Raw genomic sequence first — 72,089 nt, forward strand, 5'->3', positions numbered from 1 at the left:
TAAAGAGCAACAGGGCTCACCCTGATGTCATCATGTCCTTATAAGCATCACCTTCTACAATGAAAATGTGCTCCCTCCATTTTGAGATAGCACATTTCCATGAAGAAGAAAGAGTGTTTCAGAAGACCACACTGGCTTGTAAAGGCGTTTTGTTAGACTGCACCAAAACAAGTGCTCACCCAGACTCAGGTCACAGGGAGAACACTCAGGAGGAGTGGGGCTCCCTGGCATCTCCAGCAGTGCTGTGATTGTACCAGTTGTAGCAGCTGTCAGCTAGCTATTGCATCCTCCCTCACTGATAACTTTGTCTAACCAACAACATAAGGGCATGGAGTCTGGAAACAGATGTCTGGGAATCATGCTGGGAAATGGCTTTCAGCCATTCAGAACACAGCACTCAGCTGGCACCTGAAATCTGATGAGCAGCAAGGGAGCAGGGAAGGAGCTATACCCCCAGCTTTGCAGATCCAGACACCAGAAATGAACCAATAAATTCTCTGGCTGAAGAGCTTCAAAATGTTTGAAAGAAATTAGCAGCCTTATCTGTTAAAAGGGTTTAAGCAAAGTGAGACCAAGGCAGCTCTTCAAGAACACTCAAAAAAACAATCAAACAGGAAGTAAATCTTTGTCTGCTTCCCCAAACTACCACTCAAGGCAATTTGAAGGAATTTAGAAGCACCTGATGTATTTTGATAGGGTCTGAAGACACTGGCAGGGAGAAGTAATGTAGAGAGAGAAGCCCTTGAGAAGTGATGAGACCTCCCTCAGACCATGTGTTTGAGGCAAAGGAAGAAACGAAAGCTGTAATTACTCAAAGGAAACATTTCCAGAGCCAAGAATTTTCCAATTAAAATAAAGGCAGATAAATACAGGACAAGCCTGAGGACAGGCAGCAACTTCATATTCTCAAACCAGCCCTCTATAAACAACATTTTCTGCCAGAAACTGGGCTTTCTGGAGAGAAACAGCCAACCCCACCTTTGAGGGATTCTTCTGGGCAAGCAATCTGTGCCCTGAAAATACGATCATCCATTTGCCAGCCTGTGTACTGCTAATATGTACCTCAAGCACATCACATCAAAGCCAAGGCTTTTACCAGCCACATCCCTCCCTCCAAAAGGACTCATGAGCTCAAAGACTCACAGATCCAACGCAGAATGGGATGTTGTCAGGGAATGGCCAGTGACACCTCTAGACAGTGTGACAGCATCACATTCAGAAAACAGAAGAAATGAAAAAGCTCCATCTCCTTAGTGGGTGTTTTTCCTGCAGGAGCCAGGAGAGATGTGCTTGGCTGCCTGCCATGCCTGGACACACATCCCCTGCCCATTTGGACCCGCTCAAACTTCACTGACTGCATTGCGTTCCCACATTACTTGGCTTAGAATCCTAGAATTGTTAAGGTTGGAAAAGACCTCCAAGATCATCAAGTCCAATCTTTGACCTAATTCCCCTCTGCCCACTAAACCATGTCACAAAGTGCCACGTCCATTTGTTTCTTGAACACTTCTAGGATGGTGATTCTGCCATTCCACTTATGGGCATGACTGGCCAAGTGTAATCCCAGAAGGTGTTGAACTCCCACATTTTTCATAGGCTACAGCCAGAGCCTCAGTAGTAATGTCAGAGATGGTCAAAGTGACTTTTTTCATGCTATGGAAACTGGGTGTGTAATGGCTGCTTCCTGTCACCTTCCTGGATCAGCTTCCCTACACACCTCAGTGCTTTTGTTCCACACCTCATTTCTTGGTGTTAGAAGTAAAATTGTCCTCACCTTGAAAGACGAGAGCTCAGGTTTTCTCTGAGGAAGGAAAACATATTAAAATATAAATATTAATATAATATTACCTCTAAAAGAACAGTTGAATGACAGTTCATTTTTCCACCTTTTATGTAATTTTCAGCTTTGAAAAGTTCCATTAAATTAAATTAAATTAATTTATAGCAACAAAATTAGAATCTAGATAGCTAAAGAGATTTCCTTTCATTTACAATTCTTCTGCTTTTTTAATTGCTTGGCTCAAAAGCAAGCAGAGCTTTTCTTATCAGTCTTAAATGCTTATTGTTAATTTTCTTCTATAAATGAAACTCCAGACATCTTCCTTGTAAAAGCATGCCAGAATTTACAGTGGCACCAAACTAAAGCAATCATTTCTGCAGATACTAAGCAGATTTCATTATTGTCAACATGTTTTTCACATCATAGGAAAAGGTTGGACAATTCAAATGTCATATAAAATGTGGGATCATTTTACTAGAGGGGAAGACTGGAGGATCCCAGTCCCTTGGTGTTTTAACAGTTCTAATTCCTCCCACAAGGCAGAGAACAGAACTATAGAAATACATAGAAACAAAATACTGAAACATTGTAAAATACTTTTAGTTTCAACAGAATTTGGACCAGCTCAGGTATGCAGAAATAACCTTATTTTGCATCTCTTTCAATTCTTAGAGAAGGTTTTGGCATCACTTTTAGCTGGAGAGACTATTGCTGCATGAAACAGGTCTGCAAGGAGGTTTGTTGAACTGAAGAAGAAGCCAGAAGACCTTACAGAAAGAAATCCATCCTAGAGGCCAATGTCTAAATTAATCTTTAATTATCTATTCACCTTGTGCAGCCCCAGGAATTCCAAGAGTGCTGGGAGATTAGACATTTATCTTTACATCCTCTCAGCATCCCATTAATTTTATTTTTATTTTTAATGAAGCCTCTTTTGTCTGTCTCTCCTCACTTTCTCCTGCTATCGTTTGCTAAGCCTTGTTTGAAAGTTAAGGGACAACGAGGCCAGGTCGTGCCAATGCACAGTTCCTCAGTCTGCATGAAAGATTATAGCAGAGGAATGGAAATGTCAAGAGTCCTTTCTTTAACCCTGAAAGGCACTGTGGTTTGGAGGATCTGCAGGGCAAAACACCCAAGAGATTATAGGAGAAACCGAGTACACAGAGGAGAACACAGAAACAAGTCTTTTACCATCACACAAGAACAGAGGCGCTTTCAATCTGTGATCACTAACGGCGGGACAGACAAGTTCAAGCCTTTAAAGCTAAAAGCCCACTGTTAAAATGTGAAAGGGTCCAGAGGAGAAACAGAAGCCCAAAATAAACCCCCCAAAACTTGAGGAGCCTCATACCTTTGGGCTGTTTTCCACAAGAAGAGACAGAGAGGGTGATGCCCAGAGACCTACATCTGTCCACACTGGAGCTTGATTTCTCCCCCACAGTTTGTGTACATGGCACAGCTGAACTGGTGGCAGAGGAAGGATTTAAAGGGTTTAAGAGAATACTTTTTCCATTTACTAGCCCACACCCAGGTTGTTCCACTTTTCAATGGAGTAACAGAAAGTCCACCAAGTCCTGACACTGTTAAATAAATGGAAATAATCTTAATTACATGGCAACAGATGCATATTTGTGCTGATGTTTAACAGATGATAAAGAAATTGAAACTTGAAATTTGTTGTTGATTTTTGTAGGATTTCTTGATGAGACTGTCAGTGCTGACTCCAGAACAGTTCAGTCCCAGAGAGACTCAGGCTCCAGTGTGCCTTAACATCACCACCAGTGATTGTTAGAAATGTTAAATCAGGAGCCAGATGGTGGGTGCATGGCCCATGCCTGGCTCTCCATCTGCATCAGCATTCCAGATTGCATAGTGGAATAACACAACCACACAGAGAGCCAGTCTTTGAAAACCACAGGGCCCAGCCAAAGACCTGAGCTTTTTGGTTGCAATAGAAACAAAATATTTTGTGAATAAAATCAGAGTTGAATGCTTTCTTCAAGACCTTAGGGTCAAGCTTAGAATTTAGTATGTTGACTACAACCAAGGAAAAAGAATGGCACATGTTAGAGAAATTGCCAGGAATCCTAGAGGGTTTGGTACCTAATGGCACTATCCTGGTTTTGGTTTTGACCATGAATTACTATTCAAGTAGTGTGCCATCAGTTTATTGCTTTAATTAAAAATTAGCCATATCTGAAGGGAGGGAACTGACAGCTCTTGGGTTGAGGCTCAGTGAAATCAGTCCTGATTCTATAGGGCAAAGCAAAGACACTTCTACTTACTATGAAACATTGGTTAATAACTGGTTAAAGTGGACCACAGTACAGAAGCATATCTAAAAAAACTTTGTGGATGGTGAGTTGTCTGCAAAGGAAAACCCTGGACACAAAATATTGTGCCCAGAATGAAAGCTTGAAAGAGCAATAAATTTAAGGAAATTATTTTTGAAGTCCCTAGGTTGTCTATGTGCAGTCTGAATGTATTAAAACTGCTGTGCTCTTTCCACAACTGAAATACTTGACATGCTTAAAGGAACCCTATGTAAATAGGCAAATAACTTGCTTATATTTTCTTTAGCAAAACTGCCATTTTTCATAGCATTGGGCTGTGAGCATTGACACACCAAGTTGTTTTCATTTTCAAAATGGAACAGAAAAGAGGAATAGGTAGTGTGAGACACCATGCCAGGAAAACAACACAAAAATGTGCACAATGCCCTGACAAGGAACATTCTGCAACAGCTACCTCCCCTGCCCTGCTGCTGTAGGAGAAACCTCAATATCTGGAAAGAACAGCCAGTGAAAAGCAGGAGGCATTTCCAGTGGGAAACTAGTTTCTTTACCTGTCATTATGATTTTCACTTTTGTGTGCAGCACCTTCCTGAGCTCTTTTTCCATGTGCTTCAAAAGAACATTCTCTTTCCATTAGCTGCTTACCCTTTGCAAGAGATGGTTGTTTTGGAGAAACCAGCCAGAAGCTTATCCAAAAGGCTACAGTTTGAACATGAGTGCAAGAAGGGAATAGCTTTCAGTATTAAAAAGACATTTTCCATTAAAATTTAGATGTTAAGTGAGTAATTCAGCATGTGGAAGGCTACTGCTGGGAAGAGATGTTTGTGTGGTAGTTAATGAGCAAAGGTCATCCAGCCCTTCCAGAGGCTGCTGGAACAGCCTGGCTGTTGGAGACAAGACAAGAGGATCTTGACTCAAAATCTTATGGCCTCAGCCCAGCCTCTGCTAATGAGTCATTCTGATCTGGGAATGTTCCTTCAGCACAGCTGCCTTCAGATCTGAGTGCTGACATGCATGGTTGAAATCTTCAGAGACACAGGAGAGTCAGACACTGTTTTCAACATCCCCTTCAAAAACAGGGAGTTCAGATGCTCCAGGCTTCGCTTATGGACCCTTCTTACTCAAGCAGTACAAGTGCTGAAAATGGGCAAATCTTCTCCATAATTTTTTTCTCCTGAAAAACACCCAGAGATGCAGAGCAGCAGATCAGCTTCAGGGAATCCACAGAATCCCAGAGGAGCCACCTGGGCAAGCCTTGTTTGTGGGCTCTCTTGAGGGACAGGAATCCCAGACCTTTACTAGAGCCAGTTCTTTGCACCAGCTACAGAAGGGAGGCTGAGGACCTGCTCCTAAGCAGCAAGAGACACCTGGAGACCAGCTTGACTTGTTTTAAGAAAGTTTTGCAGCCACAGAGCAGTTCTCAGCTGCCCTGTGGCAGACCAAGGCCTATTCTACTAAGTATGACTTAAATAGCTTTACCTTTATTCCCATGATTTAATGAATTCATGAGTAGCAGGAAAGACTCCAAGTAGCTCCTATATTCATCCAAACCTTACATTTGCTTCTGACATTTCTTCTTTCCTTTCTCCCTTGGCCTCCCAGGGCCAGTAACATGTTCATGCCATAAGCTGGAAACAATTAAGGCAGAGACAACAGAAAAACATCCTTTACAGATTAGTTCGCTTAAGTAATTGCATTAGCCTTTTCAGCAAACTGTGTTAAAGCCAAAAGGCTCCTGGCTTCAGTGGCTGCAGGAGGTTCCAATTATAGTCACCCTTGAACAAATAAAAGCACAGGCTTGCTGCAAGTGACAGCAATTCTGCTCCTACAGTAATGGTGTGACACAGGACATATCTGACTGCCGGAGACATGGATATCTATTCTCCAGAAACAAATTACTAGAACCAGAAGAATGTGGATGGAGTTTATAGTAAACATCAGTACACTACAACTTTACACTAGTGGTAGGTTTTCTACATAAGGCTCATAAAATGCAAGGCATCTGTCTGTGCAAAATGCAGTGATGGAGAAAAAAATCCTCATTAAAACCCGACAGATGAAACACAGAACAAATTTCAGAGTCTTTGCCAGATTGAGCTAGCAGCAATTGCAGCCACTGGAGAACAAGCATTTATAGATGTCTGCATCCCATCAGCACATGGTTACAGAAGGGTGGGTAATGATTCCCAAATAGATCTTGTGCCACGCTTTGAAGGGCCACACAAATGTGAACATGCACTTTCTATATGGATGGAGCTGCTGTAGGTAGCAGTGGTATTACAGTACTGCATTATACACTGAAGTACATATATTATGTGTCTATTTACTTAAAGTTTATTTGAGTGGAGAAGCAGATTGCCCAGGGAAGCTGTGGATGCCCATCCCTGGAGGCACTCAAGGACAGGTTGGACAGGGCTGTGAGCAGCCTGCTATAGTGGAAGATGCCATGGGGAGATGCAACCAGGTGATCTTTAAGATCTCTTCCAACCCAAACCATTCTGTGATTTGCTGACCTGACAGCAGTAACCAAAGCACTTTTAGGGCTGATCTACAGCTGCATGGGGCGTTCACTAGGTGATCTTCAAAGGTCCCTTCCGACCCAAACTCTTCTGCGATCCTCCCAGCACCATGGGAGTAGGGAGGAGCCAAACCAGGAGCTGTCTCACACCCACACAAGGCAGGCAGGTGTCCGGGGCCATCACAGGAAGGGCTGTGAGCTGGTGCTGCACCATCGCACATTTAAATTCTGGACATGGTTGAAAATAGCAAGGGAAGGGAAACAGAAGGTTTCCAGAAAGGTGTGGGCTGAAGGAGATAACTGAAGGGTACATCTGTAGATAGATCCCTCATGGGTGAAGCTCTTTTAGACTACTAATACAAGTCTTTGTTTTTGGATCAATGTGTGGCACATACAAGTCACCAAAGGGTGGGACTGTGAGGGGCAAGTCAGCCCAACAAGACATATGTGCTCCAATCCATGGGGTGAAGAAGGCCAGAATTGTCCAGAGGTGGGTGCCCAGGCTGCTGTCACTGTGCTCTTGTCTCTGAGCCTAACATCGTGCTACAGCCTGAGCTGTGTGTTGTTGCATGTGGGTAGGTTCACCCACAGCTTCCAATACAGCAGAGCCTCAGTCCTTCTAAAAGATCCAGTTTTAAGGGTCTAATGGAAATTTCGAAGTTACTCATTGCTTTTGTGATGAAGAACCAGAAGCAGGCTGTAAACAGGCAAGGTATATTTTAATGCATGGGAGGATTTAATCAAGCTATTCCACTATTGCAGCCAGGAAGAGTCAAAACCTGCTTAAACCTGACAAGTTATTTCTCTACATTGTGGAGACAAGAACAGATGTGAACTTCCTCCTAAATCCCCAGCAAGTTCTGTGTGCTCAAGGGATGCCTCATGATGGGCCCATAGAGCACTGAGTGGCTGCTTAGGATCCATCCTCTCCTCCAAAGTCCAGAAACCACCTCGATTTTGTGAGGAGGCAGACAGCTCAAGAATTGCCCAGCATTAGTTCACTGCAGTGAACTAATAGTCTGAGTCCTTCCAGAGCCTGGTATGATCTCCTGGCCCTCTCAGGTGGGGAAAGCACCAAGCTGCACCCGAGAGATGGGAAAGTTTCCTCTTGCCTAAATCCAGCCCAAAATGGCAAGCTCAGTTTCTCCAGTCCATGTGTGAGCTATGCTGTGATTGTCTCTATCTACCTCTTACCAAAAGTCCCACCCAGGTTAGAACAAGAAAGCTCTCATTAAAGTTTTACATTCAGTGAATCAACAATTCCCAGAAAAGAAGAATTTCACTGGAAAATTCCTAAACCAGATCTAATTTGCTCCTAAATGTAATAAAAATTCCAGACCAGATCCTCAAGTGCTGCAGCTCCAGTGCCTGAGGCAAGGAGGAATGATGCCACCTCAGCAGTGACCTGGCTCGCTGTACTTTGGCCAGCTGTTTTCCTTTTGCTCTTTAGGGACTTCCCAGTTTACCCTAAATGACCCAATTTGCATTGGGCAGCTGCAGTTAGATCTGTAACTTGCTCCTTTTTCCTGTCTTGCTGTTCCAGCTGTTGTGGTGATCTCTTGCCCTGAGCTATCTGTGATGCTGTGTTTGGTTGTGGCTGGTGCAGACCAACATGCTCATGAGTCAATGTTTGCCTTGGTCTGCAGTGAGTCAGCTTTGCCTTCCTGGACATGGCATTCTGCTGCCATGTGGTGTTCTCCACAAAATCCCACAAGAGAGACTCCTGGCATTGCTCTGTTCCTGCCATTCCCTATGAAACCCATGGAGTCTAGGAGTAGAATGTCAGAATATAAACTTTGTACTTATTTATATTAAAATAGAATTACAAAAAATGGGTAGGATTCAGGTAATGCCCATCCAAGCTATTGGGCACAGATTGAGAAGTAACTACAGTCCAAATCCATAGAGCAGCCTGTTCTGGGAAGAGATAAGTTCTTTCTAAGCCAGGTTCTCATTTAGAACTTAGTGGTAGGTAGCCAGAGTTTTCTCATCAGTTATGCAGAAAATGGACTTAGTCGCTGGCCTTTTCAAACTGAAATTGTAAACAGTGCTCCTTGTCACAGCCATGGCATCCAACCACAGCTCGGTTGCTTTGTCTTGCATCTGTGTGTTTGGGATGCTGCTGAATGCCTGTGGTCCCAGGAACACATGGACCATGGAGAATCTAAACAGGAGACACAGGACTGCAGACAGGGAAGAGCTGAGGCTGTTCCAACAGTGCTGATGTACAACAGCACAGAGCCAGCCTCAGGTCTGTGCTTCCTTGTTTTCGTATGCAAGATCCACATCAAGGCTTTGACCAACCCTTGGGTAAAGCCCTTGTGAAGGATTATGGAAAGCCATACCTGGAGGGAAGGTACACGTGAAGAGCAGCCAGCTGAGTACCCCACACTGACACTATTAGATCTGTAGGAGTGCATTAAAGAACTCAGGGACTTACACCTTACCTGAGGGCAGGGAAATGCCTTAACTGCTTTTTCAAGCTTCACTTGGTGACACTTGGGGCTCTTGGTTTCTTTGGGGGCTCCTAATGCTTAACTCCCAGTTAGTTAACTCCTGCTTAACTCCTAGTTAAATATTAACTAGGAGTGAGACAAAACATTTCCCTTTGCTAAGAGATGCCCCTCCTGACTGCCTACACATCTGCAGAGGCTCAAAGTCACATTTCTTTTGCACAGTCTGGTTTGAATTAGGCTCAGGAACTTGTTCCAAATGCCAAAACATGGAGAACTCATGACTCATGCTCTGTCATACCTGTCCTGCCCTGGGGAGCCTGGTCCCTCTGGCCAAGGAGGGAAAGGAAAACCCACTGATATTCAGGGTATGGCAGGAAGGTGCTGCAGATACAGGGAGCTGCTGAGGAATCTGGACATTGTGTGTGTGCTCAGCCAGGATTTGTGAGCAGAAGTCAACCTGCTGCAGGTGATTTAGGGTCTAAGATGGATACATTCCACAACAGGACAAACACTCTTCTGAACGATTCCTGAGAGAAAAGTCACTCAGGCATGATAGACTATAGCTTTGCACACTGAGAGAGATGCAGCTTTCAAGGGAGCTTGAGGATTGACTCTGTGGTGAGAAAACTAGCAAGGTATCCTGTTAAAAACTCTTGTGACTGAGAACATTTATGGGGATAAGGTACAAAGGTCCCCATTTTTCTAGCTGATGAAAAATTTTCCTTTGTTTTCTACATAGTATCTGGAATGACAGCATGAAAAAGTAATGGCAATGGGCTGTTTTCTGTCATGCACAGGGAAAGAACAGACAGGATTTCTGCCAGTGCCACCTGTCTGGAAGGATGGAGACTAAACCCTTCCTTTGGCCCCATCTGCATTCTCACAGGGTGCTTGGGTACCAAGTGAGAAAGACCAAACCTAAAAGCTGAAAGGAAAGTGGGATTTTAGAGATGAAACTCCTGCAGTTTTCCCATGTCATGAATTTCTGGATAGTGAGCTGGCAGTGTAGTACACCACATTCCCAAGGAAGCTGGCAGGGACCTCTGAGCACCTTTAGTGTCTGACTGCTGAGCCAGCAATGCTCCCCTTCACCCCACACCAGGCTGAGACCCTTCTTTATCACAGTTTCATAAAAAACTCAACTACTCACAGGGCTGCCCACCTGAGTGTTTTATTTCCCACGCAAAATTAAAACAGATCCATTAAAGTAGAAAAGCTATGAATAAATTTGCTGCTGAACCCCACACTTTAAACTGCAATAAAGACTTCCTGAGATCTTATTACTATTAGTCTCTAAAATTTACAAGAACTCTCAAAATTTCATTTCCTTGAACAATATTCTTTCCTCTTTAGATGGATTCTGCTCATCAAAACCCACCCAGAGGGTGTAATGCAATTCAGTCTATGTGCTCTACAGCTCACCATGCACCACTGACCTGCTTCAAAGAAAATTAACTCACAAAGAGAAAGTGGATAAGGATTTGCTACCAACAGCCAGAAGTTAAAACCAAAGAAACAAATTCCCAGCATCAGAGAGCTCTTCTCTTTCCACTAAGGTACTATAGTGAACAGAAGGTAATTGAAAAAAAGAGATTAAAAATATCTGTATCTGGAGGTAATAGTGGGGGTGGCAGCAAGAGAGTTATTTTGATAATTTATTCTTCAAAAGACTCAAAGTTTTTGATCTGCACCTCATTTTGAAGATGCTCAAATAAAACAATTTCAGATTTTATATGCACACTGAGGACCTTTGCTTTATTCCATCTCTATTTCAATATTATTGACTAGGAAATGACATGAATCCTTTTTTAAACACCCAATAATGCTGTTTGCCTGAAGTTGTGTTTAATGAATTCACGAATGGCAGAAGTTGTTTAAAACAGCTAATTCCACAAAGATTTAGTGTTACATTTTTTCCATGTTTTAGTGCTCAAAAATATTGTTTCAATACCAAGCACTGAATAAGCAGGAATAAGAAGATCCTAGAGAAGAGCTTTGAGGGGAAGGGGATAGGGGGGAAAGAGGAGTAAACCCAAAACATGAAGTGCAACATAAAACAGGGCTCCATTCCCTCAGGTGGCCACTGCCTGATCCCTGGCACATTGTTTTGGGTTTTTTCAAGTTGTGTATTCTTATTTTTTTCCCTTGAAATTAGATTAACCATGTCTGTGTTGCAATATAACCTAATTTTCTTCTTTAAAGCCACCTCCTATATCACTGTGCAGGCACACTGCTTATATGTAGATAGAAAATGGCCTGACTGAAAGAACCAACACTTCAAGAAATCGTGAACTTCCCTCAGGATATGGAACACTGGAAGCCTTTTGCTATTTAGACTTTTTTTTTTTTTTTTTTAAATACTGATCTTAGCTACAGTTTACTTTCCCCACTTAGAAACGTGGAAAAGTTTGTTCAGTTTAAAATTTCCTGTTTGGCATCAGCAGCTGCTGGCTATAATATTTATAAATATTTCAGCAGACATTTCTAGGGAAATCTGGTTACAATTAAGCAGTGAGTGATGGGGCTGTGCAATCCCTCACTCCCAGGCAGGATCGAGGTGACCCCTGGGAGGAGAGGGGCTGCTGCTGGGTGAGCTGTGTGTGCTGCTGTTAGCAGCCAGCAGCCCAACTTCAGGGGGTCTGTTTTCAAACAGGAAAGTGAAATCACTTGCCTGTGGTATCCAAATATAGTAGCTCAGGAGGAACATTTGGTCAGCAGGCCTGGGACCACCTACTCTGAGCATCACTCACTGTGCTTCCCTGGCCCCCAGTGCCCTCAGGCATCCCCAGGCTGTTGCAGTGCAGGAACTTCTCCAAGCAAAGCAACCCTCCCTGCCTGTCAGCTCCTTACATCCCAGCGTGTCTCTCTCCCTGGGTACACCAACCCCAGCTTCCCCCAGTTCTCATTAATATGAGCTAAAGATCAGCAGGTCAGACTGAAGGGCAGAAGGAAGAACCCAGATGAAGACAAACCTTTTGATTTCCCAGGCAGGCCTGTCCACAGCTTTATGAAGCATTCACCTCTGCAGAACCAAAGGCAGGTTACTGCCCCTCGGGCAGCCACCACCTCACTTCAGAGCTTCCCAGGGCAAAATTCTTATCATCTTTTTAAAATATCCTCCAATATGATCTGATCTGATCCCTAACCAAGTAAAGCCTCCAAACTTCTCAATATCTCCTTGGACTCAGAAAGATTTTTGTGCAATTGATGCACGTCATGCTGCATGGACACACTTTCAAACCCGAGTCCTGCACCGCTCTGTGCAGGGCAGAGGAAGGGAGAATGTGGCTTCCCAGTGAGCCAGCTTGCTCTCAGGAGTCAGGAAACCAAATAAACAGTGGTGGTGTTTCCTGAGGCAGTGGTGTTGCCTCAGGAAACACTAGCCTGAAAGAGCAGCTGCCCTTTTTAGTGCAAAGGTGCTGAGCAAGGGAGAGACGGCTCAGAGGAGTGGCAGGTGGAGAGGACACGTGCAGTGAGTTGCTTTCCCCTCTGCTCTGGCTGTTACCCTGATGCTACACCTACACCAGGGCACCCCAGAGCCCTCTGGGGCACCCCAGAGCCTGTCCACTGTGCCCCAGTGACACCAGTCACACGGTGAGGGCCAGCTGGAGCCTCATGGCAAGCAGGGTTGCCCAAGCCCAGGCAGTCAGGCCTGAATGAGCATCATTCCTGCCCTGCTTGCACTCCTGCTAGAGGGCATCTCCCAAATCTGCACCAGGAGCTCTACAGCACAGGAAATGGTCCAAACCATCCTACAGTGGCTCATAGTTCAGTGCTGATCTTGCTCTGTGTCCCATCTTTTGGGTCCTTAACTAAAAGCTTCCGTAGCTTCAGAAAACTTTGGAGCATAGGTCATTTTATTACAGTTTACCAAGTTTATTTCAGTTAACACCAGCAGGAATGTAACATACAGGCAGTCCAGAAGAAGAAAGTCCATAAAATAGTTCTGCAGTAAAAAACTTTTGTGGGAGAAGTGACTTAAAGTTCCTCATTTGCTGGTTTTACGTAAAAAGAGGCAAAATGTGCTGAGCAAATAAAAGGCAGAATGGCACAGCCTCACCCCCAGCCTGTTTCCGCTCCTACGCAACAGCACCACAAACTCCTTAAAGAGCAGCATTTCCTGAGCCTCAAGTGTTCACAGATGGTGCTGTCCTGGAGCACTTTCTGCTGATGCTCCTCAGTTCCCCTTGCCTTGCGTGACTACCCTGCAGCTTGGCTTTGTTTATTCTACTTTTTCCTGCTCTTTAGTTACGAGCTACAGAAAGGAACCAGCCACTTTTGGTGCTTTAATCCCTCACTGGTGCCAGCGCACATCCACGGGGCAGTGGTGGGGTGTGTCACTGCCATTCACATGAGCCGTGATTGCAAAATCAGCTTTGAGGGCAGGAATCACAGAATGACACAATGGTTTGTGTTGGAAAGGACCTTAATGATCATGTGGGGACCAAACCCCCTGCCATGGGCAGGAACACCTCCCAGTAGGCCACGATGGATCTACCATCCTCAGGGACAAACCTGTCGGTACTTCTGCCTGACAACTTTGTGCTCTGGATGATAAGAAGGATGAGGTTCTGTTGTCTGGGTTTGAGTAGGACCAGGTGTAGCCAGGCTTGGTCCAGTCACATATCCTGAACTTTGAGATGCCAGCTCCAAGCTGGAAGCCACATCACCACATGACTGTGCAGTGCCCAAACACATTGGTAGGGGAACACTTGTGCTGAACACAGGATTAGGATGCCTACAGTTTACAGCAAATGGATGCATCATCAGACCGCTGTTCAAAAACCAGCCTTAATTATAAATTCATGACTGCTGTCATGGTCATCATGATTCTTGATCTTCCTTCAGAGCAATCCCCTGGCTCTTCCCTTGTGGAAGTTGGTAACTTCCCAAGTGCTACATGTACAAAGATAGTATTGCAATACTTGGGGATTATCTGGGATTTCCACCTAAAGGTTCCTGAGAAAGGTTGTTTATCCAAATTGCAAACTTCAAAACAAAGATAGAAAGCTAGAAGACTACACAGCAACACTGGTAGAAATCCAGGAATTTATCCTCCTGCCTCTGCAAAATTTAACAAATGTCCTGAGACAGCCTCCAGCTTCTGCACAATTATTTTCCAAACAGGAGATCTTGATTCTTCTCCCAGAAGCAGCAATTAAAATAGAATGAGTTTTGCATTTGCCAGCTAATAGGGCTTGATGCACAAGCTGCATGTGAAAGAAACATGTGACTTCCAAAGTGAGATGTCCCCTTGGAAATGCTGAACAGAGAAGGAACAGACAGGTCAAAAGCAAGAGGCAGCCAAGCCCTCTGAAAAGCTTCAGAAAAGTCAAGAGTAAGTGTAGCAGGACAGATGTGCATTGGTCAGCCCATGGCAATTCTGTAAAGAACTTTTCAGCATCATGAGTAGCATCATCCAGCACACAAACCCTTCCTGTCACCTTCCTTCCCAGAAGGTGAAAACAAATCCTTAGAATATTCTGTCTTAGCAGGAGATGCCTTCATGTGGCACAGTGCATGGTTCACCAGACACTGCTACCCTCTGCTCCTGCACCGACTTCTCCTAGGAAAAGTGCTGAGCTTTTGCAAAGGGCTCATAAAAATCTTACAAAACAGTAAAGGATTGTTCATTGTTAGAAAGTCCCCATAAATATTTTTCTTTGGAGAATTTACAAGTTTCTGAAAAATCTCTCAAATGTGTCTCTAAAAAGGACTCAAAAGAAAAACAAAATAATGCAAGAGTTGCCTGAGCCACAGCTGAATGCCTCTGATCCCAGCTGCTCCTTTGAGCCTGTCTTTCACCAGCACTACTACGGCCACTGGTTTTTTCTTTGCTCCTGCTGGCACACCAGCTAACTGTGCAAAAACTTTCCAATCAGTCATGTGTAGAAGCAAGAATTTCCCTACAGCAGAAAAGCAGGAGTACAGTTTTCCTGTGGGTGGCTTCCCCCGTCTTCAGGTGACCTCTTCCAGGGGTCACCCTCCTGCAGCACATCTGGTTCTGCACTGCCTTGGCTTCACTCTGCCTGCCCTTTGACACGGACGAAGGCTTTTGCCTTTCCCTGCTCCCACACAAGGCACAGGGAGCTGCCTTTGCCCACCCCGCAGCCCTCCCAGCCTGGTTCCCCCCCCAGCACTTGGGGCAGGTCAGCTCCAAACCTCCTTCATTAGGCAAGCACAAGAGCTCCAAGATCCCCATGACACTGCAGAAACACATGTTTTCCACTACAGCCCTGCATGTGAGATCTCCCTTGGGACAAATCTCAGTGCTGCTTTTCCTCTTGCCTTAAATATCTTTGCAGAAGGCTGCCAGAGAGTGAAAGAAATTTCTAGAAGAAAAGCACCTCTGGTTCATATCTCAAAATGTAAATGAGCAAAACCACAACATGAAGTTTCCCAAAACACAGCATTTTGCAGTCAACATTTGCTTTTCCAAGCAGAGGCACCACTTTGTGTTCACTCTCCAGCCCTGGAGGGCACTGAGGCTCTGCTGGCACAGGAGCAACCCACAAGCAGCAGCCCAGCCACAATGGCATCATTTCGGGATATAGAGCACACACTTAAAAGCTTATTTGGATTTTCTGCTTGCATTTAATTACTTTGCTTAGCTGGAACTGCTGCAAATGAAGGCATCATTATTCTAAAAAATAAACAAGGGCAGCTGCACATCCCTGCAAATTTTCCATAGAAAAACACTCATGACTCCTAAGGAGGGAAAAGCAAGATTCTCCTCCAAAAGACTCTTATCTGGTCTCAGTTTACTCTTTTTGCCCCAGTCCTGAAGGGAGTTCCCATGGAGCACAAACATGGTTCAGGGTCATGGTGATGTTCAATCATATGTTGTGTTTCATGTGGAAACACTCTGACAACACTGAGAAACCAAAACCCTCTGGTGCAATATGTGTTGAACACCCCAGTGCTGTTTGGCACTGAAGGCCAATCCTGAGTGCTGCTCATCCCAAGGCTGCCCCGACCCTCACTCAGCAGTTTCTGAATCAGGCTTTGCTTCTTCCCTTCCCTGGGTGTTGTTATCTGAAGACCCCTGCAGCTCTGGGGTGGGATAGGTACACAGGGGGTTCCAACTCCTCCATCCCAGCACAGCCCTTGGCTGGAACATCCCTCAGGTTCCCACACCCAGCTGGGCCCATGGGAGCTCTCTGCCCCTTGACCAGCACTTCTCCAGGGAAGTTATGTTTTGCCTCAGTACCAGCAACTTCCTTCTTCCTTTCACTTCCACTTTTTATCATATTTTAAAAAATATTAAAAATGTTTCTTTAGAAAATGACAGATGAGTTTTTGTTCCCATCATCTCAGCACTCCTCATTTCCCCATCTTTCAGCTGCTCTCCTCTTAATCCCTGGGCACCCCTTGAAGGCTGAAGCATTAACATCTCGCTCCCCTTGGTGGAATAATTGGCAGCACTCACTCTCACATCACTGGATAGGGCACAGTGACAAATCCACGGGGAAAAATATCCCCAAAGCATCACTGAATCAAAGCAAGGGATACAATCCCTACTGATCAACTCAGACAGCTCAGCTACTGATCAAATCCATCTGTGTATCCCTCTCTGAACACAGAGGGGTGAGAAGTCAGTCTGGAGCAGGGAAAGGGAGGGCATTAAGAGCTCTCAAGGGATTCCACCATGAGCTATAATCTGGAGACACCAAAATCCTGGGGAGCTGCCAAGCAGCCTGTGGGAAGGCACCCTGTGATGGCTTCCCAGGGTGTAGGATCCCAGGGAAATGACAGAGTCAACACACAGGGAGAGCAGCCCCACCATCCACAGCACTGTGGGGGCTGCTGCTGGCACCCCACAGCAGCTCAGATGATGGAACAGGCAGCAGGAGCGAGGCAGGGAGCGCTGCCAAAGGACCAGGGAGAATAAACAATGGAGAGAGCAAAAGGGAATTGGGTTAAAAGGATAATGAACCTCTATCTACTGGAAACTGCCAGGACTCATAAACCTGGTGACCCCCCAAAAGCAAGTCTAGCAAATCCAGGCCATACAAAAAAAGCACAAAGGAGACCATCACCCCATCACCACACATCCTAATACCGGCCCAGGAAGCAAGGAGTGAAAAGCCAGGGCTGTATTCCCAGGAGATGAACACTGTTGTCTCAGCAGATGGGATTGCTCATGGTTATTAAGCTCATCTAAGCAGTTTTCCCTACTCCTGTCTATTCAAGTGGTTTCATTTTGCAATGAAACAATCAATTAATCACCACCCCAAATGCCAGAAAGCTACAAGCAAGGGGCACTCACCTAGATGAGGAGCAGACCTACTTTCCACCCTTCCAAGTTGTGAAGACTTTATATCCCTTAGTTATGAAGCATCAAGGAAGAAAAAAACCACCAAACAGCAGATTTGAAGTGGCTTTCCCTCTTTCTCAGGCTTTAGAAGGCATAGTAATTAATTAGTTTAACAGCAAGAAGCTAAGTCTCCCCCAAAATCCAATCCCCTGATACAACTATTCTGCCTTGGGCTGCTGGGATTTGGTGGCTGAAAGTGTTCCCTTTCTCCTCCTCAGCCTTGAATACCGCAGCTGTATGATGCCAGAAAAATAACAAAGGAAAATGAGAGGGGTGGGGGTAGTGAAGAAGAGAAATAAAAGAAGAGATAAAAGACGAGCTGGACATTTTTTTCACATTTGAGTTATACAGATGACTCCAAGCATGTGGGATTTCAGTTTGGGCTTTTAATAGAAGGAGAACTGTCAGGGTATTTCTCTGCCAGAGCAACCAAAACAATCTGAGTCTTTTGTGTTCTGCACTTGACCCCCTCTCTTTTTTTGCCTCATACTCCTGGGTTTCACCAAGGTAATAAGTACCAGGGAGCAGATCCAAAGCTGGCAGCACGGAATGTGGCACTGAGCCCTAGCTGCCAGCAGAGGTGGCTGAGCATCCAAAGGGAGGGATGTGCACGGCTGCCCTGTGCTCCTTGGAGAGTGACACTGCCCATGAAAGTAGCAGCAAAAAATGTTGCCAGGCAAGGATTAGAGAGGGGAAATGCTTTGCTATTCCACTCAAGTAACTATTAGCCCTGTTAATGTTGATCCAGCCAAATCTGATTCCCCTCCTTCCCAGTGCTCAGGTTTGACCACCTGGTGCCATCACAGGCAATTCAAACCAAACAAAAACCCAACCAAGCACTGTCATCACTTTTCATATCTATATTTTTGATTTTATTTTTAGGGTTTTTTTTAAAAAAATCATTATTAAAAAGTAATCATTTACTGGATTGCTTCAGCCAGGGAGAACTCTCATTTCAAATCTCATGAACAAAATGCAGCACAGTTATAAACCCATAGGCACAAAGAAAAAGACCTCAGTTAAAAAAACAGACAATTCTTCAGACTGTAGATTATAACTATGCAATTTTCTCAATGTCAATAGAGAGAATTTTGTTAAAAGCCTGAAATTCAGAATTTCATTGAAGACTTTTAAAATCCAAAGGAAGGAGGAAGGACGTGATTGTTTAAAAAAATAAAAGGCCCTTGGATGTACTTATCAAGCCCCAAACAGGGTATAAAATCGAAAGTTGGTAAATAATTTTATTAAAAATGAAACAAACAAAATTGAAACAAACAAAAAACCCTCAAAACATTTCCTTGTTCTGGGAACTTTAAAGTCAAAACCAAATAAAAATGGTCTTAAAATATATACATATATATGGCTTTTCATTTTTCCTATCCATTTCATTGCAAACAAAAATAAATTTAAGGGTGGTATTTGGTTTTTAAAAATGGTTCTGTCCTTCTCTTCAGCTGCCAGCCAGAGTGGATGGGATGGAGGCACTGACTTGTGGCTGTTCACTATGAGCTCAGGATCCCCCTGCATTCTCCTTCATCCTCGCCAGTATCCGGGAGTAGACGGGTGCTGCCAAGGAGAGGAGCAAGTTGGATGGGGCAGACACAAACCATCCCCCTGCCCCTCTCCTGCCAGCCGTGCTAGAGCAGGAGAAACCTCTCTTTAAGGGGTGGGGGAACACAATGGGAATTAGAAATGAGCTAGAGAAGTTGTTTTACCTAGTCGAGGATTCCTCTGAGAAACCTGCATGGAAAGAAAACACAGGGTTTGCATAAATGCAACAAATCTCCAACAGCCGTAAGAACAGCTTGTATGTCAATACATTTATCCTTAGTCTCCAAAACTATGGATGAGTGACTCTTCATTATTGGAAGTTGATATATAATAGTACCATGCCAAGGTTACATTCACAGTGTGCTGCAAACTGAAGCTTTGTGTTGCAAAATGTATTATTTCTTGTATTATTAAAGCATGCAAGAAGAGAGGATGGATCATCCCATGAAACACATACACTCACTTTCCTTGGAAGTCAGCATATGAATGTGACATGATCTTTCAATCATTATTACCAAAATGCGATTTTGGCAGTTTTACAGTGAGAGATTTTTCCCTTTTACCTTGGATAATGCAGACGCCTGTTTGAAGATTTCTAATGCGGGATCTGCAGGCTCGTCACCTCTTTCTTGTGGCCTTGAAGCTAAGGGTGGGACATTGAGAGCACTGAAATACTTGTCAGAGCATGCAGGCTGCTTCCTTCCACTGTTTTCTGCTGAAAATCCCACAACAGACTAATCCCTCCTCACCAAAATGAAGCAATTGCCCAGTGTCCCCAGTCCCTCCCAAAGCAGTTTTGCTATAAAAGGGTTGCTCTGGACATTTCTCACCAAGGACCTACCCTGTGGCTGTAAGACAGAATTCACAGCATAAATGACACCATTTGTGGCCATGATATCACTTTCAGCAACAGGCTCCTTGTTGATATGTATTACATTGTTTTTCTGTTCAGTAAAAGAAAAAAAAAATAGAAGATGAGAATCTTCTGTCATTTCCAATGTTATTAAAAAAAACCTCACTTTGTATTGATTCATTTACTGGATGGCTGAAGACATTTTCATTCCTCTTGCCAATTAAGGAGAATATAAAGACAAATTATAGCCTGAGCAGTTTGTCCTGGAATGGCTGGCAGGCTTTGAAAGTCCTCAGTGTAACTGGCTGGGAAAGCTGTTCCATGGCAGCAGAGCACATCCACCAGCACCCTGCCAGGCTGTGGAGATGGGATCAGGAGAGGGAAGAGCAGGGCTGGACATGGGAAGAGTCCAGCATGCACGCTGGCCAGTTCAATGCACCTGGAAACACAGTCCCTTCCATTTTTGTCCTGTGTTTTCTTATGCATAGAGTGGGCCGTGATAGCTTATTTTCTGAAATGATTTTTCTCCTCAGTAGAGGATCCTACATTCCTTTAATGTAGTGTAGAGTTTGTGAAATTAAATTATATATCTAAATAAACTCTGCTGCACTAAGGGAGCCCACACAGAGATCATTTTCATTACACAAAAAGATATTTTAGCTGAACAAGCTATTCATTTCATTTATTTATGTTTTCCCCCCCATGACTCAGGGTTAAATTTACAGCAGCTCCTGCAAGTCATTTACAACTGGTCTTCTGGGGAGAAAGCTGAAACAAACCACATTTCATTCTTCCAGCTTGCTGGACTGAACACATGGCAACACATGTACCTCCAGTACAACACAGAAGCACTGGTGGGACTGTGCTGGTGTTCCCACACCATCCAAATGAGCACAGACATGCTGTGGTGCGTGACATGGACAGCCCTGCTGACCACAGAAGCCCATCTGAGGTGACTCACCATGCTGACTTCCAGTTTATCTCCCTGCATGGATTTCAGCCTCACCAGGGCATTGACCGCGCCGCTCACCAGGATCTCGTCAGCCACGTGGAACTTGAGGATGTTGGCAAGCTCCTTGGCGTTACCTGGGGGAAGAAAACCTTTACATCTGCAAACCAACATCAGCACTTGTTTCCCATATTTCACATCCTGCAGTGGAATTACTTGGAAAACACCATCATTTCCTGAAAGTGCAAAGAAACAATGTAAAATTGAAAAACCAAACCCAAAAACCAGGCAGAAGGACCTGGTTAGGGCATTGAGGCCATTCCTGCCCGGGCAGGTCAGGCTCCCAAGTCCAGAAGGACAGTCTGCCAGTGTCACACCTTGGTACCTACCAAGCCTGCCCTACACATGAATTCTCTCTTGCTTCGGTTTTCATCCCTAATTCTCTCACTGTGCCAAGTGAGAAACTGCTTCTCAGAATCAACCTGCTTCTCTTGCTGCTTTCACTTCCCAGGGAAGTCCGGGACAGGGTGGGGAAAGACCCAAGTGAAATAAGGAAGTAGACAGGGAATTCTGGTATTTTCAAATGTCACCAAGGCCAGTGTCACATGGCAACAATCCTCACAGCTGGGTAGGAAGGGGAAAAGTATGGGAGAAGTGACACAAATGTCTCATGGATTGATGCCCTGATACCACCCCACCGAGTCTGTACTCATACAGCTGTGCTTTGAATCAGATTTTAGGAAGATAAGGTGTTTTCCTTGCACCATCTGTTTTCCAGAACAGGTGGTGGTTTACAGAGTGCAGGCCAGTAGCGCTTCTACATCTTCTCCTTCAGAAGACACAGGGCCACTGACAAGCCCCACAGACAGACAGGGTCATTGACAAGCCCCACAGACAGCTAGTGCAAAGGTGGCCTCCATCCACAGAGCAGCTCCCTCAGCAAGGGGGACTTTTTCTTTCAATGCTTTCAAAGATTATATGCAAGCTTTTTCCATGATGGTTTTCCTAGGGTGGCCCCAGTTCACTCTGCACATCCTCACCAGCACAATCCACTTCTTCATCAGAGGCATAAGCTAAACATTTGTGTGAGAAAAGAACATCTGAAGTGTCTGCATCTGGGAATCTTCATTCCTGCAGCCATTTACAATGGCTGCAAAACACTTCTGAAATATTTATATATGAAGCATAAGACTGGACTGATATTACTGGATCCTCATCCCTGCACTTAAAAGGATAACCAGCTACCATGGGCAGATGCTTCTCAAATAATGATGTCAATGTTTGGCTGGGTTTTAATGACAAGAAGCCATTCCATTCAAATACCTGACATTGTTTCCAACCACAACCAGTTTTCAACATGAACAAAATAAAAGATCATGCTGCTTATCCAGAAGGGAGTTATTAAACATTCCCATGCTTTTTTCCACACCCAGCATGCTTGCCCTTGCTTTTCAGGATACTGGTGTTCATCTGAGCTAGAATGGTACATTGTTGGCTTCCCAGGATTAGAATCTCCTGCTTTGTCCATGTACATGGAAAAGGAGAAACACCCTCAGCCTTTTTATTACTTAAATTTCATACAGTGTAACTTGAGGCTATATGTGGATCATGCCTTCTCTTTGCAAAACTTACTGCAGACACTCTGATCCTGTGTGGTCAAGAGTCACATTGTCATTTCTTTCATCCTTGAAAAAGGCAGAGGCCTCACTGGTTCTTTTAGAAATATCCAGGAGTTACCTCGCTTAGACCACCAGCACAGCCAAATTAAGTCACAGTGAGTTTGTGACACACACTACAAACATGTCTTCCAAAAACACAGGCACTACAAACTGCTCTAGGGGAATTCAGTGCCACTCTGTGCATCCTCAGCTTTCTGCTCATACAACTCTGTTGGGTAGGACAGAGCTAAAGAATGAGATGCAGCAGAGAAACTTGGCCATTCCTCCCAATATCACAGCAGTCACACACAGCAGCTTGTCACCTCAGTGTTCTGGAGATGCTCACCCATCAGTTTGTTGAGCTCCCCCTGGGGCATGGCTCGGAAAGCTTCGTTTGTAGGAGCAAACACCGTGAAGGTTCCTGGCCTGTTCAGGTTCTCTGTCAGACCTGCAGACTGGATTGCAGCCACCAGCGTACTGCAAAGCAAACATGCATCAAATGCTTCACTGCAAACCACTTCATTGGTTAACTGCATGCTGGGCTCAGGAGAGAGCTGGGCAGTTACAATTGTGAAATCCTGCTGGGGTCCAGCAAATCAAATAATCAAAATGGGGATTAGGGAGGAAATGAGCCTGTGAGATCCAATGAGAACATCTGAGAAATGGCAAAGCAAGCTGGGAGTGCTGACTCCCTGGGGACCAGATGGTAAGGGGAGTCAGAGAGGTCTGGCTACAGTGGCTCTGATGGGCAGAGATGTCTTCAGAGCCAGATTCTTATGGTATTAAGGGAACCACTTACTCTTGGCTCACAGTTGATTGAGGGTTATTTGAAGTTTCAACTCCCTCTAATTTAGAGAGAGACCATGGTTTTGGATGATCTTTCTATGCTAAAAAAACAGATACATTGTCATGACTACGACCCATAATAAATAGAAACTGCTTTGGAGGCTCTTCTGCTCTTAACTGGCACCTGGGAAGAGCAGAAAGGTCACCTGAAGCGATGGTCAGCCTTGAGAACATCCATCACTGAGCCAGCTGGGGGAGTCAACATTTTGTCAACACTAAAGAGGGTCCCAAACCTTCCCCTCTTGTCATGGGCAGCAATGCAGGCGTTTTCAATGCAAAGGTTCTGCAAACACAATCACAGAGAAGACTTCATTAGAATGTGCTTAAAAGAGAGATGTTGATACTTTCCACAGTGCTCATTTCCACTTTTTACACGATAGCTGTAACATCAGAACACTGAGCATCACTCAGCCCCATGGAGCACAGCACACGGGAAGGACTCACATTGCGGTACACAAAAACTCTCAGTTCCTTGTCCCCCAGAGTCTGCAGCTTCTGTCCATGATACAGATATTTAGAGGAGAGCTGGTCTTTAAGGATGTGGTTCAGGAGCAAGTTTCTCATGTTGCTGTCAATAACAGGGAGTCCATCTGCAGGAAAAAGTATGGAAAGAACCAGTGACTCACTTAAAATGGCATTTGAGACACTAAAAACTATTCAAATACAGAGCATTACCCACATCAGTTTTAAACTGCAAACCTAGATGCCACTGCCTTGAGACATTTGAGAGAGGATTTGCATACTTGTGAACTGAAACTTGGCTGAAGATTGTTTGAAGGAGATCTGTAGCCCAAAGTGATGGAAGAAAGGGATTTAATCCCTGGTTTACCTTTGAACACATTATTCACTGGGGCAAGGAGGGTCACTTGCTCACTGCCAGTTAGATGAGAACTGAGACCAGCTTGTCTGAAAAGGTCTGTAGACTTGGAAACCTCAGATTCTTGTGCCAACTCAAACACCGTCTTTGCTGAAAAGAAAAGCAACACATAGTAACTTTGCATTAAAGGTTATCCACTCATCACTATGCCCTCTAAATCCAGGATTTCCTTGGCAAAATAGACAAAAGAAAGGCAACAGAAAGAACACTGCAGAGTGGCACCAGTACCTGAGTCTGGGATCAGCAGCTCATTAACAAAATGAACAACTCCATTGGTTGCCAGGACATCCTTGTTGGCAATGATGGGCTTCCCATTGAGGGTCAGCTCTTCCCCACTGCAGCCCACATCCAAGGTGGTTCCTTCCAGAGTTTCCATGGTCAGGCCAGCAATGATGGCCTCAGCACACATGGCTGACTTCAGGATGTGATGGTTCAGCAGGTCTGTGAGAGAAGAGAGTGTCTCAGTGAGCTGTGAAAACCAGCAATGAAAGCATTGCAGCTTTCAGGGATCCTGTTCAATGGCCAGGGTGTACTCCATAAAATGCAGTCATTTTAAAGTGAGCTGATATTAATTCCACAGCCTGTAAAAAAATGCCTAAAGAGTCACTTATACACTTTTTGCCAACTTCAAAAGACTTCATGTGGGTACTCAACTCACTTGTCAGGGGAAGTTACATTGATTAGATATTACTTTTCTTGCATCTTGCTGGATCAATAAAAATCACCACTGCATAACATGCTAAAAGAGAAGGTGGAAAAGGAACTGATTCAGCTCCCTCATCCATATCTGGATGCCACTCCTACAACAGAAGGGAGCTGGGCTGTCCAGTTAAAGAAGATGTACTCTGTCACATCTGTTTACTGCAGCTGTTGTCAGAGCGTATCCAACAAGGAGCTGTTGACTTGTCTTTAAGAAAAAATTTAGAAGAACTGAAAAATACTCTTCAGTCTCCCAATGGCCTCAGTAAACAAGCACTTACCCCTCAGGGCTTCTGGGTCTCCCAGGATCCTGTTCAGTGTTTCTCGTGGGATCTTCTCAAAGGCTTCGTTGGTCGGAGCCAGGAGTGTGTACTGGCCTTCGCTTTCCAGCAAGCTGCTGAGGTCAGATGCAGCCACAGCAGTCTTCAGAGAAATAAGGAGAGAGGGAAAAAGCACATTCAGCCACAACACAAAGGTCAGAAACTTTGTCCAGGGACATATTACGGGCCGGACTTATTAAGGCTTTTATAATTTCAGAGGACTTACAAAAAATCCTGAATAGTTCCATTCAGCACTTTTGTCCCTTTATAGATTTGACCCATGGTTCTCTGGTGTTCCAGAAATCTGAGTACAAGAGCCTTTTTTTTTGGCAAGACTGAGAGCTAGCTCAAATACCCAGATATGCCTGGAAAGGCTCACAGCAATTCCAGTGAATAATTCAAATCAGAAGCCACAGCTGGCTAACTGCAAATTCCCTGTGCATTTTCCTTAATTTGGCAAATATCAAGGCAGATAAATAAGGACGCATCAAAGTGGAACAGTTAGTGTCTCCTAACACTAAAACTCCCCTACAAGAGTGAGTAGACAGACTCAGTCTCTTTCCTGAGAAGCCATAGAAGGGTAACAATTATTGTCATAAAACCCTACTTGGACTGATACCAAACACTTCTCTTCCTAAATCAAAAGGAGCCACATTGATACGAAGATTTCATCAGCAGCTCCAGGGCCACAGCCCAAGACACTGGCAAAGCTCTTCAGGACAGTTCACTGGGAGTGGGATGACTGAGCATCTTTAATGAGAGCTGGAGCAGCCATGTGTTGACTCACCCGAAGGGTTTCCAGGCTGTCCTCGGTCTCAATGATCTGCTGGATGGTGTTGGTGGTGGTGGCAATGACTTTGTCAATGACATGAACCACTCCGTTGGTGGCGTGGTGGTCGGCTTTCAACAGCCTGGCACAGTTCACAGTCACAATCTGCAGAGGAAAAGACCCATGGGCTGTTACATGCACTAAAAGAAGGTGAAGCAGCCTCTGCTGCTTTTCTATTTCTATTTCATATTCAGCAAGCACTTTATTGAATCAGCAAGAGCAGAAATTTGATTTCCTTAAAAGACACACCAAAACTGAGAGTGTTCTATCAAGAATGTTTGAAATACTTCATGTTTAAAGAGCTTGGAAATCATTAGTGGTTTTGTTTACCCTCAAGACTAAGAAAATAAGCCAGAACCAATACTTGGGCAAGCAGAGTTATACAGCAGCGTGGGCACAACAGCATTGAGGAAACCAACTGCTTAAAAATATTCTTTTCAAACTCCTTCATAATATGTATCTTAAATCAACAGCTGTCAACCTAAGCATTAGAGACCCCTGGAGTCCCAGGACAGTGCAGAAGCTACAAGGCAGCCGAAAAGGAAGCAGGTAGGTTTAATCTAAAGAACTTCTTTACTGTGGGTGATCATGCATTGGAACAAGTTTCCCTGGGAGGGTGTGGGGGTCTCCCTCAATGGAAACATCCAGAACCACGTGGACACAATGCTGTGTCATGTGCTCTGGGCAGGAACACATGGCACACGCTCCCCCAGCGGGGAGGCTGGCCCAGGTGAGCCACTGTGGTCCCTTCCAGCCTGAGCCTCTGCGACTCTGTGAATGCCTCACCCCGTTGGGATAGTGGTGGATCTGGATGGGCAGGTTCTGGTACATGGAGTTCAGCGTGGTCCCGTGTTTCAGATCATCCGTGAGGACCCGTTTGTCCACCATGTGGTAGCGGAGGGCATTGAGCAGCTCAATGTTAACGTTACTCACTAAGGAATCCAGAGTTTCCTGAAGATCAGAAAAATCAATTTTTCAGTACTGAGTGCAATTAGGCATCTGTTAGAGAGTACCAGGAGGTCTGGCTGCACCCAGGGTGCTCCCAAGGTGGAGGTGTGGGCATGAATATTAAGTGATTCATTCAGCCTCACACCATTTGTGTAAATTAAGAGCTCAACTTTCTCAAAGCTTTATCTTTTGCCTTACAAAAGCAGCCAAGAGCTCTGGCAGGCAGTCCTTGGCACACAAAGGAATGACTGCAGCTCCAGAGCGGGATCATTGCACTGAAATGAGCAGTAAGGCAAAAGGGCCACTGACAAATACACTAAAAGACCTTTCCCAATAGCAGCATCCTTGCCCAAGGGGCTCTGCTGGGGTATTTGGACAGAGACTTGGCAGTGGGGAGACCCATAAATATTCCCCTTCCCTGCCCTAGGAGTTGTTCTTGTTCACAGGGATACTTGACTGGGATGGGAGCACTGGCAGAACAGCAGTGACCACTTCAGGAGTGGAAAAATCACAGGACATGGAAAGAGAAAATCAAAATCAGTGTAAAGGAAATGTATATCTAATTGAGCGTGAGACACACTCTGGGAATTACTGAGGCTCCAGGTGGGAATGGCTATTTGTACAAATTAAGAACAACCAGAATGGTGATGTAAAGGTCAACAAAACTGGTAAGGGATGGGAAGCTTCTTGCTGCAGGTCTCAATTTAAACTCTAATGGTAACATGCAGGGAAAACTGAATGAGGGGATTTCTACATCCACATCTCTCTAGTGATGGGATCCTTCAGAAGCAAAGCTCTGGAGCTGATGGACCAGTACAGTGATAACCATCCTGGAAATCCACAGCCCTTCCTTTGTGAGTGCTATGTCTATCCTGCCAGACCCCTGCAGAGCTGGATCTCCACTAGGGAAAATCAGAGGAAGAGGAGAAAGCAGAGGAATTATCTTACAGCAGACAAGGATGCCCAGGCCTCATTACTGGGAGCAAAAATCGTAAAACTTCCAGGTCCTTCAATTTCTGGCCTTAGGTTGGAGCGGTCAGAGTAGAGCTGTGTGGTGGCAGACCCAACCACTCCCAAGGTTTCATAGATGTTGGAAAGTGGCAGAGCTGAAAGGAAAGAAGGTTAAGTTCCCAAACACATTCCTCCTTCTGGCTGAATTAAAGCACAGCTGGTGAGAACACCTGGGGAAATGAAGCACATCAGGGATTGGTGTCTGTTCAATAATTTGATAATAAATAATCATAGCCTGACTGCTTCACCCTCAATTACACCAGTGTAATCCAGGATCTACTGTATTCTTGCAAGTTTGTCTGGACTTATTCTGTATTTTATACAAATGTGATTTAGGGGAGCTTCCACCCAATCCTGTTTGTATTCAGGTTTTGGGATTTGTGTTGGACACTGTTCATCTCAGTGTCCACTGACCACGTGCACCAGCCCACGTGGTTAACTTGGAGGCATCAGACTTTCGTGGAAGTGTTCTGAAAGCAAAAGCAGAATATGGGTTTCTTCAATGAGCTCAGTTTATTTCACCCTATCCCCCTAAATATCAACTGTATTTTCTCCTAAATAAAATTTTGCTAACCCCATGCTTGCCAAGATGTTCAAGGCCAGGTTGGACAGGGCTTGGAGTACCCTGGTCTGGTGGAAGGGGCAGGGGGTTGGAACCAGATGATCTTTAAGGCTCCTTCCAATCCAAACCATGCTATGAATCTATGAAAATAAAAATGAGAAGAGATTGGCAGAACTGTCTATTACTCTATCATTCCTTTGCACTGAATTTCCAATAACAGATATATTACTTGCTGGAATAAGTAGTTCCCTATGGCCTTCCCATGCCTGATTAAGTTCAATTACATCCAAGGTTCTAAGAGCAAGGTTCTAAGTTGTCTGGAACATTTAGCATGCTTTGGAGCTGATCTGACCCTTGGCTGATGCTCCACCGAGTCCATTTTGACTTGTTCATGGCAATATTGTGCATAAACTGCAAAAATCAAATCCACTTTGAGCAATTTTCTAACATTTCCCTTTACTAGGCAGCTGTATAATTTTAAGAAGCCTAAAAAACGCCAAACATATTTTTACCAGCTGGGCAGCCTTTTTCTCCAGGAACTTTTTCATATCCAGGACAGCACTCGTAACTGATTACTCTGGAATAAGAGATAGATATGGCAGGTTAGCCAACAGTGTCTCACAGCTTTTTCTCTATTTGCTACAGTTCTGGGTCCATCCATATTTGGGGATGTTTCCAAGCAGACCCTTCATTAGAAACACAGACTTCAACAAAAGACTAACCATACTTTTATCTCCTTCATGGCTGCATGTTGCCAATTTCTTCACAGAACAAAAGCAGACACAATTTCTTTTCAAAGCCATGCTTTCCAGGAGACTTTATACAAACAGTAGATGGAAACCAATTCCACAGTCCCAACAAGACTGCTGGTGCTGGTTCATCTGGGCACATTTCCCATGGGATTTGGGGATCTCCTTGGCTGTCACATCTCATCACTGTTCAGGCAACACCTGCAACTCCACTGTGGCTGTTTGACCAAACCAGCCAAATGTTTCCCTCTCATTTCACCCTCTTTTTGTCCACCACCAGAAATTACTTGCTTACTTATGGCAAAACCCACAAGACAAACCTGGAGGGAAAGGAGAGCCCTGTTCTCAGATATGTGCATTGACACAAGGACTTGGGAAAAGCCCTGCAAGGAGAAACTTGCCCAGTGGTGGGAGGTGCATCCACAGGCACCGCGGGCAGTACCACGGTGCAGCTGTGTCCATCTGAGCACCCTCAGAGCAGCACTTCCTTCTCACTGGCACCACTTTCCCTCAGTAAAACCAAAGGGTGAGAGGCACCATCCCAGGCTGTCCTGCTGATTTGCAGACCCTAAATAAAGCAAGAGCTGCCTGAAAACTGCATCCATCATCTGCAGCTCAATGGGAAACAATCATCTGACTCTCAGAAGTGGCCATTTGAGGGAACACAGCTTGATATTAAGAGGGAGAAGAAAAAAAAAGAAAAAAGGAAAGGGGAAAAAAAAAAATCAATCCAGAAGTTATTTTTCCCAGGGGATTCTTTCACCTATTGCCCTATGCTTGGTGTGAAAGTAACAAGGCCACCTGATTGATGGGCTGAGAGAGCCAGGGAATAGGTGTTCTTCCCAAGGACAAGCATTTCCTCTGTGCTCCCAGCTGTATTTGAGACAAGTAGGATGCTGTATGGCCAAGGGTCAGCACACACAAAGAGAGAGGAAAATCCTCCAGCTTCAGATATTTGTCATCATTTTAAAACTGTTAACAAACAGTGGAAATGCCTGGGGTTTAATAGGGAATTCTTCAGGGTAATTAAGAGCCAGAAAGTGAAACAAATACCTGCTTTTCTGTGACAGAAGCAAATAAATTCTGTGTTACGGTTTCCTAAGAGAATTACAAAGCAAACCCAGACTGATTGTCTAGACATTATATATTCCATGTGGGAAAGAGTTTGCCTAAAGCAACCCCTTCCTTTGACTACTGGAGATCTTAACACCCTGCTGCTCCGCTTTCCCAGCCCCCCTGTCTTGTGTTCATTGGAAACACACACTTTCTTCCCCCACCACTTCCCTCCCCTACCTCCAATTTTTCCTTTTTTCACCCTAGAAACTAAATCCAGTCTAGACAGTTCCCTTGGTTCAGACCTGTAATCAAAGATGAAGACTGATTAAAGAGAAATCATTCCAAAGTGCTGACGAAGGCTTTAAAAGCCTTACTTATAGATCAGTTGGAGATTAATGAGCTGCTCCAAAAGGGCAGGATGTGGATGCACACAGCCTGTGGCACACTGGCTCAGAGCTGGCCCTGCCCACCCCCCAGGTGCCTGCCAGGACGGGAGGGCACTGGGGAGGGATGTAGATTCCTGGTCAAGTGGAAGGGGTCCTTGCCCATAGCAGGGGGCTGGAACTGGGTGGTGCTTCAAGTCCCTTCCCAGCCAAACCATTCTGTGATTCCATGATTGCACCACCTGCTTTTCATTGGGTTTGTGGGCATCTCCAGCAGGAAGGGAAGCGCAGGGCGAGAAGTACCAAGGCAGAAACAGGGCCAGCTCCCCTTGGGCAGGGACTCCCTCAAGTCCCTTGACTCACTTTCCCACTGAAGGTGGCCTTCAGCATCACCTGGTATGCATCTGGCACATCACCATCCTGAGCACTGGCAAACTGCTGCAAAGGGCCAGGTGAACACAGAGGTGCTCAGCCAAGGGCTGGCACCTACAAGGAGCCAGAGATGAGGGTTATAAAACACAGCTCCAGCTTCAGGCATTTGGCCTCCCATGGCTGGTGGACCAGGTGGAAACAAAAGAGCACCCAGCCCACCCAAAGGCACCATTCAAGGGGTTGCTCAGGGGTGGCCCCAGGGCATGTCCCCAGCTGGTCCTGCAGCCACCTCCAGCTCTCAGAGAGGAGCAGCAGAGCCATGGCTGAAGGATGCTCTGCATCCCAGTGCTGCCCTGCACATCCATGGGCAGGGAGGCTGCTCCTGGCAGCTCCAGCTGGGTCAGAGCCACAGTCTGCTGCCCAGGCAGGAGTTCTTCCCTTGAACACCCCCAGCCACTGCTCCACACTGTGGGTTCTGCACAAAAGCCTTTGGAATTGCCTTGTCCATCCCTGTTTCTGCTGTCTGCCACAGCCCATCCACCGGGACACAGCGGGTGCCAGCGATGTGGGCTAGATCAGCTCTGCCCTCACACAAAGAGCATTTGTCACCCACTCTGCAACACCTTGACCACAATTTCCTGACCTCCTCATTGAGTCATTACAAGTCAAATCGACAGTTTTTTAGCCTCTGGTTTTGAAACACTATTTCTTTAATGTCTATCTGCGTCTGCCTGCAGAAGCAAGCTCCTTTAGTTTAGGCTTTTATTAGTCATTGTTCTACTGCTCTTGCATTCTTAGGAGCTGAAATTAAATTTTAAGTGCATTTTTCAAGGTAATAAAAATAGGCTTAGGCATATATTAATGAAAAAAAGTCCATTTGTAATAATTTCCTGTAATAAAGCCCATATGTTTTGTTTTTGTACAATAAGTGCCAATATTTTTTTTTCTAAACTGAGAAACTACATCACACATGAAAAAAAAGAAAGTTAATTTAAAAGGGGAAAAAAAAAGAACTCTATTAATGGGTTATTCCTCAAAAAATAATCAAAACCAAAATGTATGAGTTTACAGTCTCAAGACAAAACAGTATGTGGGGATGTGTTCCATTGCAACCCCAGTTCTGGAAGAATCAGTCCAGTGCACAAGGAAGGAGAAAAATATAAAATACACAGGCAAAATTATGAAAATATACCCTGAATAAGCCATTTCTTTGACTTTGGAATAACCAACAGTGGAAAGTTACCTAATTACCAAAACACTTTTGTCTCAGAGCTCCTTGAAATCAAGGCAGTGTCATATTTCTTGCCAACTATCTTATCTCACTTCATCAGCAATAATAAAAATTCTACATAAATACTCTACCTAATTTCTCTGTAACTGTGTGAGCCAATACTTCAGCAGAGAAAAACAAATTAAAAAAAAAAAAAAATGAAGCAGATAAAGAGGTAGGAGTCTTCTTCTGATGCATGAGTTAAAATTTGTGTTTGTGCACAACAATCCCAGTGGAGTTACTGCACCTCTGTGGGCCAGGAGACGCCTCCCAAGCACCAAATCTCCAAAGCCCCCAGGGTCTCCTCACCGAGGTGTAACCTCTGTGTGTGCCATGGAGGAGCTCAGCAGGGCACCTGCTACTCCTCAGGTGACTGAGCCCTCCCAGCCTGGAGCAGCAGCCCAAAGGTGAGGCACACAGTGCCCACACTACAGACCAAGCACATCTGGGTTTTTCAGGCTGCCTTTCCTTGCTGCTCCAGTCAGTCTAAGCCTCCTGATGCAGGATGTGATCATTCCACAAGGAGTGAAGTTATGCTACAGGCTTGCAGCAACCTTTCTGCCTTCCTTGCTGAGGGATGAATTTCTCTGCTCTGAGCCAGCTCTGCTCAGCTTTGCTCCTTGGCAGTTCCTGCTCTCTTGCTGACCTCCCTCCCCACTACCTGTTTGAAACAGTGCTCAGAGCAGGAAAAGGAAAGGAACCAAAGCAGTCAAAACTATTTTCCTAGAGCCAGCCATTTTCACACATACAGCTTGTGGCACCACTGGCCCTCTGAGCAAATGGAGAGGAAAAGAGCCAGATGAAATGTAGATGAAGTAGTGAGATGGGTCAAGTGTCTCCTCCCCAGGACTGCTGTTCTCAGGTGAGAAAAACCTGGGAGGATGAGAAAATGACCAGGCTTATGCTGTTCCACCAATCCCCCAGAGCTGATGGAGGGGATCCCACTGCACGTGAGAGGAACATGCACACAGCTTTAGGAGAGGACTGCTGACTGCAGATCACAAGCAAAGGCTGGATCCACCCAGTGATGATAAATGTGCCAAATCCTGTTTTTTCTTTTCTAGGATTTAAGGGCATTCTCAAAAACTCTCAGGGACCAGCTCAGTCCAACAGGAGGGGCCAGTTTGGAGGTTCATGCTGAGCATCATTGGCTGTGCCCACCTGATCTCCTGGGCTCTGACACCTGAGCACAGCACAGCATCAGACTCCTGACACTGCTGCAAGAATTTGACTGCTACAGCATAATGCATCGTGTCCTTTATAGCCCAAATGACTCCTGATTGCTTCCATATGCCAGGCACAGCACATCCAGTGGGAGCCATCACAAGCAAACATTTGTAATCAGAGCTGTCCCAGGGTCCCCTGGAAAATCTGAGTCAAGGCACGTGTCTTTTGTTCTGCACCAGCACTGCTAAAGGAGAAAGCAGGGCCCAGGCTCAGGAATGACTGCAAGGAGAGAAGACAATAACACCCATTGAGGAGATGATGTAAAGCTAAGAATAGTGAGGGAATTCTGTGGATAATGGAAAGATTACCTCATAGGTTAGCAGGCAGGTTAATGGTCTGTGTGCTTTTCTCTCAGTGATGCATCACTGGGTGAGACACTTGGGTAAAAGCAGAGAAAATGAGCTAGAAGAGATCACCCCATCTCCTCAAATGAAATCATGAAATACTGCCAGATGCCAGTTATTCCACCTCCTCCTCGAGATAAGAGGATGAGTTTGTCTGTGCCAAATACAGCTGCACACTTGGGGTTTACATAAGGTTAGTTTCTCACTTGCTGCAGAGCTAAAGAAATCCATGGCTGGACTGCTTTGCCTTTCAGCGACCACAGCAGCAAAACTCTCCCACATCCACAGCTGAGCCGTGTTTTCTTTGGAGACATGCTAAGCTACTCTGTTATCAGAAAAGGCAATGATGAGACCACATTGCTGTGCCATAAACCTTCCTATTTTATGTCAAGAAGCACCATTATTCAGCCAAGATGACAGCCTGAACTCTAATCACCCAAGCTAAGCCTTCCCAAAATTTTGTTTGTAGAATTAAGGGGAGGGGGTCTGGTTGCTTGTTTTTACAATATTGTGCCACCTTTTTTTTCTTCTGTAAAGGCAACTGGACATAAGGAAAACAATGGTACATGCACTCTGCATGGTACAGCAAGCAATACATCCTCCTGAGGTACAGAACTTTCCTCCTTAGGGTAAATTCATGGGAAGTACATTGCCTAGAGTTGTGCACAGCCATGACTCCTGGTTTGCTTCCCTCCTCCCCACACCACCACCCACACATGAATCCCAACAGCCAGGTGTCACAGCTAAACCAACAATGGCAACCCAAATCTGCAGTGAGGAACAGCATGTTGCTATAGGTCTAATTACAATTTATACTGGGCCATAAAGGAAACAAATGAGAATTTTTTTTTCTCTCTGTTCTTTACCCTGAAGATCCAGGATGAAACCTGGCCCACAGCTCTGATCCCACAGCTGGGACTGCTCAGGGAATCTTTGCACTGACCCTGGGTGTTGGGATGGTCTGTGCTGTGGGCCAGCAAGCGTGTCTAAAAGCCCAGTCTGGACTACAGCAAGGAAAAAGATTCTCCACTCCTGCTCTACAGCCTGGCAGATAGTCAAGCATGCATAGCCTTAATTATCTGCTGACTGTATCTTTCAAAAGAATGTCCTGAGGCTGCTCACACAGATTCTTCATACAACAGCTACTTGAATATTATTGTTTGCAATTCTAGATGTGGAATTGGCCTGCAAGTCTGATTAACTTTCCTGGTGGAGTCAGAGACTGTTGGCTAAAGCTGACACCTCTTTCCTTTTATTTGTTTTCCCTTCCAAAGCAAACAGATGGAGATGAATTTTACATTCTCTCCAATATCCATCAGCTCTGAGCTGCCTTTTTTTCCCCTGTTTTTTTATTTCTTAAATCTAGGCAGCGTTGAGCCTATCGTGGAGACAGTACTAGAAAACATCTGGCACACACTTCATTACAGCACAGGGAGCTATATAAGTATACATAGAAATGCAATTAGAATGAACCACCAGGGTTTATATCTACATGGCACTTTTAATTCTTAAAATCAAAGTGTTTTAGAAAAACAAGTATTTCTTAGTGGGTAAAACAATTTTTAACACAGACACACATGACACACACACACCATGGGCTCTGACATCCCTCACCTGCCGTCTGCTTCTGCCACCCAGCACCCACCTCCACCACGGGGTCTTTGGGCAGACCCTGTCTGGCACTCAGGGACTTACGTGGACTTCCCGCAGATCTTCCTCTGGTACCACTGCTTGCAGTTGGTGAAATATTTCCTGTTGGTGCCAATCAGCTTCTGCACCGCGCACACGTTGGGGCTGCAGGGAATGACAGAGCAGAAGAGGGTCCTGTGAGCCTCCCTCCTTGCAATGCTGACCCCAGCATGGAGCCAGACCCCAGCTGACAGTGCCTGAAAAGCCCTGCTGGGATGGCAAGGGAGGAAACCTTGAGAGCTGCAAGTCAGCATGCTCAATTTAGACCTACAACAACTATCATGAAGTGGAAGAAGCAGTGAAAGAGACCTCTCTTGACTCTGCCAGAGCATCTCTTTCTTCACTGAGTGCAAATTCTTGATTTTTTCCCATGTTCCACTGCTCACCAAAATATAAAGAAATCAAGTAAAAATATTTTGGTCAGGATTTCCATGGTGAGCAGCTACTTCAAAACTCAGCTAAAACCCAAGAAAGTTATGCAATAATACAAATCCTTGCAAAAGAAATTAATATTCTATTGTCTAGGACATGGAAAAGATAAGACAGATATTCATCAGACTTGCACCAAGCCCAGAATTTTGGCTGTATGATAGACTCAGCAATTTCTGGACATGAATGCTGGGCTGAATGAAGGGAAAAGGAGCAGTGGCACTGCCCTCCCCTGTTTCAACACACCAGATATGGCAGCACAGATCAAGAGGGGCTGTCATCAGCCCATAAGGTACCAAGAGTTCCTGTTCAGCCAAAAAACCTGGTGGTTGATGTTCCATGTGTGAGTAACCCTGCTGAGAGCCCACTGCAGCCCTGAAGCTTTCTAAGAAGTGGTTTCACCGTGAGCAGAGATGTGGTCAAGCTGGAGCTGGGAGTTTCCTTGCTGCTGGTTTGGTCAGCACAGCATTTCCCTGCTCTGCCTGGCTCACCATCTCTGTGGTTTGTGGCCAGCAGGCCTGGCCACGTGTGAAGGCAAAACATGGTCAAGCACAAAATGTATGATTTATGGATCTGGGTTGCAAGGCCATCAACTGCCTCTGGGCTTGACCAGAGGTGTAGCAAATGCTCAGTCAAGCTGAGGATGCTTAGCCCAGCTGAGGCTGGATTCCCAACACCACCACCACGTCCCAGTTGCAGCAGCATCACCAGAAGTATGCACGGTACTGGCTGCCAAGCAGATGAAGGGAAAACAAATAATTAAGCAAAACACATAAATCATCACTTCAGGCTGTCAGAAGTGCTCTGTGCTCTCCAAGGCAGAGCTTTCATTCGTACAAACGAAACTCGGAGTGGGGTCTGGAGATGCTCTTGTGCAGGTCGTGTTGATCAGCTGAGGAGAACAGGCAGCAGCCTGTGTCCCGCTGCGTTTGACCGAGGCGCTGCCTGCTTGCCCCCCAGTATGAACAAAAGCAGAGTTTGCAGCCCAGCCACCAAGTCCTCCTGCGGCCGTGCTTGCTTTTCAGCGGCACCCCAGAGCAGCCAGCCTGCCATCATTAGCATGAATTAACCTGAGGGTCTCCCCTAGCCCAGCTGACCGCAGTGCCAACCTCTGCGGGAGCCTGGCTCGCCTTCAATGAGCCTTTGTTGGTGCTGCTGCTGCAGGCAGCGTCCGACCCTGCGTGTCCCAGGCACCTCCATCCTGCCCCGAGGGGAAAGAGGGGACCTGTGGGACCTGGGGAGACTCGGCTGAACGTTTCCCTCACTACTGCCACGTCCAGTAATGCTCGTTTGTTTCTTCATGAAAGGATTTCATTCAGTTTCTGTATATAAGACAAGGAACAAGGAGCAAGAACCTACTGAAAAAAAAAGTTAGGAATCACAAAACCAAACTTTCAGCTGGTGCAAACTGGCCCAGACTCAGCAACTTCCAAGCCAAATCATCACTTAGAGAGACGTCTGTGCTCTCTGACTCAGCCCACCTTGGCCACCCGGCCCCGCCGTGCCAAAATATGGTTCCAATTACATCGAAATTCCAAACCTTGCCTCAGTTTAAGCATCTGGCTGACGGCAGTGGACAATCCCTCTAATATTCATCTTGACAAGCCTGGCTACTGAAGGACTTGTTTGATCACTTCCCCCGCATCCCCAGGAGCAGCCTGCCAAGAAAACCCTTGTGCCTCCAGGACAGTATTGAACTGCCTTGCTCCCTCCTCCCTGCCTGGGACACTTTGGGGCTGCTCCTCCCTCCCTGACTGATGGGGAAAAACTTCTTTCCAGTTTTTCCTCAGCATGGAAAAATCCCCGCTCAGGACTGTTATCAATGATTCCCACAAGCACGCTGTAGTAGCAGCTCCCCGCATTGCATGTTCTGGTTCCTTGCCCAGACTGGCTTAAAATGAATTTGTCAACACTCTTCCCTCTCCTCGTTGGAGTTCATCACCTCTGCCATGCCGTTCCCAGCCAGCCACGCTGACTCCAGGATAAAACTGCCTATTGTTCCCCTTCAGCCAAAGCCTTTTGCTTGGCAGCAGCAGCTGGGAGCTGCTGGGACAGGGGCTGCCCTTGGGAAGAGGCTGAGAAAAGCAAGACCTCATGTACAGCCCCAGATACCTGCAATGGCTGTAGCCATGGCGCTCCCCAGCATCACTGTGCTGGGTGGGTTTGGGAAGAGCACTTCTACATTTTCATCTTCTAACGTTTATGTTCCTTATGCACTTTCCAGCTCCTCTCACTGACATGAGCTGGTTCATTTTAAAAAAAAGTTAATTAAGACGTACAAGTTTTGCCGTAGAGCCAAGCTCTGCCTCCCAACTCGCTCTCGGCTCAATAGGGGCATTGATGGTGTGGGGGATGCTCACAGCAAAGGGTGGCACTCCTGGTTGTACATCCCTCTGGAGCTGGCTCCTGCAAGCAACACAACACGCCCCACATCCAGAATGTTTTTGGCTGGCTTTGTGTTGCCATATCTCTTTGGCACATCATTAATCAATGCTCAAAATTCCATGTACATTCAAAAGTTAGTTTGGTATAAACCACTCTCTCCATCAGAATGGGAGCAGTGAGTAAAGAACTGTGGCTCAACTACACTGGGTTATCTCAACTCACATGGAAGCTCTGGCATTCCAGTTCCTTGTGTCTTCCAAAGATCTCAGGCACCAGAGTGGACTGCAGTCACACCTTACCCAGCACCTCTGTTCATTGTGCAGGGACTAACATAACAAACTTCTCTCTGCAGAGGCGAGTGCACTGCTTTACATCAGGACTGCTCTAACTTATTCAGCCTGAGCAAACTTCAGTCTCAGGGCTATCAGCAGAACTATTCACTTAGTTTCACATCACACAGAGATGGTGGAAAAGATTCACTGTATTTCTACATAAATCACTGCAATTCCAGCATTATTGACATATTACAAATAGGTATCAGCTCAGAATTTGCCTCTGGGATTGTGTCCCTGATCAGACATACAAACAACATGTCCCTTGTCATAGATCCTGACCTGGATCCCTGCCAGAGAATGTATCAAATTGCAATATTTAAATTTTGGGAGTTTTTTTTATTTAAAGCATTTCATGACCCTGCTTCCAACAACACACTTAAACAGAAGCTTCAACTCGATCACTGTCACCAGCCTGAGAGATGGAAGCCAGCTGAAAGGTCCTTTCACCATTCCTAATTCTTAATAAATTTTAAAAACAGTGGGAACAACTATTAACATTGGGTTAGTTTTCTGCCTGTTAATGAAGACTCAAAGTGCTCACTCTGTAAGAGGCTGTGTATCAAGCAAGACAGGTCTACATGCATTTTTTCATAGGCCTTATCTTGTAAGGTTTATGAGTAAATAAGTGGTAATTTTTATCAAGAAAATTTCCAAGACTAACTGGGGTTTCCAGTCAAAGAATAAGTTGGTGCTGACTCCACAGAGAAAATTGAAGGGATTTTCCTTTTTTCTCCTACAAATTAATGAAAATGAGAATTCTTTCCACAAAAACTTGAATGGCTCAAAATCTAGGGAGTTTTATCCCTTCTTTTCTTAACGGGGATAAACTGGTAAAGAAGCACTGAAGGGTCTGAAGTGACATCTGCAATACTAAGTTTCGTGATGGAAAGATGAAAGTTGCCGGGGGATGGAAGAAGCGCGATCAGCGTTCCCGAGAGCTCCGCACAAAGGCCCCGCGCATCCCCCGCTCCCGACGGCACTGGGGCAAACGCAGGGGAAAAAAGGCTTTCAAAGAGTTCTCCCCCTCCCTGTCTCCCCGCGGCTTACCCGTGCTGCCTGCCGCGGAGCCGGCTGTGCTGCAGGACCTGCTGGTACGGGGACTTGGCGGCGGCGGCGAGCCCGAGCGCCAGCAGCAGCAGCGGCAGCGGCAGCGCCATGGCCGGGACGGGCCGGGCCGGCCCCGCAGCCCCGTTAAATGCGGCCGGCCGGGGGCGGGGGGAGGGAGGGAGGGGAGGGAGGGAGGCCGCCCCCCGCCAAGGGTACCCATCCGTCCCTCCGTCCGCCCACCCGCCCTTCCATCCCTCCGGCTTTCCGCACATCGCTCCGTCCGTGCCCCGAGACCCGCCGCGGCGGGGGGAGAAGCAGACAGGGGTGTTCCCCAGACCAGCGTTTCATCTTCGATTTCTTCTTCATGCGGACTTTTCCCCTCCATCCTCCCCCCCGTCGGGACTCAGAGCACTGCCACGCTCCGGGGTCCCACCGACCCCAGCCCCTTCCCGATGGCCCTGCCCGGGGGCTGTCCCGGTTCAGCACAGCCCTGTCACCCCCGCTGCCTCCCCAGGAACCCGCAGGGTCTCCTGCTGCCCACCCACTCCCAGCCACCTCCAGCACTCGCAGGGGTCACCCTTGGCAGGAGGTTGCTTGTTGCATTTATATCAAAGCCAATGAAAGCAGGGGGTCTTAGGCCAGGAAAGTTGGGGGTGTTCAATCTGGAGAAGAGAAGCTTCAGGGAGATCTTGGAGACACCAACAGTACCTAAACAGGGCTTACAAAAAGAAAAGAGAGCAACTTTTTATATGGGTAGATAGTGTTAGGACAAAGAAGAATGGTTTTAAACTAAAAGGGGAGAGATTTAGATTTGGTATCAGGAAGAAATTCTTCCTGAGGCCCTGGCACAGGTTGCCCAGAGAAGCTGTGGCTGCCCCACCTCTGGAAGTGTTCAGGGCCAGGCTGGACGGGGCTTGGAGCAACCTGGGATAGCGAAAGGCGTTGGAACAAAAGGGGTGGGAACAAGATGAGCTTGTAAGTTCCTTCCAAACCAAACCTTTCTGTGATTCTAAGATTCACTGCAGCATCCCAGTGTTTGTAAAGGATTTGCTCTGATTGGACTGACATCAAAGTTGAAGGGCTCTTTCCTCCCTAAATCTGCCTGGGAAGCAAAAGGGGTCCTTTGTGTCCACTTGCCCTAAGGGGCAGATCTGTACAAAATTCTCCTGTGGCTTTGCAGACTGGGCAGTGGCCAGCAAGGGCAGCTGCTCAGCAAAGGATGGGAATTGAAATGTGTCCAGTGAGCAGCCACTGAGCCAAAGAGAAAAAGTCTTTAGCAATATTAAGCACTTTAAATTTACAAAGATTTTTTTTTTCCCCACAGTAAATAAATCTGATCTGCATTTTATCCATTAATGCTTATTGGATAAAACACATTAAACCATTTCCTCAGTCAGGTTTCCTCTACCCAGGGATTTGTTTCATTACTTCCTCCAAGTAGGTAAATCACAAAATCTTACCTGGCTCATGACTCCAGAGTGAAAGAAACAGAGGTCTCAGATCTCTCTGAGGAAAAGGCGATGTTTTAAACCCTCTTGAGTATGGCATGAGAGCCTCAGCTTCACCTCTATAAAATGGAGGCAATTTTAGGAGCCTCCAGTTCTCTGTTTAAAAGAGAGACACGATCTATGCTCTGCCCAGAAAGGGGTGACTTGGTTCCCTGGCTCTGGGCAAAGATTTTCAGCTGTGAAGCCTGATCTGATGGTTGTGCATTTTTCCAGGCCAGATTTAGACCCCTTGGTCTAACTCCTCCTCCACCAGCTATTGCATTTTTTTTGCCAGAGGAAGGCTTAAAACTCTTAAAAAATAGAATGAAAAGAGGAGGGAAATCAAGCAAAGGCATTGCCAGCTGCTGAGTTCTCTGAGAACAGCAGCCAATTGCAATTTCTCTGTGAAGAACATCAAAGGTCCCACGTTGTGGCAGAGCCAAGCCCCTGGGTGTAGGCTCCTGCCTTGCCCCCACGTGCTAGACTGCTGTTTTGGGAATAACACAGTCCCTTTCACTCACAAAGCTGGTTTATAGATGTATGAACTTCTCTCCCAGACACCCCAAGGAGCAGGAACGCCGGATCCTCAGAAGAGCATCTTTCCCTAGGAGCACAGGGCTGCCTGTCCTCACATGAGCTCACCAGGACCACCGTGCTCCTATTACAACCTTCCAGAATGAGGGTTGATGTCCTTGAGACAACAGACCCTGCACTGTGTCCAGCAGAAGTTTGTTGAACCCAAAATTTTGGAAATTAACTTGACAAAGATTTTTCCCAGTGAAATGTTTCCCTGGAGATTAAGCCAACAGGGAGTGAGGATGGACAGCCAGCTGAAAGGGGCCAGGGTGAGTGTGGGGAGGGATGGGACAGCCCCAGTGCCATGCTGTGCCAACACTGACACGTCCTGGGTCCCCCCAGTCACATGCAGGCAAATTCACTGGCTTTATCTACCACTGCTGGTTTACTTCCTCCCCACCCCTCCCTCCTGGTCCAGCTGCCCCTTCGTTCTTCTTCAGTGCATCTTTATTCATTATTCCTCTCCAACAGGACTTTCTGTACTAAGTTTTTAATTAGCTTCTAGAATCTGTTTGAGAGCAGTTCAAGTGTTGCAAAGAAATATTTAAAGATACTTGGCTATCAGACTGTGACAAACCCATTTGTGAATAACCAGTGCTTTGATTTGCACTTGTTTTAACCTCTGCTTCCAGACGGATGTTTAGTTTGAAATTAAATCCACGGGCACTGGACTCTCTGCACAATCATACAAATACTCTAAAATCAATCATGTAGAAAATTGCACTTACACAAATAGACCCTTCTGTACACATTTCAGACATAACAGCTGCTCCACCGAAAGGGAGGAACCAAAAGATATACCCTAAGCCAAATGAAGAAAGCAGCAGTATTCAATAATTATTCAGCAGTAATTAATATTCAGCAATAATAAACATCTATTATTTAAAAAGCTCTTCCTGTATAAACAAAACTGAAATTACTGAATCATTAAGACTATAAATATTTTTCACTTTGTTCTGTGAGCTACACAGAAAGGCCAGAAAGAGCTTTTGGAGAAAAACTTTTCCACCTCTCTAGTAATAGTTTCAAGGTAAATAATCAAAAACATAGAACTAAAAGTGATTTCTTTATGGTCTGCCATTTTAAATTTCTGCTATCCTCATAATCTCTAATTCCCAAGATAAAAAGTCATAGTGATGTTTGGTAACCTTCACCATCCGGCAACAAGCTGAATCTCCATTTCATTCAGAGCTCTGCTTAATGGTGATTTCAGGATGAATTTCTTTCCCCCCAGAGCAGCCTCTGCTCTTGGTTTCACAGACATTGAGGAAAAGCACTGAAAATAGCTCTCAGCATCTTTGTTGTGCTTTTGTTTGAAACTCAGCAGAATTTATTTGGAAGAATAAGAAAGTGATGCTTCATTCAATTCACTCCTGAATGTTTCTGGGATGTCAGGCTGGAGGCACTGTCCTGCATGGGACACAGCAGGAGCAGGGCAGCTCCAGCAATGGGGCTGGAGCAAACAACAAATGGTCCAGAGAGGTGGATCCAGAAAACCACAGAGCAATATTCCCTGGTAACTGCAGTGCTGACAGCCAGGGCTCGTGCCTGGCTTGGGCTGGGAGTTCAGAGCCAGCTACTGCTGGGAAATGACAGTAACCACAAGCTGTCCATACATTGGTGTGTATTCATCCCATCGCACCCCACACTCTCACTTTGTTGCCTGTTTTCACTATCTATACTAACATCAGGGGAATATATTTCCCTTCTGTGTCTTTCTAGTTCCTATGGAACAACTTCTTCACCCCAAATGCTCCTGCACTTGCCTTTTGGGTCTGCTTTCCATGTCCTGTGTGTTAATGATGTGGCAGATGGTCCTTCACACCATGCTGGAGCTTTCTCACATCAGTCTTGTAAAAAGATCCCCATAAAGATCACATAATCCTCTTCATTTCCCTTTGCAGACAGCTCCATTTGATGTGTCCAGAGCATGCTGGAAAAGGAAGAGAGCTAATCCCGCTTGCCTCTACCACACATAGCAGGGAATTCATGGGATTTATGCTCCAGCTCCACTCCAAACCATGTCCAAAAGGCCCTCTGTATGTTTGAAGTGTTGTAATTCAGTAACATACTAATAAAATAGTGAAATACATATATATATATACAGTAACATGCAGTAACATACAAAACAAACCAGGCTGGAGGGAGCTCTGAGCAAGCTGGTCTAGTGGAAGATGTCCCTGCCCATGGCAGGTTGGTTGGAACAAGAACATCCTAGACCATATGTTACAAACAAATTTACAAACAGGTTTAAACACAGAAAAGCAAAGAAAACTAAGTCTCTGTGGATAAAATGGATCAAATACAAAAAGGTTCGAAATATACCCCAAAACTTGATTAAAAGCAAACAAGGTTGGATGTTGGTTCCAAAGAAAGTGATATTTTTTACTTAATAGTAAAAGAGGCAAGGCGAATGAAAGAGAAAAGAAAAAAAGAAAGAAATAGAAAAAGAAGTGCACAGGAGTGGAGTGGAGAAGGCAAGGAGATGGTGACAGGTGTTGGGTAGAAACCTACCTCCCTTCTGGGGGTCCCAATGATGCCTCGTTGCTCCCCCCACCCTGGTCTGGTGTGGGTCCCCTGCCATGGTGCTGAAAATGCAGAACCCAGTGGAGTCATTACACTTTGGGCCAGGTGGGAATGCCCAGCTGCCTCCCTTGCAGGGCCCTGGGTTGGGACGGTCCCTTGTGACACTGAGGGTGTGTTCCAGGGTCTGGGGACCCCTTTGATGGGCCATGAGACCCCCTCTGCTGTCCTTGACGTGGATGTGGCTTTTCCAGGGGTGAAGGGCCCTCAGCTGAGCTCCTCTGCACATCAGAGCATGGGCAGTCACTGCCTCTGACCAGAGGCTTTCCAGCACACACCCAAACCCCTCCTCTCCCCACCCTGTGGTGTGAGGATGTGTGCCAGCCTGGCAGCTGATAACCCTGGAGCTGTGGTCTCCTCCTCAAAGGTGCTAATCTTGATCCCTCAGTGAATGTATTCTTCTCCCCTCAGCCCAGACTCGAGTTACTTTATCTTATCTCCATCAACAAGCAGTCCAGAGCCTTAGGGTGTGGTGGTCTTCTCTGCAGTTTTTATATGGTATTGCTATAATAGGCAAAAGTCCTTTGTGAAGATGTTTTAGCCAAAAATGGTAACATTTCAGTCTCTGACACCAGGTTGCTCAAAGCCCCATCTAACCTGGTCCTGCTGCAGCCACTGGCTGTGTCAGGGCCTCACAACCCCCACATGGACAAATTTCTCCCAGATATCCCATCCAAGCCTGCCCTCTGTCAGTTTAAAACCACTGCCCTCTGTCCTGTCACTACGTGCCCATGTACTGTTTGCTGGGTCTCTCTTCTCTCATTAAAAGTGAAGACACTGTTGTAGGTCAGGCTCAATTAATTTACACTGAGCAGTGCTAAAGTACCTCCCCCAAGCATTTGAGCAGGGTTGTTGCCCTGAGCTAGATGGGACAGGCACCCCTTGTCCTGTCCTCAGGGGCCTCGGGAGTGCTGGCCAAAAAGTCAATTACACACAATATTCTGCTTCCTTTTAATATATCATTGTGATGGAAGAAATATGTGTTTTATCTTCTCTTGTATAAACAAAACAATTCTCTTCCTTTATCTTACAAGCTTGCAAATATCTTCCCACATTAGATACTTTGAGAAAAGTCTTTTTAAGAACACCTCTCTGTTGCTGTTGGTCTCTCATTTGCTGACAGGCACACACACAAAACAAACCCACTGAATCTCAGGAGTAGAGCTATGGGCCAAGCTGGTATCTATCTCATCATCTGTTTTCTATTTTCCCCTCCTTCCCATTGCCCAATATTGTAGATATATGATACAGTAGATTTACAGAGCAGGAAGTCACAAGAAGTAGGAATTCAACTTTCAGGGAATAATTCAGTGTCACTTATTCATATTGTCCATGTATATGAAAAATAAAAAAGAGAGATAGAAAACTGCTCCCATAAGGCATTTCTAGCTCTCGCATGTTCTCATTTTATTCCTTATCCTGCAATATATTTTCTGACTTTCAGCAAGCCAGCAATGAAGTAGAAAACCCCTAAGAAATCTTATTCTGACAAATCTTTCTGGGGAATATTCATTTCCATGCATAGCTGTGTAAGCCATGAAGAAGTCTGTGGCATCACTGGAGAGCAAGCCACTTGAGTCTGCAGACCTTAAAACAGATAAAAGCAAGTTTTTTCTGGCCTGCTCCATCTGATTTAAAGGTCTGATAGACATCCAGCATCAGCACAGTAATCTGCTGAGGTTGGCCCCAGGCCATGTTGTAATGCAGGAAGAGAGCAAACGTTGGAGCATCCTGAGCCAAATTACAACTGACTGTTATTTTGGGATGCTAAGATTTGAAATCTGAATTAATTTAGTTTATTATGATATATTGGAACTTCCTTAAAAAAAAAAAAAAAGGAGAAAGCAAACAAAACCCAAGATACTCATTAATTCTGGTTAAATAGAACAGGCAGAAGAAGGCATTGCCTGCCAAAAAGATACACAAAACCCATTATGTCAATAGACCATCTCGTAACTGGAGGTGCGTAGCCAGAAGGCTGCTCATGTTGGCTTACAGACTCTGGATGAAGTTCAGCTCCCTGAAAACATGACAAAACTCTGACTTCAAGGCTAGCCTCAAAAAGTGTCTATGTGGCTCAGAACAATAATTTCAGGCTTTCACATTTTACTATGCCAGACCCAACATGGCAAGGTGGGCATTGCTCACAGGTCATGAGGGCTCTGCACAAGAATCTCTCCATGCATTGCATGTGTTATGGAAGTAAAGAAAAAGAGCCATTAAAGCATGTAAGTGCCAGCATGTTCTCTACTGTACATTTTCCAACATATGATCCATACTTCTGAAGTAATCCCAAAGGCTTATCCAAGCCCTGTGGGTTCTTGCAGTTAGGAACATATTAAAAATATTTAAAATCATTAAGTTCTGGGAAGGTAAGAAACTGGAGAAAAACAGAGTATTTCCCAGGGCTGTCTTGCTTTGAGTCACACCTTAAGAGGAGATGCTGCATCTCAGAAATAGGGATTGAAATAATAATGAAAATTAAAACATGATTGATATCTGTTACATTAATATTTGCACATCCCTGATATCCCAGTTCTGCAGAGTTATACAAGTGTTCAATAAATGTGTTGATGTGGCCCTGTGGCACTTAGGGACATTGTTTAGTGGTGGGCTTGGCAGTGCTGAGTTAATATTTGGAAGTGATGATCTTAAAGGTCTTTTCCAACCTTACTAATTTTGTTTGATACAGACCTGACACTGGAGAGGCCCTGCACAACTGGCAGGGAGAAAACTGACAGATCTCCCCTCTTGGTTTCTGTAACAGCTTGGAAAAATGTCACATTGATCCCCACAGGGATGGCCTGTAAGTACAAGAGCAAAACAACCTCGTGTGCTCTCCTGCCTGGTGTCACACCACTGGCAGCAAAACACCTCCTCAGGCTTTCCTTCAGCTTTGACATCACACTCTGAAGGTGATTTGATACCTCACCATCTCCTTCATGCCTGGATTTCACCTTTTCCTTCTGCTTCCTCAGACAGAGACACACCATTCACCCCTGTCATGGTGCATCCCCAAAATGCAGAGCTTTCCCCCAGTCCATGATGCACATGCACCTGGAAACTCCAAAACCATACAGACACACAATTCTCAATTAGATATTGCAAGTCCCTCATCACCATGAGGAATTTTGGGGGACATACACCTTAAATGAGTTGCAGTGGTTTTCTCGTTGCAGTTGAGTAGATAACATGACAAGGCTAGTGATAGTTTCTAGGAGGGAATGATTTAACAATATCATCTGCAGTGCTCACAGAGGCACCTTGATGAAGGGCCAGGCAGAGCTGGAGTGGTTTGGATCCATTTCCTCGCCACTGCTGAGAATGAATGTTGCAATATGTGTCAGGAGGGTTGAATGGAAAATAATTGCCTTCATTATGCAAGTTCCATGCACAGACATATGTTCCTGGATAAAACACTTTTACAGCCAGCCAGGGCCATGTCACTTATTTTCCATAAAATATGAGGATCAGTGTTTTCTACAGGTTTCAATCAAGTATTTGAAGCAGGCACGTGCTGATTTGTCCTGCAAAGTAAACACACACATTTCTGAGCTCACATGCATGTGGGTTTATGGCTTTTTATAAGAGATGCAGATGTGGGAAGAGGTCTTGTAGAGGATGTCTGAACATGAACCAGGACTTTGGCATAGCCAAAGCAGTGAGATACTGGAGACATGGATTTTATAGGAGACATAGCACACTGTAAAGCAAGACATTTTGGGCTAAAATCCAGTTCCTCTTCTTCAGGCAAACTGAGCTCTTGATTTCAGTGGGACTTCTCACTCTGAAAGGGTCAACAAACAAATGCCAAAATTTGGGCATTGATGGGAAGAATCAGAGAAGTGATTTCTTTGGTGTGATGCAAGAGGAGTTTGTATTCCCATTAGCCCCAAGTGCCTGGAAATCTGGAATTCAAATGAAGCAAAACTGCACAGTAAATAAAGATTTTCTTAAAAGCGAAGTAGTTTCCACCACTACTTTTAAAAAGCAGATTTGCCAGCTACTGAGAAAGTGAGTAAGTGATGCTCTGGCCAGGGAGGATTCCAGTAGGATTAGTCTGGCAGTTCTAACACAATCAAGACCGACTAATTTCTTCACTATTAGTTTCTGATTCTTCTAGGTCTGCTTTTCACAATGGTTTGGCAGTGTCCACACTCATCACTCTCCAGCTCCAAAGCTGGCAAATGGACACATTTGCTTCTTTTATTACAGCACAGGGATGGGCTGATTTACACCAGGAGCCCAGCCTGCCGGCAGAGCCAGGAGAAGCGGGAAGACAACATTCCCTCCTTCAGCTGCTGCAGGAGAGATGCTTCATCCATGAGCAGGAACAAATATTTATCAGATGGGCTTTCCAGTCATATGGTCCTAATCCTCACAGTAATGTGAAACTCCCAGGATGAGGTCATGGCTGCTGAATCCCAGAGTCTCCTTTTTTTCTAGAGGCCAGGTTAGGTAGGTGGAAGATGGAGCACACTTATCCCTGCCTGGGGCTGGCCAGGAAAAAACCACATGGTTTAGGGACATGATGTGCAAATATACACCCATGAACATGTACAAAGACTTGCTCCAGAGCACGTCAGGGCTGCAAATATTGAATTTCCAGCACCTACTCTGGGCACCTGCTGCTCTGACTTGGCAAAATCCAATTGTCAAACTCCCCGAAAGCTCTTTTAAGCAAAAATCCTTACCAAAAGTGAAGAAAAGAGTATGATAAAACATGTTTTTAAAGGTCATTTAAAGGATCTCATTCTGCTGGGAATACTTGTTTAGTTGGCTAAGGTACCTTTGGCTTGCTTATTAGCTTTCACTGGCTGTTGGTGCTTACACTTTAAACTGAAGAACCAGGGAATTCCCTGACCATTTTCCTCCAGTGACTGGTTGAATCCAAAATTGTCCAAATTAGGAATTGTATGTGAATCCTACTGAGGTCTGAGCTCATGGGTCCTGGATAGACCCTTATTATTTTAGCCCAGATGGTACTAAAAAAAGACCATCTCAAAACCATGAGACATCCAATGGTATATTTTAGGAATGCCATGCTTAAGATAATAGTCCAAATAATGTGTCATACTCATAGAAACAACTTAAAATATGTTGCTCATCAGTACACAATGTATAGCAGCACGATGTCTAAGCATGAGGTTATCTTGAGCAGGACTGAACCAAGGCAAAGAACACAACCAACTTATTGTGGGTGGCTTTTGCAGCTGGAAGGTTTCCCAAACCTCAGTCAAGATGAAATTTGAGTCACTCAGAAGAACCTGAACCAGGCAGTCAAGGCAGATCATGTCCCTCGAATCAGGCTTTAGCTGTGCATTTTTCTGTAAGGTTGAGTGATTTCTGAGCTAATGACTGATGACTTACCCAGAGCAGCCCCTTTACCTGCAGCCAAGCTCAGGTCTCCCACAGACGAGGTGTGTCCCAGTCACCAGCCACCAGATTTGACTTTGGGAAGTCTCTCTCTGTCGGTTTTTGCCGTAACTCTTCTTTCCTATGTCACAGGAAGATGAAACCAACACTTAAACCCTCTGTGTCCCTCTGTCTCTTCCCCAGGTCTGCAGCAGTGGGAGGACTCCCACGTTTGTCTCAGGTCAGCAATGGGCTCTGCTGGGGTCATGTTGCACAAGGTCCAAAGGCAGGGTCACAGGCTGAGCCTCAAAAGTACTCACACAATCTGGGTGAGAGTTTGTAGCAGAAGGTGGTCTGGGGTGTAGTTCAAGCTCTGCTCACCACCTCTGTATGGAAACATCATTGAGCCCCAAACACTCCATCCAAGAGGGGAAGGTGGCTGGGGAGTCAGAGAGGGGAGAGTCCCTGAGCCTCCACTACCCTGCAGAAACCCACACCCTGTGGGTCTAAGTGGGTTTTGCTGCCAGCATATTGTAGTTAACTCCAATAAATAACTGGAGAAGGGAAAAGAAAGAGAAAGTGGTTGATGCTGCAGAACAGTGTTGTTTGCTCTCTTTTCTGGGCAAGTCCTTTATTTATTTCACATGTGGGAAGAATCAGCCCTTGGATCTCCAGTTTTCTCCTTCTACCTCATTCCCTTCAAATCCATCAGCCAGGGAGATTAGCAGTGTCACAGGAGCCAGACCTTCCTGCTAAATCCCTTCCAGATGTCCAGAGGCACAAACATGTCAGTCACTGACAAGAGCCTAATGACAAGTGACTCCCTGTTCATTAGTGATGGCTACTGTTTCCCAGCAGAAAAGCTTTTTCTGCCCTGCCTCCAAAAGCAGGTTTTGCAGGAAGGGCTTTTTCTTCCTTCCCCAGAAAGAGGGCTGCTCTCTGATGGGTCATCAGGGGATCATTAGAGGATCTTAAAACCTGTCCTAGAGCTGCTGCTGGAACACTGGCACAGGGCACCACATTGCACACACATTTTAGGATCTGTAGAGAGGAAACAAGTAGCAGACCTGTCTCCAGCCAGTGGGGTTTGACAGCCCCAGGCTGAGGTTCTCCAAAAGTCTGGTGGCATTAGACTTCTGTGTTGGCAATGCCAGCCCCAGGGATCCAGGAGCTCAAGCAGGTACTGAGGTCAGGATGGCTTTGGAGAAAAGGAGCAGGTGGGAGGGCTGGCAGGGAGCAGCTCAGGATAGAAAAGAGGGAAATCTTCTGACTCTTCCTTCCACACAAGCAAGGAGAGCCCTGTGGTGGTGTCCTGTCTTGCTCATGGAGAAGGCTGTGACTTTGTGACAAGGGACTCTTTCAGGTGCAGAATGCGACAGGATTTTGGTTCCAAGCCTGGCTTCTGGCTGCCAGGTCCTTCTGTTTGCCCAAAGATGTGTCATGGTTTTATTGACCTGCTGCAATACATCAAATGTCATCACTTTCTTCAATTGCATTTTGATCAGTTTGTGATTGCTGTGTTGGATTTGTCTTATATCTCCATCTCCACACAAGCTCAGGATGTACTTTGTCAAGCTAAATTATCCTCAGAAAAAATCAATACTATCCATTGTGGAGATTTCTGAAGGTTATATTTTCCCCTCCTTCCACTGCAGTTAATGGATAGAATTTTAAGGGTACAGCTGGACAGGAAAGACTGTTTCTTCCATGGAAAGTGCCAGTCTCCTTACTGGGATGGGCAGGCGGGATGGACTGATGCAACATCCTTTGCCATGCTCCCAACCACAGCACCACAAGGAAATGTTATTCAGCAGCTCATCCCCCCTTGGCACAGAGATTGCAGTGAGATGCCAAGCCAGAACTTGTGCTGAAGTCTCTGAGAACTGTTCCTTTAGTGCAGCTGCTTATTAACATGACCCTACTTAGGGAGATTTCTTCCTTTATCCTTTGAATTACAAAAACCATTCCAAAACTTGATCCCCATGAAGGCTGGGCATTGTGTCAGCTCTAAGAAGCTGAAAATAGTGATGGGTTCTTTGCAGTGAACAGAAAAACTCACTTGGAGTCTGTCATTTGGATTTATGAATATGAAGTCTGCTCTTTTGACATAATCTTCTTGATTCAAGCTTGTGGTTTCTGCACACAGTTTCCATTAAAATTAATGTAAGTCATCTGAGCAAATCTCTCCCAGGCTGACAGGATGAAATGTTCAACTCCTGGAGATTTATTCCTTGTTTATGGGCTTCAATGCTCACCTGGGCAGGACCCAGCCCACAGCCTGTGTTGAGCTTAACAGGACCCTCAGTGACGGGGTACAAGGTGCCCAATGTGGACACCCAAAACACCAGGGAAGGTTGGCAAACACCTCTGAGTGTGTGAAACTGCTCCTGAGTGCAGCTTCAGAGCAAGCACCAGACATTCACTAGATAAAGCAGAAAGTCAGCCCTCACTCACCTCTGTGCTGCAGCCATGCCATGGGTCGAGGTGTTGTAGCTGGTGTAAAACCAGCTTCACCAGCAGCATCACTGCACAGCAATGTACCATGAATGGGTGAAGCAGAAAATAGAGCAACTCAGCAATCTGAGAGCTTTGGTTATAAAACAGCACAACCATGTGCTGTAAAAGAACACAGATATCTCCTCAGAGACATTAGGGCCTCATTTTAACTCAAATCCACTAATTTTGCAGAGGATAACTCACATCACATCCATTTGAAAAGCAGCTGGAGGCTGAACCCTTCCCAGATTTACGTCAGCCAGGGGAGCCCAGCGTGGCCAACACTGCTTAGAACCAGTCCTCCAAATTTCCTGAGATGAAACCACTAGAAGATGTGGTGACAGTGAGCCCACAAGTGCTGACTCAGCTCATTGCCTCTCACACAGTTCCCAGTGATGATTTATTTCCTTTTTCCTCCACTGCTATCAGATCCTTGGCCCTAGGAGAAGACTGCTGGCTCTCTTAAAAACAAGACCTCTGGAGATGGGTGCTTTGGGTTGTCTCTGAGGAAATTTGGGGAAACCTATCTCCCAGAGCTCTCTCCTTCCTCTACCCACCAGGAAGGTGGCTTTGCTTTCCATACCCCCACCCTTTTCCATGCTCCCTATTCCCTCCCCAATGCCCTGCAGAGTTGCCTCACAGAAATTGCTCCTTAAAGTTAATGGAAATAAAGGAAATCTCACCAAAATGCCAGAAACCTGCAAAATTGAGGTTGCTAATATAACAGCATATCTAATTTCCCTTGAGCCCTGTGCATCCCCGAGCCTGCACCCACCAGATCTGTCACCTAATGCCTCCCCATACCTCCCTCCTGTCCACCTCAGGCTGCCTCCACCTCCTCCCACGGCTCATCTCGGTGATGGAGACTTTGGAGCCTGACTGCAGCTCTCCTGAGATGCAGACAAGTATGGTGGAAAGCACAAGTGTCACCTTATTCCTCCCCCACGAAGGACAAAACCATGCAATTCTTTTCCAGTAAGTGATATGGTTGGCCCAGAATACCCAGGAACCCCCAGGCACCAGCTCCAGCCTGGGGAGCAAGGTGGGATGGAAACAGAGACCTTGAAGGAAAAAGGAGATGGGTAAAACTAGGGAGCAGAGCAAATGTTTAGTTTTGACACTTGTAACAGTGGCTATTCATTTTCCAGTAAGTTTATATTGCTTTCAGCCAAAATAGTCATTGCAAAAAAATGGCATTATGGGCCCTGGAGGATTTACATGAAGTGTTTATGTTAGAGCACTTGTGTGGGGAGTCCTGCAGTGGCTGCAATTGCTCTGTGGCCTGGCCACAGCCTGAAAATGGGGACACTGTCACCAGGAATGGCAGCCCTGGGGGGACCCTGACCACAGCCCCCCTGATTTGCACCACACCTCAACACTGAAAACAGGGCTGGTGACCTCCACCAGGCAAAGGTTTTAGATTGCTGGGTTGTAGTAAGAAGAGCCTGATGTTCCTTTATTAATGGATTCATGGATTAATAGTTATATCCTTTATTAATGGTTAATGGATTAATGAACAACTGCATTAAATAATTTCCAATTAGTACTTTCTAACAATGTTTAATGAAGTAATTTTTCCCCCTAAAGTTTGGAAGGCCCTACATAACCTAAGGGAAGAAAGGAGGATATGGGGCAACACTGATTTTAGTAGGAGGATAAGTCCAATGCTAAGTACTGAACTCAAACCAAAAATCAGAGAAGAAAGTTGGCTCCACACCTGCCATGGGCTATTTATTTCTCATTGCTTTGGTTTCCCTGCTGTCCTTCACTCCCTTGCCTTTTACAGAGCACACACTGCACTATTGTCCCATAAAAGCCTTAGCTCAGCAAATGAGAAATAGATTGCAGAGTGTGACATAATCCCAGGCCATGATTCATGCCATCCTGCTACCTACAGCAGGCTCCTCGCTGCCATCGGCGGCTCCTTCGTGTCCCCAGCCGCCAGCAGAGGGGCAGAGGGGACCCGGGGGCGGCTCTGGCCGATACCTGTGGGAGGATGAACTCATCAGCAAGAGCACTGAGAGGATCCAGGGGGAAACAGCACAGCTGCTCATTGCTGTGCAACATCTGCAATTCACCTCTCACATCAAATTGCCACCTGCAAGCGCCGGCCAGGCCTGAGCTCCCCGGAGAGTAAATCCTGGGGCAATCCCAGCAGGAATGAGCCAGGGATCCCTCACTGGTGCTCACAGATCCACACACACTAATGATAGCTGGGTACCTGACCCACGCACTGCCTTAGGCCCCTGGGCATCTTCACCGAGGGTTTTTCATATTTTTCAGGTTAGAATTTGACTTTCCCGTTTTGTCTGCCCACTGGGACTAACATTAGTGCCCTGTTCTATTGCCCCATGTGTCTGCTCAGTCTGTAAAAAGCAGAAAAGAAGGAAGAAATGGTCCTTCCCATTTAAAGGAAAAAACAGAAAGAAAGGCAGAGCGGGAAGAAGAAAACTCAAAAGCATTGAAATAGTGAAATCTAGTCTAAAAAATTCATCAAGAAAATTTCCTGCCACATCAGAGCTCCAATTTCTCTTCATCTAGAAAAAAAAACGTATTTCTCTTCCTTCCAAAGGCTATCACATTTTTTAAAAATAAAAAGCAAATAAAGAGCCTAATGTGAGGAATTTGAGGTAATGTTATAAACTCTGTAAGCATTTAAATAATTAGAGACTTTCACTGGTATTACATGAAGATAAATGATTCCATACAGTCCAAAGCTGAACCATACTCCTGCTAAATACCTTAGTCTTAACTGTAGGAATATAGGAATATCATATAGAAATCTCTCCATCATCTTGTCATATCGAAAAATGAAGTGCAGTTGGTTTTTAGGATGAATGGAGTTGCTGTTTTCATTTTATTTTATTATGCAAGCATGCCATGTGGGAATTTTGGCAGCAAGATCCGAGAAGCCTAAAAAATATGTTTGTTGGCATTAGAGTAGTAAGCAGGATTTTTGATCAGTGATAAGGTATTATTTGTTCATATATACATATACACACACATCTGCACATATATTTTCAACATGCTGCCATAAATTATGTGAAAACATAGAGCAGATGTCCTGTACTGGTGGGGCTGTCATTCCTTGGTAGGGCTTTCCTGGGAGCTGACCCACAGCAGGCTCAGCAGAACATGCCTGGTGGATAAAGTAATGGTGCTACTGGAAAAGAACATTTATACATGGGGATAACCTGGTTTTTAAACAGGAGAGGTGACTTGTCTGCTTCGTCAGCTCTTAGATGAGTCAGACTGTATGCAGATGGTTTCATTAGAAGAGTATTTTCCAGTAATTGGTCATTTGTAATGGTCTGTACATCCAGAGTACAGAGGTTTCCTCAGACATTTCCTGGCCCAGCAAATCATGGTTGTGTTTGAAACACTGCTGGACCAAAAAGATGGGTAGCTAGCGCAGAACAATTTAAAAATGGTCAGAAAAACTGGTCATTTACAAAAAGCCCCGAGGTTTCCATCTTTCTTTCTCGTGGGGTGGAAACATTGGGTGGAAACCAAAGAAAAGTATTTATCCCACTGTGCCCAAACCAAAGGACTTGTGTATCCACATCCCAAATATACAGCTTGAGGCAAGATGTAAATAACTGTTTTTCTGAATAAATTGTTTAAATTCTGCTTGGCTCACTGCCCGTATTTCTAAAGGCAACACAGTGACTGCTGCAGTGATATATTGCTTTGCATCCATCCATGTTTCCTTCCACCAGAGGTTATAGGGACTAAACTAATAATTCTCTATATTTCTAAATATATAACTCTCTATATTTCTAAAATAATAATTCTCTCATAGCAATTTATTAGAAACTGAGGATTAATGCAAAAACACCCTCACCAACAGCAAACAAAATATAGAAATAAATGCACCTTTAAGCAGCATCAGAAAGACTGCAGCACAAAGTGATTCCAAAAATATCAATACCTTATAATACATTATTATTATGCATTATATACATAGATTATTCTAGTCTAATCTGCCATCACAGCTTCCATGTTTGAAAAAACTATCAAAAACCCACAATAACTGGGAATTTGTGAGGAACTGGGCACAAGAGGAGAGCAACAGAGAGGTCCAATACAAAGATTTGTTTGTAGGAAGAGAGGTGAGGGGCAAATGAATGGGTCACACAGGGCCAGCCCCTCTGCCTGCCAGTTTGGCTCTTGCCAACATTTCCAGCAATATTTCCCACATATCTGGGGAGCTTCCCTCAGGACATGTGAGTCTGGAGGTGTCAGGAGCACATTGCTGCGAGGTGCAGGGGGCAGAGGGACACCCCACTTCACCCATCTCACGGCACAGGGAGAGGCCACAAGGGACCACAAGAGAAGCATGGCAGAATTTGCAATTCCCCTGCAAGTATTTTCCACTTCTCAGAGCAGAAAGTCAGCAGTGAATGAAAAATTAGAAATGTCACATGCGTTACATGTTTGTTTTTTTCTAAGAAAAACCCCAAACCCACAAGTTTCTCTGCTGTGCTTGCCAAGGGGCAGCTCTAATTCATCCCCTTGGCCATCTGTTGAGTTTTCTTCTCTACAATTTGCTAAACAGCAGGATTTCCATGGTTACAGCTTGGTATTGATAGGACACTGTGCATTTTTGCTGGGGGGACGCAGACACGACCACTCTGAGCCATGGGTGAAGCTGAGACCCTCCATGAGCCCTGCTGATTGCACAAAGGGGATGTCAGGCACTAACCCAGGTGGGGAGAAGGTGCTCTGTCCTTGCTTCTCCTTGCTTTGGGGTAGAGACATGAGGGGCCACCTCCAGTGGCTTTAAACTTTTGGCAAGGCCACAGGGTTGAGCCCTGGGTCCCTGCTCTGGGATTACCCTTTGTACATGCACCAGCATCTCCAGCTAAGGCATCAGCACAGCTCAGGGTGGCAAACTGCCAGCATCCAAATATTTTTCCCCATCCTTTTTTTTTTTTTTTTTTTTTCTGGCATATGTGTACATAAACAAACACAGACATATTGCATCAGTGGAGGGTTCATAGGAGGGAGTTGCTATGCTAAATTCAAACATTTTTTTTAAAAAAACAAACCAATGCAATAATTATTTTCCACCAAGAGATCATATATTTTCCTGCTTTTGATGTCTAATAAGCTAATTTCAATCAAGAGGTGGTATAATTTCCTGCGTTTGAAGTCTAATGAGTAAATTGCATGGAAACCTCCATAAAGCAGAGAACTCATTAATAAATGTATAGTCTCTTTGTCCAAGACTTCCAACTTTAAATCAAATGCACAACAACCAGATGTTTTTCACATTACTGCATTTCAAGATTTTACTGGAAGTGATCTCATCATACATACTTAATGTAGGTATCCAACTGTGCATGTTATTCCTATCACGAATCAGATCTTGCAGCTTTAGGACACTGTGTGGCAAACACAGCTATTGTTTAAAGTGGATAAAATTTATGCTAAGCTTGCCACAGGGAGATGAAGGAGCCCAAACTGGATGCAATATGCTGATTTTGATGAGTGTCAGAAGTGAGGAAATTATATCACTCAAATGTTTGAACTTATTTTTAGGAAACACTGAGCCACTGTTTCTGGAAAAGATATTGAATTTAGCCAATCTACTAAATCAAAGACTTTTCTGTTTTTCTTTGAAGTAGGAAATTAACTGCAAATGCAAAAAAAAAAATTGAGACCAGGACAAAGCTGAAACAAGATGTACTTTTTTTCAAGGAGAGTGAAAACTAAGGCTTGCTTGAAGGGGGAGGGGAGGTGGAATAACTTTTCAGTAGGAAAATATTGCTTCATCAGGTCTGAAGAACGTATATCCAGCTAGGTCAGGATTTAAACTTTTTGCTAGGAAGCATGTCAAGCTGGGGGAGCAAAGTTTCCTTCCCTGAAGGGATGCAGAGCACAGGATGCAGCTCCGCTTGCACACCATGGCTTCAGCTTGCTTTGGTCATTAGGGAAATACCCTAATGGAGCAGTGGACTCAATACCCTGTTGGAACCATATTAATTGGTCACCTCTTAACTGCCAGCAAGAGCTGGCTGAACGTTTTCCAGGACTGTTTATCACCAGAGCAGGGCAGTGGGCAGCCATCTGCCCAGGGCAAATCCTGTTCATTGCAGAAAAGCCTGAGCAACTCCCCTTCTCTTCCCCATCTCCAAGTAAGACATTGACTTTACTCAAGAGTTTAAGAAATGCCACAGGGAGGTATCTCAAGGCATTTCATACTCTATTTTGTTCCATTTTTCCCAACAGAAATTTGCTGAAACAGAGTTGCTGAGTCCCCCACCCACTGTGTCTCCAACCTGAGCCAAGGGGCCACTGGAGACAGGCAAGAAGGAAGACAAAGAGGAATAGCTTTACACTGCCAGAGGGGAGGGTTAGATCAGATATTAGGATGAAATTCTTCACTGTTGGGGTGGTCAGGCCCTGGCACAGGTTGACCAAAGAAGCTGTGGCTGCCCCATCCCTGGAAGTGTTCAAGGTCAGTTTGGATGGGTTGGAGCAACCTGACCTAGTGGAAGGTGTCCCTGCCCATGGCAGGGGGTTGGAACAAGATGAGCTTTAAGGTCTCTTCTAACCCAAACCATTCCATAATTTAATTTGAGAAATATGTGAAAGGCTCTCATTTTGCCCTCTGTATCCATTCATCCCAACCTGCCCTGAGACCACCCTCCTGCAGAGATCAGTTCTACTCTGCTGCTGCATTCCAGGCCATCCTCAACAGCAAACAGGGGGCTCTCAGCAATTGCACAGAGAAATTACCTCCAGAGATGAAAATACTGCCCCTTCACACAGGTCAGCTCTGACCAACAAGTAATGGGGAACCTGGAATACAGACCAGCATCTGGCTGGTTTCCTCTTTGAAAGATGTGGGAAGTTTACCCAATTTCTCAGACCATTCACTGGGAAGGGGAATTACTCATTTTCTATTTCTACCAGGAGAACAGTGACAAGGAGCTGCTGAATTTGTGCCTTTTACTTGCAGCCAAGTTGTCTGACCCCACCACATCTGAGCAGGTTCAGTGGAAACTTTCCAAGCCTGGTGTAAAAACAAGGATCATTTTGGCACATATAAACGCAAAGAAATGTCACATTTAAATGAGGGAATTTAGAGAAATAATAGGCTTTTCAAACAAATTAGCAAGCCATTTAGTGATGTCTAGAGACAGCTCAGAATAAAGAGATCAATCAAACAGCCATGAGCAGGAGAGCACGTGGTCCCAGGCTGTACCCAGGCCTGAGCTGATGTCCTTGGCACAGCCCTAAGATGCCAGTGGGAGCAGCAGGTCTGAGTATGGAAGCTGAATTGCTCAGTGTGGCTCCTGCAGGAATTAGATCACTCTTTGGCCCTCATTAGATCAATGCACACGGCTGCTACAGCAGCCAGGCAGCGAGGGGGGCTCTGCCTGGGTGCACCAGCGCATGCAGCATTGTTGAGGTCTTGGCTCTCTCTTCCTTTGCAGGAAGAATAAATTTGCTGCATTGCTCCCAACACACACACACTGATATCCCATCAATAATCTTTGTAATATCTGTAGCTCATTATGAAGAGAATACAGACTTAAATTAGGAGGCTGAATCCAATTAGGCAGCATTGAGTTGTCATGTTTCAGGTCTTGAAGAGACCACAAAAGCCCCACCCCACTGGAGATGTACAGTTTACATGCTGAGTGTTCAAAGAGCAGATTTTGCAAACCCACTGATCATTTTTGCAGCAGTCCTCATTACCACCATGCCAATTCCTGTCAATCATAACTGGCACTGTGAAATAAATAAGGCCCCAGACCTGTGCAAAGAGGTTGGTAACCTTCTGGAGACTTGGCACTCGTGTCACACTGCTCACCAGTGGGGGAACTTGGCACAGAAGCTCCTTGCTATGAGAATATCAAGGCCTTGATCAACACAGCCTGCAGCATCAAGCCCTGGTCTGTAATCTAGGGAAATTATTCACTGCTCCCTCTCACCAGGCGCTGGCACAGAGGCCACAGCCTGCCTGGGCAAGCGTGTGCTGAGGCTGCCCAGCTCTCACCACGGCTGCTCCTGCCTGACCAGGGCCAAAAGGCCTTCAGGCTCTTTGTAGGACCAGTGTTTGGGGTTTTGTATTCTTTTGTTCTTCTTTCTTTTTTTTTTTTTCTTTTTTTTTCTTTTTTTTCTTTTTAATTTAAAAGCATGAATCCAGACTTTGCTGACCAAAACTTGACTCCCAGCAGTTCTCTAGCACAGTTTGTCTGACCCTTGTTGGCAGAGGAATTATTCACAAATGGTTGATACAAGGATCATAACCAAGCTGATGCCTTTGGGTGGCTACCTAGAACAGAGGCTAGGCAGGGGTAAGATAATAAATGGGTATTTAATAAAGGCCTTCAATAGGTGCACCTTGGGCAGTCAAAAGCCTCCCAGAGGCTGCACCCAGGATAGACAATGGTCATGAGTATTTCAGGCAGATAAAAGTTTGGTCTATTTGCATATCAGGGGTTAATCCTCCAATTACAGCTTCAGGTAATGAACTCATATACCCCCAGTTTGCTTCCTCCCCATTCACTTTTGTTTATACTTTTCGGGGCCTGAGGCTGTAGGATGTCCTTGAGTTTCAGGCCTAGAGGGATTGTTTCGTCTGACCAAAATGTGAGGACAGTAGCTAATGCTTCTATAAGTTATGCACTAATGCAGTACAGGGTTTGAAAAATATGAAGACTGAAATCTTAAGGCATCAAAATGACTTCTGAACCCAGTACCACAAGGGAATGTGGCTCCTTCTACCCAACTGTGCATATTGCACGGACACTTTTTAAAAGTTGTTACTCTGAGGGAAAAAGCTCACAGTGGAAGGAGCAGCCTTTGAGCACTGGGAGAGGTTTCATACTTGCTGTAAAGGACAGCTAATTTTGCACAGTATTTGCATTTTGGAAGAGTCTAAAGGTTCAGATGATCCACTGCATAATGCTCCTGTGGCATGTGTGATACTGAGAACTGGTAATATGAGGAAAGAAATGTCTTGCCCTCACTGCAGACACTGGGATCAGCACACCCCATAAAGTACTACAGAATTGTAACAGCCCAAACACAATTTGATAAATAAAGGCTTCATAAAAAAGGTAAGATTAAATATAAAAGGACTCTTATAAACCTCCAATCTGCTGTCTATTGACAAAGGTTTTGGGCAGCTGGATATCAGAGTATTTATTGAATGGACTATAATACTGCTACATTTTTCTCTAAGATTAAGTAGAGATTGTTTTTGCTACAGGCATTAAACAACTTCAGTTTTCAGGGAGCAAAAGGGCCTTGCAATCAAACAAAAAAAGCCAGAAGTGAGGGAAGGCAACCTTTCCTAAAAGCTGGCTCTGGAGACAGAAAAAGTCACTGCACCCTCTGCTGGAGCCTGGTGAGGGAACTCCTCGAGACTGGCTTCAGGCAAACTGCACACATTATGTACATATTAATTTTATGTACAATTAATTTTTCCTGACTATGTCTTTCCAGGTGTACAGCAGAGATGAAAGCACAACAGCTCACATCCCAGTTAGGGATGAACAGTGATGTATATGGCGCTCTAGATAGCAGGAATTATAAACTCCATGTCAGCCACACTTACAGTTAATAGAGCAGCAGACAAGTTTGCATCCAGCAATAATTAAAATTAAGCATCTTTTTAGCCTAAGTATCCAAAGTGGCTCAGGGACAGACTTGCAACAGCATCCAGGAGCAAATGGGGGAGATCCAACACCACTGGTTTGGGAATCTGGGTCAGAAATGCTGGAGAAGGGCCAGGCACCCCTTGCTGCTGAAGAACATCCAGAAATCAGCTGAGACAGCCCAGGGCATACTCCAAACCCGAGCAGGCTTTGGGGATCCTCAGCCCCATGGGAGCCCCTGATCACATCCCACTGCTCTTGGAGGGACATGGCCAGCTTCTGAGGGGAAACAGAACAAAACAGAGACATCATCCAGCTCCAGAGCTGGACAACCACGGCCCAAGACAGAGCACTCCTAGCTAACAAGCCATTAGTCCATGAGGTTTTCTAGAGCCACAGGTCTTCGCCATTACACAATATGATCAACTAATCCAAAGCTGTGCATCCAAGAAGGACCTTAAAAACAAGTAGGAATTTCTTATGAGAGATGTAGGAATATGCAGACTACCTGCAGACAATTGATTATTTCCTAAAAGGGAAAAACCCCCCTGCCCTATCCCTCACTGCATCAAAGCACCAAATCCTAGGGATCTTTTAATTAATCCTCACCCACCAGTGAAAGGAAACTCTTAGCAGGAAAGACTCTTTTCAGAGAGAACTCATACAGGAAAGTTATCAGCACAAAGGTAATAAAACCACAGGGAATGATCAGTGAATTTAATGGCACAAGAAGGAGTTATTTACAAACCCTCTCTTAATGGTGAAATGTAGTTATCAAACCTGGAGTACCACTTCAGCAGCAGGCTGCTGATACCACTGAAAGTGGCATTTAAGATATCACAAAGCAGCCATGACCCCTCAAATGTAAGCAGGGAGATCCTGCTCATGTCCTGAACTCTGAAGGATTGTTGCCCACAAGAAAGACTTGCTGCTGGACACTCATTGGCAGGTTAAAATTAAATGAGATGCATTTTCTAGAATTAATTTTTAATTAAACTAGAATTTGGATGAGTTCAATAATGCACTCTGGACCCAGCATTTGTGGCTCTGCTGTAGAATATCTCCTCACCCAGAGGAGCTCAGGCTCAGTTTCTGGCTTGTCAGCACAACCACATCACTCCTCTCTCTCCATGGCTCCCCCCTGCTCTGTCAAACGTGTCAATTCATCTCAGGGCTCCTCAGCTCATCCCAGCACTGGTCTTCTCCCATGTGCTGTCAAACCATCAACACCCACCTCCAATGTGCCAGCCCTGCTCACCTCCACTGCCAAAGGCAAACTCCAGCCAGTCCCCTGCTTGGCTGCCTGCAGGAAAGCTCCTTCCCATCATCCAACATCATCCTCCTCATGCAGGAGAGCTCTCCACCACCCAGAAACCCTCCTCAGCTGTGCCCTGGAAGTTTGTTTCTCCATGGAAAAGCCAGCTGAGCCCTTCCCCCTGGTGCTGGCCACTGTGGTATCCCTGCTGCTCCCTCCCTCCTGTCCCCTCACCCAGTGTAAGCCTTGTGGGCTGTGACATCCCTGCCCACAAGGGACAAGAGGGGCACGATGGGGACCACCAGCCATGGCCATGGAGCAGTGAGTCACTCACTGGACACACAAACCAGACCACAAATGCCCTGTAAAACTCCAGCTTCTGCCTCTTGTTGTTGCTGGGTGAGTGACAGCTCAATAATGCCTTCCCTTCGTTATCTTACCAACAGACTTTTGTGTAAAACAAACAAATCCAAGCTCTTGAGCCAGCTGTGCTGCACAGCTGGGTTCATGAGCCCCAGACAGCCTTAGGCAAGGCACTACTTAGGCAGCTCCCTGTGCTTGCCTCCACTCTGGGAAAATCAGGCATGAGCAATGGAAATAGGTAAGAGAAATGACATTTAGACAGATATCTACATTTTAGCAGTATCAGACTTTTCTACTTTGAATGCCAATGTAAGCTGGTCCTTTTCCTTCATGCCTGTAGCCCTGGCCCAGTCCTCTCCCATGGGAAGGCTTGGGCAGAGGCAGGGAGAGTGGCTTCTCTGTGACAAACATAAACATTTAATCTTCTCTGAATCAGGACCATAGACCTTGAGAGGGATTACTTGACCTGGAGTCAGCAACTTTCTCCACCAGCACTAAAAATACCCCTGACTGAGCCGTGGAAATGTGATAGCTTAAACACTGAGCAGTACTTTAGGCTAGACAGTGGTTTATAATTATATTATTTCCGTTCAGAGACCTGCCAAGAGGCCATTCCCACACAGTCTGTGTTTTAGTGAGGACAGGGCTCTGCCAGCCCAAAGGTGAGGGGAGAGGTGGTATCTGCCTTTGCCTATCAGCAAAACCAGCCCCACTGCAGCACCACATTTCTGTCTGCAGCTTTTCTAAATCCATCAACAGCTCCTGTTAAAGGGTTAAAGAAATCTGCTGAACACGAAAAAGTGGCAGTCACCACAATAGCTGTATGACTTATTTTTATAGTCTCCTTTACGTGTTTTCATCATTAGATATCCAGTATACTGCAGTTCTCCCCTGTTAACACCAAAGCACTGAGAAGTTGTTTGTGGACTGAATCCAGAAGCTGAGGCACCCAGACAGGGGAGATTTGGGGTCCTGGGCAGCACAAGACCTGTTTGAAGATTTTGATTTAAATTACTCAAGGTGAGATAAATGTCTCTTCTTCCAGATGAAAGCAAAGATACTAGAGCACAACCTTGCATGCTAGCAGGTGCAGAGATAAACAGATGTTGAAGTGAAGGGGGAAAAAGGTAACTTTTCCATTTGGCCCACAAACATCTGCTATTAGCAGGCACCAGGTCATCATTTCATGTCAGATAAAAAGCAGAAGGCAAAGGGACTTATTCTGCACTGCACAGCCCTTCCTTAGCACACACAAAATGTCCCCATAAACCCCAACACTGGGGCTGAGCTCCCCTTAACCAGGGAAGGGGCAGGACAGGTGTCAAATACACACACACACAGCAGAGACATTTATCTCTGCCTATACATAGACATGAGGGTCCAGGAGGTTGGGACAGGCTGCTCAGGGGAGCTGCCTTCACCTGCCCTCCCTCAGAGGGCAGTGCCACTTTCACTGTCCCCTGCACAGCCTGGTTCATCTCAGCAACACTTTCCTGCTCTGGAGCACGAGTGCTGCCCATCCCTGGTTCTCCAGTGCCCAAAGACAAGACCTGGCTGGCATCAGGTTTCCACAGCTTGTCCTGGATGAGCCTTGATATGCCAAAGTCAGCTTTTGCTTAACAAGTACTTTGGGAGAAAAAAGCATCCAAAAATACTCCCCAGCCCAGCAAAAGGACAAAAGCAGAGACAAGACCACTGATGGGGAGCGCAGGGAGTGACCATTAACCTGGTGGGACATGAGGGACACCCTGGGGCTGATGCAGGACATGGGGCTGTGCAGCTCATCCCTGCCACGCTGATGGGGACCCAGCACCCCAAAGAAATTCCTTTCTGCAAGAACCAACTGCCAGCTGTGCACAGAAAACTGCAGGAATTTAAACTGCTGATGGACTAAATTATCAATGTGGTGCAGAGTCACTAATGGCCCCGTGCCTGGGCATCCTGTGGGACAGCCAGAGGCAGAGTCCCTCAGGCAGGGCAGCACTGGAGGGACAATTGCAATGCCAGGATTGCGCACAGCGATTCCGTTGCTCACGTTAACTAATAAAAAACCACTATGTGTTTCTGCAGATTGAAGCAAGGCTTTTTGAAGAACCACAAACCCCTTCTTCTCCACAGGCAGAACGTTTCTAAACTATTTCCTGTGAAAGTCTGCAGTAAAGTCTCTTTCTAAATTACTCTCATTAGTTAAATTTGGTTTCATTACCATCCTTTCCCTCAGAGCCCATTACACAAGCTGGATGCTGCATTTCAGGAACCCATTACATGCTAACAACAATATTTCCTTTGAAAAATAATTTAAAAAAGATATTTTGATGTTAAACTATGTCCTATTTTTCTGAAGGTTCAAGATGTTATCAGAGAAGGGGAGGCAAAAGCTGCCTTTGGATGTCACAGTGCCCTCTAGAAAGCCCCTCTAGTTAATCCAAATTATTTTTATGAGCATAATTAAAAGAAACAATAAGTTATTATCCCCATAGACAGCTTTTTTTTATTTTATTTTTTTTTACACTAATTCAGGCCCTCTTTTATGCACTCTGCAGCCTCTAGGAAATAGAAACAACACAATTCAGAGGAAAACTGTGCTGGCACATGAGATTACAGCTTGTCATCTCATGGTTCACGTGGCATTTGTCACCAGCAAGAAAAAAAATGGAGGAAAAATAAGACATTGCCAACAGGCGTCAGCAGTGCTATTTGGGTTATAAGCACCAGGGTTTATTTCTTGTAATAAAAATTAAACTAGAATCTTGCAAAACTTGGATGTTTCTAAAACCTGATATTCAGGAAAGCAAATCACCCTCTCTCCCTCACTGCAATCTACCCATACCCCTGAGTTTCACTCTGTTTGGGTCTCTGTTTAAGCACACTGAGGTCAATAAGGTTGTACTGACTGGTTGATAGAAGAAAACAAGAAGGATCTGGTCTGTTGGGTCAAAGGCCAGAACAGGCTGAGAGTTTTCAGACAGCTGTCTTACCAAAAGAGCATTTTTAGCATAAGCTGAGGATTCACAGCCCTGAGAGCATTGCCAACCACTTCAGTCATGCTTTGGTACTTGGTAAAACAGAAAGAAAACTATTATAGCTATTTGCATCTCTTCATAACAGGGGAAAACAACTCCCCTATTGCTAAGTGACAGACTGAGTCAAGCACTTCCTCTTTAGTGAGAACTTAATTAGATCTCAGCATGGTTATGATTTTGGAAATTGCTTTTAGAGAGTTTTATGAGCTTTAGAGCTAGAATTTAATGCCATTGTCTTTTAAATTTAATCTTACTTGAATTACATTTAATTTGATTGCTCTGTGGTGCTTACTTGCACATGAGCAGTTCACCATTTTGCTACTTATTCACCCCTTTGCAAGCAAGGCACCCACCCTCCCTGCTTCAACCCCCCAGTGCAGAGCAGTGGGCATTCCTACCCCAGAGGGTGACCTGAAAAGCCTTCAGAGATGAAGTGTTTGGGGGGTTTTTGTAATTTTTTCCCCCCTATGTAGGCTCTGCAGCCACAGCTAAAGAGGATTGCCTGTGCCTCACACACATCTTCACCTTTTCTCAGTGTCTCCCTGCACTGTGTGAGATGAGGAAAATAAGATGAGGAAAATCCTGCCTCACTTATCTCCCCCACAATTCTCCCTTCTCCCTCCCAGTGAGAGACCCTTCACTTCCTCCATCTCACAGCCCCTGCCCTTGCTTTGCTCCCCTTGTCCTGCTTTAGCTGTTCCACACTCCTCACATCAATGCCAAATTAACTGCCCATCACTGACACTGTCTGCCAACAGCTTTTCTTCAAATTTAAAAACCCACCTTTGGATCCAGTTAGGAATAAGCAAAATGTGAAGAAATTGGTTGGTTATCTGCATTTCTCCAAGCCTTGGGATGTTGTTCAGATGCACAATAAGGCTGTAACCCCCATGAAATGCAGTGTGTTGGGGGCAGAGAAGGTGAGCAAAGCATCCACTGCTCTTGCACAGCTCACACAGAACCTTCATGAATCACTCTTTACCTCCCTGATCTTTATCTCAGGGTATAATGCAAAATGTCAGCAAGTAATTTGGTCTTTTCCATGTTTAATTCACTCAGTGTAAAAACCTCTCATCTAAGTTAGCAAAATCAAAGTGAAGCCAACACTTGCCCCAGAGGGGTGCCAGGAGCCATGCCTTGCAGACCTTCACCATCTTTCCCTCTCCCACACTAGTTTCAGCCAGGCAGAAATTTATTAAAAGACCCCAGAGAAACCCATCTGCAGCCTGGAAATCCAGATTTCCAGAGAGCTCTTAACCTAAATTTCCCAGAGTGGCACAAGAGCTGGAGCACATTTTTCTGCAGCCCCGTGTGCTGGTGACCCCTCTCTGGGGACAGGAGCAGAAGCCAGCTGTGGTGGCTGCTCTCCTGAGGGTCACAGGAGTATCAGAGCTGCCATGGACTGCTGACCTTGCTGTTGTGTTTGAAGGATGCCCTTGAACCTGTGGCCTCTCACCACTGTGCATTTACCTCCACTGCTTTAAACCGAGTGTGCAACAAGAAACTGAGAGTATTTGGCTCTCAGGATATTTATTGACAGAATTAGGAAAAAAACCCACTCATATAATTTTCCCTTCCCATTCTGAGCCCAAAGGGGATGGTGCCTGCTGAGCTCCTCACACACACCAAGGTCAACTCTTTGCTTCTTCTTAAAGCATTGCTGCTAAATCTCTTATCATTTTATTATCATTTGTATTTTGCTACTGTTACAGCTTCATCAGGCTTTGAAACCATTTCATAGGAGCAAGTTTCTCCCTCTCTCTCTCCCGTGTTAACAGGATTCTGCGTGAAGTCATCTTACATCAAGCTTATTGAGCACAGTGGCTCCATAAGAAGGGAGTGAAAATCAGTGTCCTGGTGCCCATGCAGAGGTGACTGAGGAGTTATCTTTCATGTCCATATCCAGAACTGTGCCTTTAGAGATCCTGTCCCAACCTGTGAGCAGGAGGCTGCACCTCAGGGTCAAACCTCCAGCCCCCACTTGTGGGGCATTGCTTGGGCATAGGTTGTCACTCCAGTGGGGTGAAAACCACTGAGCCTCAAGCAGTTGTTTCACCTCAAAAGTATCCATGAACAAAATACTGGTGGCTATCTGAGCAAGACCAGACTCAGAGTAAGCTACAATACCTGCTTTAAAGCTGTTACCATATCCTGTCCATCACTGTTCTTTCAGGTGGGGGCTGATGCAGTGGGGACAGAGGATGGTGGGAGGAGATGGATCCTCAATGCTCAGCAGCCTGAGCCCTGCTGCAGCTCACTTCTCTTGGATTTCACTGCTTTCTTTCAGCCAAAAATTAAGATTTCTTTAATAAACCAGAAATTTCACTTGTGCTTAAACATGGAAAATCACATTATTAAAGGGCTGCTTCACTACAAATTGCTTTGAATTTCTTTGGTGCTGTCATAGAGTTTGGGCTAGGTTCTGCTTTTTTAAGGCAGCTGGGGAGGAAAAACTGTATAAAGCTGAAACCCAAATCTGCCCTGGGGCCCATCACAAAAGCTATAAAACAACATTGATGAAGTAACTCATTCCTTTTCCCCAGGCTCCTGCCTCAGGAGTGCCTTGGCACACTCAGGTTCCTTTTTGTCCAAGTGAGGCATTTCTTTCCATTAGTAAATCAGCTGAAGACTTTCCTGGGACAACAAGCTCTTGTTAACAGGATAGGGCTTCTCAGGCCAGGGCTGCCAACACGCTACTGGGAGTGTCAAGGGCTAAAGTGCTCTGCAGGCTCACGTATTTCCCAGCACAACTCCTGCCCTGGAGTGGCAGGGCAGCTGCTTCTGTGGGGGCTGTGCATGTCCTGGCAGCATGTTTATTTCTTCTAACTACAGAAAGGTATTTGCTGCACCTGTGAGAGGTGCTTAACCTGCTTTGTCTTTCTCACCCTCCCCAGGAACCACTTTAATATTGCTATGAGTGAGAAATCAGAATGTCCACATAAATATTCAGCCCCACCTGCAGAGGCAGATTGTGACCAGACATTGAAGGCAAGTCAGTACAATTGAGTTGTGAAAATTTGTTGTGAAAAAAACCTCAACACTTTTCCTTCTTCTTCTTTTGCTTATATTTCAGCAGAAGTCTCCAGTGTTATCCAGGTTGACAAATGTTTTTAAATTTTTATCATGAAGTTGGTTGCCCTCATGAGAGAAAGGCTCCCACCTACGATTCATTTGTTTAAAATTCCATGTTCTAACACAGTTATCAACTTATATTTGAAAAGAGAAGAACCCACTCAAACTGCCACCTCTCCATGCAAACCCTAATGAGAACTGAAATTTGTGACTGAGCAGCCTCTGAGCCTCCATCAACATCCCAGCTTTGCTCCTCCAAGAGTAACATTTTCATTTGTACATTAATTACCACAGCTCAGCACTTTTCCAGTGTGTCCCACAGATTGGTTTTCCAAGAATTTTCAGGGATCCATTATTTAATCAGAGTTTTTCCAGCAGCACAGGGATGTTCCTACATAAAACCTTCCAGTTTTAGCAGGGGCTGTCACCCAGTAGCAGAAGAGAACAAGTAAATATCACTTTCTATTTCAGGCTGCAGAACAGTTGAGGCGAACAGTATAAATAAATCCAGTTTTATCTTCTGAGACTATTAAAAATTAACTGGGTCTAGAGGAAGGGAAAATACAATGTGTAGCTGACTCTGGGAGGGAAATAGAGAGCTGGTAAAATACACAGTTCTAGAAATATTTAAGGTGAGGGGAAAAGGTGATGGGGAAGAAACAGGGACAATTTAAAACCATGACACACTGCCAGAGAGCAGGGTTAGATGGGATATTGGGAAGCAGTTCTTCCCTGTGAAGGTGGTGAGGCCCTGGCACAGGTTACCCGAAGAATCTGGGACTACCCCATACCTGGAAGTGGTTCAAGGCCAGGTTGGATGGGGCTTGGACCTGGTTTAGTGAAAGGGTCCCTGTACGTGACAGGGGGGTTGGAACACGATGGTTTTTGAGTTCCCTTCCAACCCAAACCAGTCTGTTATTCTGTGATCCACTGATACTGGCCCAAACATTCCCATTTGACAGCTGAGCAATTGTTTAGTCCATTAGAAGACCTTGAAGGGTTTTCTTACACAGCCACTTAAGTTACTGCTGACATTAAAGGGGACCTCACACCCCATGCAAAAGAAAGGAATCAGCATTTCCCAGTTTAACCCATCTGACTCCCCTCCATCTTCGTGCCCACTTGCCACCACAGAGAAGGAAATGGGGCAACTGCAGCTCCTGGGACTGTGCAATGCCAGGGCTTGTTCCACATCCTTCTGTTACTGGATGCTAAGTGGTCAGTTCATGTCTTTCACAACTGCACCTACCAACCATTAAATTAACATCTTGGTGCCCAACACAAGAATCCCTCCAACTTTGGCTGAGTTTCCTCATGCCCAAGAGAGATCTGCACCTGCCAGCTCACCCAGGAAAGATGGGGAAGGCACTGAAACATCCCAAAAGCCTCATCCTACACTTGAAAGCTGTTTTATTAAGAGTACTTTATCACAAATGCATTAGATATATTGCAGTAGCAATGGTATTTTGATGTGTTTTTGAATGACCAGAGCAAGATACAATGCTGTTTGGATCACTTATGGAGAAAAAATAAAAATAAATGTACAGAGTTACGAGCAATTTGGAGTCAGCCCCGCACACAGGAGAGATGGGAAAAAAATTGTAAAGAGCAGGCAGCTTAGAGCCATTTTACAGAGCACCAGACTGCAAAACAGGACTCAAGGAAAAGCTTCTTCAGTGTGTGTACACCCCTAACACCTCCCCTTCTGCCTACCAGCTTGGCTGGCTTTCACTAAGCCTTTCCTACACAAGACTGTGTAGAGCAGATTGAAGTGCTGCAATTCTTTCCTTGGTAAGATTTGGAGCATGTTGAGTTCACAGGAGTCTATAAAAATCAGTAGCTCTTCAAGGCAGGTCTGCCCCAGGCTGAAGTTATCTAATGAGGTATTTAAAACTCTCCCACTGCAAACTGAAATAAATCAGAAATGAAATCTGGTTGAGAGAGATCATTATTGCAGAAATCCCACTGGACACCCCTCTGCTGGGAATGGCCAGGCATCCTCTGAAAAAAGTCTTTATTTTTAAATGGTTTTGATTGCAGCAGGAAAAAAAGCTTCCAGCAGCCAGTACAGAACTAGCCAAGCTCAGAAACACTTTACAACCTCTCTGCTATGAAATCTTCACTGGAAATGCCACCCCTACCACCTCCCCTGCTGACTCCTGCTGTTAAGGAGAGCTGAGGGAGTTTGCAGAGAGCTTGTGTCAAATGGAGAATAAGCAAGGCAGGTTGTTTCTGGCAGGGTTCACACAAAGCCACACATCCCATCTTTCAGTTCAGGGATAAGCAGCATTCTCAAGCCCTGAATACCCACTGAGAACCCTTCCCAGCACATTGTGTCATTTATCAGCCAAGACTCCATTATATCAAGCAAATTACAACCAAAAGCCCCATCCAGACTGGGCTGAAGGGACGTAGCTTTTACATAAATATATATATGTTTGGTGGTTATGAGTGTGGAAACCAGCAGTTCTTCCTGGCAGGATGGAGAAGAAAGCAGCAGGGATAAAA

General features: G+C 45.3%; 1 protein-coding gene across 1 annotated transcript; it reads right to left on the reverse strand.

The window, feature by feature from the left end:
* Positions 1–18,062: 18,062 nt before the first annotated feature.
* Positions 18,063–39,880, reverse strand: TGFBI (transforming growth factor beta induced). Its single transcript, XM_005523523.3, has 17 exons — positions 39,755–39,880; positions 35,565–35,663; positions 28,981–29,045; positions 27,844–28,001; positions 26,734–26,898; positions 25,906–26,052; positions 25,080–25,221; positions 24,328–24,540; positions 24,052–24,189; positions 23,667–23,812; positions 23,369–23,505; positions 22,723–22,853; positions 20,731–20,855; positions 19,758–19,860; positions 19,480–19,559; positions 19,081–19,105; positions 18,063–18,931 (listed from the first exon to the last, which is right to left on the reverse strand). The coding sequence occupies exons 1-17, from the start codon at positions 39,862–39,864 to the stop codon at positions 18,876–18,878; spliced, it is 2,040 nt and encodes a 679-aa protein (XP_005523580.2). The 5' UTR covers positions 39,865–39,880; the 3' UTR covers positions 18,063–18,875.
* Between the last annotated feature and the right edge of the window lie 32,209 nt (positions 39,881–72,089).

This window comes from Pseudopodoces humilis, chromosome 17, assembly GCF_049639895.1.
Source record: "Pseudopodoces humilis isolate 2021_Gansu_Grassland_sample_001 chromosome 17, ASM4963989v1, whole genome shotgun sequence".
NCBI classification, from domain to species: Eukaryota; Metazoa; Chordata; class Aves; order Passeriformes; family Paridae; genus Pseudopodoces; species Pseudopodoces humilis.

Excerpts from the sequence above, each read along its gene's own strand:
- TGFBI (XM_005523523.3), bottom strand. The coding sequence starts at position 39,864 with ATGGCGCTGCCGCTGCCGCTGCTGCTGCTGGCGCTCGGGCTCGCCGCC. Across the intron at positions 29,046-35,564 it reads AAGATCTGCGGGAAGTCCAC|AGTAATCAGTTACGAGTGCT; the intron begins GTAAGTCCCTGA and ends CTCTTATTCCAG. Across the intron at positions 20,856-22,722 it reads GGAGCTCAACAAACTGATGG|GTAACGCCAAGGAGCTTGCC; the intron begins GTGAGCATCTCC and ends TTCTTCCCCCAG.